At 34.3% G+C, this 72,089-nt stretch overlaps 2 protein-coding genes across 4 annotated transcripts; both read left to right on the forward strand.

Annotated features, from left to right (window-relative positions):
• The first annotated feature begins 24,762 nt into the window (after nucleotides 1–24,762).
• LOC147400412 (S-adenosyl-L-methionine-dependent methyltransferases superfamily protein) lies at nucleotides 24,763–43,825 on the forward strand. Of its 2 annotated transcripts, none has more exons than XM_086446093.1 (8): nucleotides 24,763–25,046; nucleotides 41,426–41,539; nucleotides 41,652–41,720; nucleotides 41,858–41,877; nucleotides 41,962–42,014; nucleotides 42,159–42,189; nucleotides 42,279–42,360; nucleotides 43,238–43,825. In XM_086446093.1, the coding sequence occupies exons 1-8, from the start codon at nucleotides 24,863–24,865 to the stop codon at nucleotides 43,444–43,446; spliced, it is 762 nt and encodes a 253-aa protein (XP_086302219.1). In that variant the 5' UTR covers nucleotides 24,763–24,862; the 3' UTR covers nucleotides 43,447–43,825. The 2 variants fall into 2 exon arrangements, with proteins under 2 accessions (XP_086302219.1, XP_086302220.1); XM_086446094.1 differs by lacking the exon at nucleotides 24,763–25,046 and adding an exon at nucleotides 25,169–26,498.
• A 10,742-nt stretch (nucleotides 43,826–54,567) lies between these two features.
• GLDH (L-galactono-1,4-lactone dehydrogenase) lies at nucleotides 54,568–66,925 on the forward strand. 2 transcript variants are annotated; one of them, XR_015179327.1, is made up of 6 exons: nucleotides 54,568–55,278; nucleotides 57,224–57,474; nucleotides 58,121–58,306; nucleotides 58,796–59,216; nucleotides 60,363–60,472; nucleotides 60,925–61,064. XR_015179327.1 is itself a non-coding variant. In XM_086446095.1 (6 exons), the coding sequence occupies exons 1-6, from the start codon at nucleotides 54,598–54,600 to the stop codon at nucleotides 61,081–61,083; spliced, it is 1,839 nt and encodes a 612-aa protein (XP_086302221.1). In that variant the 5' UTR covers nucleotides 54,569–54,597; the 3' UTR covers nucleotides 61,084–66,925. The 2 variants fall into 2 exon arrangements, 1 of the variants encoding a protein (XP_086302221.1); XM_086446095.1 differs by having other exon boundaries at nucleotides 54,569–55,278; nucleotides 60,332–60,472; nucleotides 60,925–66,925.
• Nucleotides 66,926–72,089: the final 5,164 nt, after the last annotated feature.

Raw genomic sequence — 72,089 nt, forward strand, 5'->3', positions numbered from 1 at the left:
GAATCTCCAGCTCCCGTCCTTCTTCTCGATCTTGTGCCTCCAAGAAAAATTCAAAATTTTCGTCTCGAATCAGGCTTAATTGTTCCTATTTATAGGTATGGAGTCATTAGGGTTTAAAAGTCCCAAAATCTGTCTCTAATTCGGCTCAAAAAATTAACGTGTAATGCTGGAAACGTAAGTAGGCCATGGCCTCAAATCATGTCATGCCGCGGCATGTATTTTCATATTTCTGTTATCCAATTCTTGAATTCTCGCCGCGGCCTCGTTTTCTATCAAGCTACGGCTTGAAGACTTTTTAACTTGTATGCTTAGCTTCCTTCTTTTGAGAGTGAACCAATTTGAAGTCAGAATTTTTCCTAAATGTTTGGCAAATATCTCAATGTTCCATATTGTTCCTAAACTGTAAAATAAGTATAAAAATCAAATAAAAACATATAATCAGATAAAAAGTATAAAACAAACTAAACTTAAATAAAAACAACTAAAAGACTCTAAGATTAACAAAATATTATAGTTAAAAGTGGTTAATTCACAAGTATAAAACCTACTCATCATCACCTTATTCTTATATCTATACCAACTAAAGTTGTGATTTTCCTATCTAGTTCAATCCCCAAGGTAACAAGGACTAGAATGTCATTAGCCTTACCATTTTCAAATGGAGGATCTTTTCAAACCTAATTTAGGGTTCTTGTTACCTATTTCTTTTGAGTGCTTTTACCTTCGTTAGTTACTTCATCCACCAGTTGTGGTTGCTCTTGTCTTTTCTTCGTTCTTCTTTCCAACCTTGTTAGTGATTGTTCTAACATAGGTGTATTTTCATTTCTCTTTTTTTTTTTTTTTCTGTGCGACCGACTTCACCACTGGAGCTTTGGTCGATGCTTTTCTTTTTCTTCCTCTTTTCATATCTTCCTCCAATGCAATACCTTTTTGTTTTCTAATATTTGCTGCTTCTTTAGCAATATTTATCAACCTCTCATTAATTGGATCAATATAGATAGTGTTCTTTCTTGGGTTTCTAGCCACTTCCACATCAAAACCTCTTCCTTGCACATTTTTCAATGAAGAATGTTTCCCATCCTCTACCCAATCTAACCATGTAGAATGGCTTGGTTTTGCATTTTTGTACTTGAAATTCCTCTTTGTTTCTCTCAGATCTATTGATAGTTGTGTGAATGTTGGGGATATTGGTTTCACATGATCTTTGAAATAATGTTGGTAGTCTACTGTGGTTATGCCATGTCTATCGTTGGTTGTTATTGTCCGACTTTTACTTAGCAAGATTGTAAAGAAATATTGCATCACAACTTCAACTGATTCATATCTGTTGACAGTTGTGTGAATGTTGGGCATCTTGGTTTTACATGTTCTTTGAAATAATGTTGGTAGTTTGTTGTGGTTGTGCCCTCTTTACCGTTGGTTGCTACTATCTAACTTTTACTCAACAAGATTGTAAAAAATATTGCATTGTAGCTTCTACTGATTCATATTTTCATGGTAGCATTATATCGATACATCTTGATCATATCCAAACTGCTTTGGAACTCTACCCAGGTTATAAGCCACTAATGGGGTTGTGGCATTTAACCTCTTCTTTTGGACCACCAACAGATATGATGGCATCCCGATTAGAAAACCCGGTGTTGTTGTTCTATAATTATATAACCAAGCCCTTTCTTCTTGGGAGCGAGTGACTCGAATCTTAGATATACCCACAGTTGTGGCACCCAAAATGATCCACGCATATTGTTCATGCTTGCATTCACTTTTTCTCCCTCCACTCTGCTGGCATCTCGGGCCATTATGTCATAATGAGAGTTATCCAAGCCTTGGTAGAGTTGTGCTACAAGCAAACTAGTTAAACATACATATTTTTTAGCTAACACACTCGCAACAACATTAAAGATGGTTGTATTGATACACTTATACGGACTACTGGTGCAACAAAAATAGAAAAATAGTATACGGGGAATGATACAAAATGTGTTTATTCATAATAATAGCCTTTTATTTCTCTCATCAGTGTCTTAAGAATAGTATGCTGTGATCGAATTTTGTGTTCCCAGCCAATCTTCTCATACCATTCATGTGCAATAGCTTCCCCAGCTCAACATCGTCAAGCTTGCCTTTGGGCATATATGTTACATCTCTCCCCACTACACACACATGATCATTTTGTCCTTGTGTTTGAGTTGACATGTCGTTGATGTGGTCTTCATATATCTTCCAATACAAAGCAATCTGACGACCAACACGGTCTCGAGATTGAAAAAATATGGAACTAACATGATCTTGATGATTACTTGATCTTTAGTGATCAACGCCCTGTTTAGGGCATGGCAGAGACCTCCAAACCGACCAATTCCATCTCATACCCTTTTTTGTCTCTCAATTGTTTATCCGTAAAGTACTTTAGAGACACCTTCAGACTTTTCACCTCCAACTATTTCTAACCCATTTTTTGCAACTTTGAAGAAGTTCAGCTTGAATTCAAGAAGAATTCTAGCAATGGAGCAATCCAAACTGAATCTCTCCAAGTGGACCTTGTTAAGCTTTGATTCCACCTTAGTACTTGAAAGTTGAGGGAACTGGAATAGTTGTTGGAATGAACTTACGATATTTGGTATCTTAACACATAAGAGGTCTCCCGCATCCCTCGGGTCATCATGAAAGCCAATCGGGACCTTCATGTTTTCTGGGAATGCGTGGCCGAACCAGGAGAACTTCTTTATGATCCTTTTGAGTTCAAACTTTTCACTAGATGTGGGGGTTCAAAGTTGGAAGTTGATACTCTGTCAAGCCCATACATTTCTTCATTGTCATACAAGCCATTGTCAATCAAGGTCAGCAGATCCCACCATGCCATTCAGAGGTCTTCGTGTGTTGAGAATTGAAAAGATGGCATCTGAATCACGTATTCAAGGAATGGGAGGATGATTTCCAAAGAAGAGAAACTCTGCACAAGCACATAAACTTATTAAAAGATCGCGACATAACCATAATGCAAAGTATTGGACTCAAAAGCACAAACTTCTTACTTAAGTGGGCACCAAAGCTAGAGGTAGCTCTTGTGTAGAAATTGTACTTAGCCCGATAGTTGGCACCAAAGCAAACAACTCCTCCATTTGATACATTAGAATATCTTGGGTCCTTAATGTTATTAATGATTGCTGAAAGAGAAATGATGGTGAGATATTATTGTTTAGTAGTAAAGGGTAAAAAGTTTGTGTGAGAAACCACTTGTAGTCAACATTAATATGAGAGTAGTTTCAACCACGGTAAGTTTCCAATTAGTAGACATCTTTGGTTGTTGTAGTTCTTATTTAGCTTTATTGACGATGGTCTCTTCTGTTTCACCTGCTGATTGGGACATCTTTGTTACCTCAATCAACAAGGTTATCTCGTTAGAAGTCTCAATTACCATGAACAGAACAATGTTAGAATAGTTTGGTACTTCACATATTGGTAGACAAATGAGCTAAAAATGAATTATTCTTACCAGGCTCTAATTTTTCTATTGACTCTTCTGCATTTTCGGATGAGGTGATTAGGATTCCCTTATCCCGATACTCTTCCCTTTCGTGGTCAGAAATCTCTAGGAACTTGAGCTCTTTATCACCCATTTGAACATTTTTTTTCTTTGTTACGAGAAAACACCTTGGTCTTGTAGAGAATCCTGCAAAAAATGAGTGTTAGATAATGCATTAGAATAGGAAACTGCATATTGATAAATTCCTACCCTTATTCACGAATCCTGACTAGAATTGCTTCTTGAGTTTGGACGTTGACAACATCATCATCCACGATGTATATTTTTTCATCCTCTAGCCTTTGGATTCTCTCTTCTTCGGTGTCTGAGAATTTCACCTCAAATGATCGGCCATCTACGATAATAATAACAAAATGCTTAGTGATAGAAATTTGAGAAAACCAAAAATGAGGGCCAAGTCTAGCTTACTTACCACTTACTTTCATTGTGACTATGGGTGTTTTCCTCATTTCCTCAGCCCTTTTCCCATCTCCATCCTCTCTTGTTGCATAAAAAAAATGCTCATTATCATGCATTCTTGTATTCGTTCTTATATATATATATATATGGATCTGTGTACACATATACCTACAGTGTGTTTCGTCCTATCTGGGCCAAAAGTTTCAGATAGAGCTGATTTTTGGTGAGGATGATTTCTATGACGAGGAGATCATCCTCACTAAAAATCAGCTAATTGTAAAACTCCTAATCCCATATTTATGAGTTGAAGAATCATGGACCGTCCATTTTTTATAAACCACTTTTGACGAGGTTAAAAGTTTCAGATTGAGCTGATTTTTGGCAAAGATGATCTCCTCATCATAGAGATCATCCTTACCAAAAATCAGTTCAATCCGAAACTTTTAGCCCACATAGGACAAAACACGTTGTAGATATATGTGTATACGGATCTTGACCCTATATATATTATGCATTTTAATAAATTCTTACCCTCTATTTCTCTTTCTTCCTTTTATCTATCTTTTTTTTGTTTTCTTCTCTGTATTTTTTTTTCTTCGCTCTTTTTTCCATCTTCTTCCTCACTTTTATTTTCCCCTTTATTATTGTTACTTGCTTCTTCTGTAGTTTGTTTCGGTTTTTTCTCATTATTATTTTTTGTCTAATGACCTCTCTTCTGGGGACTGTCAGATTCCTCCAAGAATTCATTAGATAACTTATCCTTTCTAGAAGAATTGGAACTTTTGCTTGCTTAATCATTCTTTGCTTGAGATTTTGGGAAAGCTTCTTCTACTTCTACTGCCTCTGTCCCATTCATCTCAAGCTCTTCTGCTTCCTATACCTCTGCAAGCAGTAACAACATGGTTACTTTTCTTTAGTTAACAAAATAAGAATTGCAAAATTATTATTTCGTTGACTGTGTAATATCAATAACCTTCTATTTATGCCAACTTACTCTTCTTTAAAGGTTCCTGATATTACAACTTACGTGTGAGTGCTCGGGTGTTTTGCTTTTAACCCTTAATTTGTTCGTTCAATCATTTTCCAAATTTCACCCAGTGCCCATAGTATTGAAACAATAGTAGAGTTCCTATTAAGCCTTCTTTCCCATCTTAGTTACATAGAAACATTGCACTTTACATTCCCACATTTATTGGTTTTTCCTAAATCCCAAATTGATGGCATGTCTAAGATAATCTATTGTGTAGTAGCTATCGAGACATTGATTTTCCATTTTGGTTCACTCTTCCCTTTTTCTAACCACCTAGAGTCTAGGATGTTCTATCTAGTGTGGTTTTTGAGTGACACAAGTTTAAAACATCATTAGCCAAACCCATTTGGTTTTTCTTTCTTAATTCTCTTAACCTACTTTAGGACCTTTGTTACTCTATTCTTTTACTTTTATTTAATTTTCTTTTTTACCTTCATTTATAGATTCATCCCTGAGCTATTATCTTCTTGATGTCCCTTCACTTTTCTTCCCTCTCTTCTTCCTCGGCTCCTTGGCAATAATTGCTCTGGCCTTTCTTTTTTGGCCATTTTCTTGGCTCTTCTCTTTTCTCACATCAACCTCTTCATCTTTAGACTATATTATAGTTAGTCTTTCACTCTTCTTCTTCTTCTCATTTTTTGTTGTTTTTCTTTTTGCTCTTTCTTCATCTACCTCGAAGTTAATTTCCTCAATATCTTCGAGCTTTTTGAAGATCTTGGTCTCTTATGATTTTCCATACTCTCACATTACATCCTTAGTCTATCATCCTTTTTGAGGTCAAAAATCTTCTCTCTCTGACCCATATTGTATCATTCGAAATGTTCTGCGCACAAAAATAGTCTCTTGATATCCTTTTCATGTTTTCTCGGGACATCGAAAAACATCGAGTCTTCATGTGGTGTTGGAAATATTGTATGTATTCTAATGTTTTTAAATCGACCCTCAAGTCTGTTACAACTTTCCCGTTCTCTACTTCTGAGCAATAAAAGTATCGTTTCTTCAGATACTTGGTCATCAACCCCTCCTTTTAAAATGCATACAAGGTATCTTGGTCATATCCGAGTTGTAAAACTACTCAATGCGGATTGTAGACCACATGCACCACTTAGTCATTCATTCTTGCTTGTTCACCATCAGGGGGTAGATGGGCATCCCGATCAGATATCTCAAGATCACCATTCTATTTATATAAAGCCAAGCCATCCTTATCCCATTCAGTTTCTCTCGAGCCTTAAAAAGTTGTTATGATCTATACTCATTCCAAACATATGGCCTTCAAGTCAAATTCCTTGCCCCCATTGATCTGTTCCAAATAATGCAGCATGTTTTTTCTTCATCGATTTCTCATCCCCATAACAACATGTCCGATATATGGTTGACGGGACCACACCGTCCATGAGTTTTGTAGCCAACTTCTAGAACCTCGGATAGACCCATAATTACAACACCTAAAAGGTCCTATACATGTACTTTGTTTTTTTGGGGCACTGGCTCTCCTATTGACCTAGGTGGTCATATCTTCATGGAAATCGTAAAGTACCCAGTACAGTTGAGCCACCATCAAATTTTCCAAGCAGATGTCTTTCTCGGCCAAGATGCAAGTCGCAACATTGAGTACTATATTGTTGATGCACCGAACCAGGGTACATGGTGCCACATATACGCTCAGAAAGTAGACCAAGAAGGCAAACAGGTTCTATAATGAAGAAAAAGAGTAAACAATTAAAGTTGAGAGGTCCTAAAACTAACTACCCATGGGTTGACTTCCAAGCAGTGCTAAATTTAACGTCTTCAGCCAAAAAATTACTAGATTTGGCTTAGCAAGATAAACATGTTCTTTGATGAGAATTTCTTAATCTTTTGGAGGAGTATACTCGAGAAAAGGTTTCAGTTGTTGACCATTTATTTGAGAAGTTGATTTGTCCTTTGGATTAAGGACTTTGATAGCACCATGATGATGAATTGTTTGAATGATAAATGATTTAGTCCAACGAGACTTAAGCTTCCCAGGGAAAATATGAAGATGATTTTTAAAAAAAATACTTTCTGGCCTGGGTGGAATTCCTTCACGAGAATGTGTTTATCATGTAAAAACTAGTTACGATCCTTGTACATTTTGTACAATAATAGGCATCATTCTTAAGTTTTTTCAACTCATCAAGTTGTAACTTACATTTCTTACTAGCTTTATCTACATAAAATTAAAGTATTTAATCGCCCAATATGCTCGATGCTCAAATTCAACAATGAGATGACAGGCCTTTCCAAATACCAAATGGTAAGGTGACATGCATATTAGGGTTTTGAAAGCAGTTCGATAAGCCCATGGTGAATCATTTATACACAAAGACTAATCTTTTTGTGATAGATTGACTATCTTTCTAGAATGATTTTTATTTATCTGTTTGAGATTTCAACTTGACCATTGGTTTGTGGATGATACGGAGTGGCTACCTTATGTGAGATGAAGTATTTCTTCATTAAGGCATCAAAAACCCTATTACAACAATATGACCCTCCCTCGCTAATAATGGCATGTGATGTGCCAAATCTCAAAAAAAATTTCATTCTTAATGATAAGGTATCATAGAGCCGTATGATTTATATAGACCACAACTTTAAATCCTATGTGATAAGAATGGAATTTATCCATAGCATAAACTATTGCTAGTATTTCCTTCTCCGTTGTGGAGTAGTTAAACTGAACATTATTGAGAGTCATACTGGCATATTAGATGACATAAGGACGTTTATTGACTTGTTGCTCTAAAACAACATCGATTGCATAATCGGAGGTGTCACACATCACCTCAAATGGGACATTTCAATCCAGAAGTTGAATGATAAGAGCCAAAGTCAACTCGGTCTTCAATTTATTGAACACAGAGATACAAGAGAGGGTAAAGTCTAAAGGTGCATATTTTGCTATTGTGGGACATTCCACCTTTACTTTGTCCACCTAAATACCTTTCTCAAATGTTATGTATCCTAGTACTATCATAGATGTTGCATTTTCCCAATTATGAACCAAAATTTTCCATTTGCACTGTATTAAAACCAATGATAGATGATGTAAGAATTCATCAAAACTAAACCCGAAGACTTGGAAATTATCTATGAATACCTCCAAAAATCTCTCAACCAGATTTGAGAAGATACTCAACATGTATTGCTGGAAGGTAATAGGGGTATTGCATAACTCTAAAGACACACGACGATAGGCAAAAGTTCTGAAGGGACATGTAAAAGTTTTTTCTCCTAGTCCTCAAAAGCAATAGAAACTTGGTTATATCTTGAATTACTTTCTAAGAAATGGTAGTATATATGACCAACTTGATGCTCTAACATCTAATCAATAAAGGGCAGTGGAAAATGATCCTTTTAGATCATGGAATTGAGTTTTATATAGTCTATACACACTCTCCATACTGTTTGGACTTGAGTGAGAATTAACTCATTGTCTTAGTTTACTACCACAGTGATACCAGACTTCTTAGGAATTACTTGAACAAGAATCATCCAATGACTATCAAAGATGGAGTATATAATATCAGTATCTAAAAATTTCATAACTTCAATCTTATTAACCGACTCATAACATTCTAAGTTATGGACAAAATGGACCAAATATCTCTCTAAAAGGATCAGACTAACCTAAATCTTGACATGCATGACTAACTAGTACATTAATCATGTTTACTTCCTCCACATCATCCATATCGATATCTTGAAAACTATTATGGATGACGTTCACTTTGACTTTCATATCCCTGAAAGTTAACGTCATAACTCCATTCCTACGTCGGATAACTGCACCTGAAGTTGCTAAGAAAGGACACCCTAAGATGATAGGTATGTGGTTATTGGGGTTGATGATTGACTCTTGATATAAGACTACAAAGTCTACATCAAAGTAAAAAATCATTAACTTTCACTATGACATCTTCAACAAGTCCCTTGAAAATATTGACTAGCCTATCTACGAGACTTAATGTAATGTATGTGGTTTTCAATAACCCCAAACTTAGTTGTTTGTACACAAAGTAGGCTAAGAGATTTACATTCCCTTCTAAGTCTAGAAGACATTTCTCAACTACTGAATCACCAATATGAATTGAAATCGTTAGACATCTAGGATCTTTGAATTTAGGAACTATGGTTTCTTGGATAAAGGACGAAGCTTGGGCTACCATGACGACTTCCTCAAGAAAAAGGATTTTCCTCTTCACAATGGTTAAATCCTTAAAGAGTTTGGTATAAGAAGGTATCTGTTTGATAACGTCGAGGAATGGGATGTTGATGTGGACATTCTAAAAAACTTTCAAAATATCCTTGAATTGCTTACTCTTCCTATTGTCTTTTAAACGTTGAGGAAACAATGGTTGTAAAATTTATAGAATGATGGGAAAAATTTGTGGCTCTTTATCTTTTTCTTGAGGAAGTTCTAATTTTTCTTCTTTTTCAACCTTTTTTGTAGGACTTCTGGGATTTCATCAATAGGTTGGACCTTGTTGTCCACCTTTTTTTCTCAACCTTAAGGTAGGAACAACTTGAATTAAGTCTTGTGAGAGTCTAGAATGACTATCTATCTCTTATTGCCCCTTCGATCCATTTGGAACCATGGGCTAACCTCAAAGGTTCGAAATTGTCTGAGTCGGGAATTTACCCTTCTCTCACCCTCCAAGGGAAAAAGTTAATTGCCCCATTTGAATTTCCATCTTTGTTATGGCTTGAATAATGACCTGATTGATTTGAGTTTGGGCTCGATTAGTTTGTTGTTAGTGTTGGATGAGTTGTTGTTGCTTTATTACCTCAATCAGTATAGACTCTAAAGATGAAGATGTTTGTTGTGGAGTAGGAGTTGTGTAACTTTCATCGGGTCTGAGACCAAAGCTCTACACTCAATAGGCTAATGTGGTTGTTGAGATGGGTATGAATTTTGGGAAACCAAGGCTTGATTCAGTTGATAAGCATTTTGCCTTGCAAAATTCTTAAAATTTTGAGGATCACTCTGTTGAATAGGTTCATTTTGACGATAATAAAAATTGGAATGATACCTATTATCAAGATGGTATGTCTAGCTAAAGGAATTAAGCTTGGGTTTCTTATATGTGTTATCTGAATTGATCGCATTGGCATGCCCAGCCTTGATCATAGGCAAGCTTCTACAATGTTCAACCAAATCTTGGCTCACTCAGTACTTGTGAAATTGGATAAGATTTTTGGTGAGGGGTATTTGCTAAAATGATAAACACATCAATATTTTTACTCAAGTTGTTCACCCTACTCACCAGACTAGTCATAACATTATTGAGATCAGGGTCTGCCTTTATCTCATGTATGTCTAACTTCTTAACTAACTCTTTTTTCTTGAACTCTCTACTTCTAGTGCTCAAATTCTAACTATTCTCTACTAAGTCAACAAAAAAATTGGAAGCTTGGTTTTGCGTTTGATTCATAAATTTACCCTTATGCATGGACTCAACTAGGGTGTGCTAACTCGTGGTTAATCCTCTATAGAAACTTTGAAGTAATCATGCCTTATTAATGCCATGATGTGGGCAATTGCCTAGAAAATCATTTAATCTCTCCCAAGTTTGGGAGAATTCTTCATCAAGGCATCCTCAAATGTTTCTAATGGCATCCTTTATTCTCTCTGTTTTGGCAATTGGGTAAAATTTGCAATGAATTTCTTAAAAACAACATCCCAAGTGGTGATGGAATAGGTTCTAGGGAGTTCAACCACGTAGCGGCGTAATATTCAAAAGAAATAGGAAACCATTTTAACTTGACACTCTTCTTATTTAAATTTTGGTTTCTAAAGGTTTGACAAATTATTAGAAACTGATTAAGGTGAATGTAAGGTCGTCCATACTCGAAACTGTGAAAATTTGGCAACATATTATGTGATGACCAAGTCTAGTCATCGTGTGTCTCGAGAAAATTCTTGTAAAGACATGGAGGTCAAAGAATTTAAAATATTAAGTAATATATTTAAATGATCATAAGAATTACCAACAGTTAGTCGATAGAGTACCTTCGAAAGATTAACAAAAAAATTAAGATGAGTGGAAATACATCATAAGGACAAGTGGTGTAAAAAGTGAGAATTTTGGAAAATGGACCAAGTTATTGGAAATATCTCAAAAAATCATTCAACATAGACTATTCGCACATCAAAATCAGATGAGAAACGATTCCGATAAAGGGTCTGGCCTCATTTCAACCCCATGCCACATGGCATGATGATCCCATGCATGATTAATTCTAGTTAATCAACCATGGTTATATCCAAACTCAACTCTATTTAAAGAACCCTCAAGAGACATTTTGCTCTCTTCCTAAAAGTCTATCAAACTTTACTCTTCAAACTCCTATGTAAAGTTGGAACACATGAGCATAAGAAGTTGATCTTTGAAGAAGTTCAACAACCTCGAAAGGAATTGGAGGACGGAAAACAAGCCGGCGCAAGGTAGAATTCAAAATCCCACTTGGTATTGAATTTGGAAAATAATGATGGTTGTGGCTAATTTGATGGTATATATATGGTATGAACTATTTTGTTAAAAATTTGTGAGCATGATCATGTTTAAATGATTCCTTCAAATGCATACATGTGATTTTTTATATATGTCAAGGTGGTACACACCTCATCAATGGTGAGAACCAATGGGAACACCAAGCATCACAAATAGTACAATATGTGTTGTCTGTGACACTATGGTGGAAAGCTCGGTGGCATCGTGACCCACCATAGGTGTATTCTATGGTGCCACTGCAAAAATACCCCTTCTAACACTGTAGGTGCCATTAGTAGAAAAAAGGGACATTTTTTCGTATGAGTCCCGAATACTCTAAAATGATTTAAAATATCTTTTAAACATAGTGTTAAACCAAAATAAGATTTATAATAATGTTTTGTGATTTTTAATTAGTATCTCCAATTTACGTTAAACATGAATTGTCAATACATACCAAATTTATGAAAGAATATTTGTATGTTTTCAAGTTGTTGTGTTTATACTTGTTTTGTGAGAATTGTTCTCCTTAAATTAAAGCTATTGGTTTATTTTTATGCTTATGTTGAGCAAGTAACGAATTTGAGATCGAGTTGAATTGTTATTTTACATTTGGGGCAAGAATTACCCCGTTGCTTTACTGTTGGGTCAGGGAGTACCCATGTTTTACTTTTCTATTGGGTGGAGGAAACCTATGTTTTAATTTTCTATTGGGTTGAGGAGAATCCAGTGTGTATTTATTTTTGGATCGAGAGGAAACCGATGTTGTGTTGTGAAAGAGTGTGGGAAATGGATGTCTGAAGTTTTTATAAGTGTTAGGTTGGGTGAACTCGGGATATTTATATAGGTCGGGTCTGAGAGAACACAAATTTATAAATATGCACTTATAAAATCTAAGTTTGAAGGTTCCATTCTATGTAAGTATGTGAAAAGAAATTCCAGAGGAGTAAGATGGATGTGATCATTCCAATGTGTGGATATGGATGTGATCGTTCCAGTAAAATACAGATTGGTGGGTGACCATCTGAGGGAAGGTGGAAGACCTATTGACTAAATGTATACTTGGACATAATCGTTACAAGAAAAGTGAAAAGCTACGCAAACGTGCCTACGCTAGTAGATCTAGTGGACATGATTGTTCCTCGAGTAAAATGGAGGGTGTGATCGACCCTAGTATCCAACGTGATCGTTCCAAGAAGTGGTGGGTGACTACTCCAATTTTGAGATATTGGACGTGATTGTTCTAAAGTGAGTTGGGCGTGATCGTCCCAAGAGTAAGGTTTTAGGTGCGCTCTAGGATGTAATCCACGTACATGATTGTGTTACCTTTTAATTTTTTATTTGGATATGATTGAATAAAGATTCTATAAAACAAAGGAAGTTATTTTATTTAGATATTATAATGTAAAGGGGTTGTATCATTGTAGAACATAATGGGGTTCACATGCTTAGCTTGATAGGCAAGACAAAAACGATTGTTCCATGATCGTGGGAAGTTTATAATAGTCGACTGATTGACCTCCATGAAGATGGGTCCTCATGATCGTGGGACATCCTGATCAATGGCCAACTTGAGTTGGAGAAATGAGTTTCTATACAAAGCGGTCAAGTCCATCGTAAAATCAGCTAATAATGTAGCAATCCCTTATCAACAAACTTGGGATCCTCGACTGAGGCATAATTCAGTCATGAAACTCATAGCTCTTATATGAAATACCATCATGTTTGCAATAGTTATTTTTCTTCAGGTGTTGTTTACTTGAGTTTATATTGTATTGCTTAAGAATTTTTACAACCATAAATAGTTATCTCTTGACTAAGTACAATCACACTCCATTTTATTGTTTAACTACACTAAATTGTGATGATGTTTCCTTAATTACATACAAATCTATATTGATATCAAGTCCGTATGATATAATTTTAGCATGCTTAACCGTTCATCCCACAATCATTATTGTGCCCCTTCTTTATTGGGTAACATATTTGTTACTAACCCATTCTACACCTTAGTTGCAGGATTCGAAGGGCATGTCTAGGAGAGTTTTGTGGTTATCATAATGAATAACATTAAAATGTTTGATGGAAGAATAGTCGATGTATTCGGGTGATTGATGAGACTGAGGGTTTGAGTTGGCAATATTAGTAATCATGATGGAGAAGCTTCAGAAAGTTGATGGTGTAAGTCCTGATATTCCCTTCAAGAAGTTTGTAACATTTAGTTAAATACTTCTAGCTACTGAAATGTCTATATGTATTTTCCCATTTTGAAGATAAATAAAATAATTGTGATTAGTTTCAAAATTTTCTTGTAGCCACTTTGGATTACAATTTTAACATAGATCATACTTGACTTATTGAAGTTTGAAGAATCAGTGGGTCATGTGCCGTTTCTGACGTAACCTTGTTAAAGATTTTACATTTCAGGTCATGTCCCTGAAGGGAGCGTGACATGTTTATGGTTGCCGCTCTAATGTAAAATTGATCAACATTATTCTAAGATAGAACAATCCATGTAGGTGGGGGTAGTAGAAGTAGGAGCGAAAAACTCGTTTAACATTCTTTCATATAATCACCTATGATATTTGTTGATGATGATGATGGATTTCTATGAATTCTACTCATCATAAGTCCAATCGTGAGATTAAGAGATTTTACTTCTATCCTACGTGATTACCAAACATACATGCACACACAATCGAAGAATCAACAAAAAAAAGAATAGACTGAACCTAAGGGGTGTCTCACTCTAGACAATTCCTAACAGATTATAAGCAACGCAATGAGCTTTCCAACCCAGTTCTATGAAATCAAAACTGGTCAGTTAGATCCCCATATAAAAGGTGGCTCACAATGCGTAGGAAGAGGCACTTTTAAATCACTTTTTTTGTCTAAAATAAACATAGTCTATCCCCAATAGAGTAGGACCGTCCTTAGACCGCGATGATGATCAATAAACGCAATTGGTGCAACTCGAAGTAGACTTCTCCTATTGAGCTTGTGGGCCTAAAGTTCGAGTCTAGTTAATTTTAATCAATTTGATTGGCCAATTAGTGATTCAAATGTTTTCTAAGGGAAATGAATTGATAATGACCTGCAATCTTTATCTTGTTGGTGTCATCCCTTAGTAGGGGTACTTTAAATCGCACTCGATCCGTGGGGTGCCCAGATCCACTTTTGATTTTTGAGGTTTGGGAATCGCCACCTAGTTATTACGGTCTAGGAATCAAACATTGATCCTACAAAGATAAAAAGAACTAATCTACGAATAGAAAAACTATGGTCCGGGAATCACATTACGAGGTTGAAAGGTGTTAGGCACCAACCCCGCCCGACAAACGCCGGTCTCTATTATTCCCTAAAGAAGATTAAATTGCTAAAAGACCTAAAACAAATAAATAAAATAATAAAAATAAATAAAAAGGTTTACCTTGATGATTGCAACAATGGTTTCCTCAGAATTGGCGGAGAGCTTCCTTACTTCGTTTCCGTCACTGGATCCGCTTCTGTTCTTCTAAGATAAAGTATCTTCGTCCTAGATCTGAGTGTTTTTTTATTTTTTTTAGTGGATTTTTTGGTATTTCAAAAGGGTTTCTAGGTGTTTTTTGAGCAAAAGTTGGGGTTTGGGTGTTAGGTAAGGAGTTAGGGCTTCAAAATTAGGGTTTGGGGAAGGCTAGGAAGACTTTTTGACCTACTTTTCCTATGATTTATTTTTTCCTACGAAAATAGGTTGTAGAGACCCTTATTTATAGATTTTTTTAAGTACTTTTTAAATAGAGTTAGTGTTTGATAAGAATTACATTAGATAGTTTTAGAGTTTAATTAGAATTCTATTAGATAGTTTTACATTTTAATTAGAATTCTTCTAGATAGTTTTAGAGTTTAATTAGAATTCTTCTTTTAGATAGTTTTAAAGTTTAATTATAATTCTTTTACATAGTTTTAAAGTTTAATTAGAATTACATTAGACATTTTTAGAGTTTAATTAGAATTCTATTAGGATTTTGACTTTGGTCTTATTAAATTAATTAGGGTTTTGACTTAAGTCTCAATTAATTGATTAGAATTTAGGGTTTTGACTTAAGTCTTACTTAATTGACTAGATTTTGGGATTTTGACTTAAGTCTTACTTGATTGACTTGACTTTAGGATTTTGACTTAAGTCTTACTTGATTGACTTAAATTTAGGTTAGGATTTTAATTAGGATTTTACTTTACATTAATTAATGTTTTAATTATTAATTTCAGAATTTTTAATTATTAAAATTGTAGAATAATCCTTTTGCCCTCGGAGATGACTTTTTGCGTTTTAAGTCGTTTTTCAATGTTTTAGGATATTTTTGGAATCAGTTTTTCGTAAGGAATTCAATGGGAATATTGGTTTGTGTCATTTATGAAATTTTTTTGTGCAAAATGATCGTGAACTTTATGAGGGGTATTTTCATAATTTTGTCAAATTTGGTGAAAATTTGTAAAATGATTTATTTGATTTCAATTTGTTTGTTTTATGTGTTCGAAAGGGTTTACCTAAGCATAAGGGGGGCTCTAGGGATGTTTTGAGATAGGAGTATTTTGGTAATTTGGTCATTTTTTAGTGATTTTTATCGTAAAGCTTCTTTTTGTCTGAAAAATGATGATTTTTATGTTTTTGAGGTTATATTTTCCTGGCGTAGCGTGGTTTCTACAGTTTTGTTAGTTTGAGATACCTCATCCGAATTTCTGAAATATATCTAGTAATAAAAGATAGCATTGAAATAATCATCCATCATTGGGAACCGTTGCAATCAGGTTGACTAGTTAATTAATCAGGCAAATTCAAAAAAGGGTGTCTACAAATGCCCATCTTTGGCAGAGGGTTGAAGCAAACTAGATAGCAAATTTATTTTAGTATATAATGCGATATCTGAATGCCAAAGCTAGTGATAGTTCATTTTGCAACCTGATTTAGCAATTCGTCTGGACGTTCGGATCCTTGAGGGCAAAACTCTTCCCGAACTAAAAGTTGTCAGGTCATCGAGCGCGAGCTTTCACTGACAGCGTCAAATCCTTGAATTTTTAGAAAATTCTCCTTGACTAACAAAACACATGTGCAAGTACGTGCACTTAAAATCTAAGATAAATTTCAAAGAGTTTAAGTGAGAACTGAGTAGAATCTAGGCATAATTTGAGCATAAACTGGGCATAAACTGGGCGTAAATTGAGCATAAACTGAGCATAATTCTGAGAAAACCCTCGGCGGCATCTGAGCATAATTCTGAGAAAACCCTCGGCGGCATCTGAGCATAATTCTGAAAAAACCCTCGGCTGTATCTGAGCATAATTCCGAGAAAATCCTCGACAACATATGAGCATAATTCCGAGAAACCCTCGGCGGTATCTGAGCATAATTTCGAGAAAACCCTTGGCGGCATTTAAACATAATTCCAAGAAAATCCTCGGTGGCATCTATGCATAATTCTGAAAAAACCCTCGGCGGCATCTGATCATAATTCCAAGAAACCCTCGACGGTATCTGAGCATAATTCCGAGAAACCCTCGGTGGCATCTGAGCATAATTTCGAGAAAATCATCAGTGGTATCTGAGCATAATTTGGAGAAAACCCTCAGCTGCATTTGAGCATAATTCTGAGAAATCCTCGGTAGTATCTGAGGATAATTCTGAGAAAACCCTCGGTGGTATCTGAGCATAATTCCGAGAAAATCCTCAACAGCATCTGAGCATAATTTCGAGAAACCCTCGGCGGTATCTGAGCATAATTTCGAGAAAACCCTCGGTAGTATCTAAGCATAATTCTGAGAAAATCTTCAACAGCATCTGAGCATAATTCTGATAAACCCTCGGCGGTATCTGAGCATAATTCCAAGAAAACCTTTGGCGGCATCTGAGCATAATTCTGAGAAAATCCTCAGCAGTATCTGAGCATAATTCTGAGAAAACCCTCGGCTTCATCTAAGCATAATTTCGAGAAAATCCTCGGCGACATCTGGCTGAATAAAACTAGGAAAGAAGGAATGAATCTGTGAAAAAATGATTGACAATGAATCTGGAAAAGAGTGATTGAATCTGGGAATGAATATCTCCGGGAAAGAATGATTGAAAATGAATCTGGAAAAGAATGATTGAATCTGGGAATGAATAGATATGAGAAAGAATGTTTGAAAATGAATCTGAAAAAGAATAATTGAATCTGGGAGTGAATAGATCTGGGAAAGGATGATTGAATCTAAGAAAGAAAGAATGTCCTATCTCTTATTTTAAGTGAAAAGGTAATGAGTTAATCTCTAGGCACAACCAAATGTGAGATAAGAAACGCTTCTATTTAAACCTTAAGATTTTTCAAAATTTTATGAATTTTAATTTCTTTTGAACCTCAAGGGTTTTCAAAAAAAATTACTATCAAAAGGGTAACCTTAAATTTGAAGTTCTCATTATTCTTGAGGATTGACATCGATCAAGTTTGAGAACAAAATGCGCCTAATTTGACATGAAACATTGTATTGAACACATCTCGTAAAAAAAAGCCCCTAGTATAAGGGGAAAACTACATATCAAAGAAGAAAGAAAGTGCCCCTTGTATGAAGGTTTGAAATATTGGATTACCACAAGCGCAATAAAGATTTAACTTTTAATTTCAATTTTTTATATTGAAGATTTTAAGTAGGCTCAAGAAAGCAAAATATTTCCTTCTGAGACTCATCATGGAATTCACCCTTCGCCCCCTTTGATTCACTTGGGGAAGCAAAAAAAATTCAGATCAATCGTACATAAGATACTTATGGTTTCTGAGTCTTTGTCTGATTTAAGCTAAATGTTGAACTTGATTATTCGGACTTCTGATGTTTCGGCTCGAACCTCCTTAGATTTTCTTCTGTTTTTCTTTGTTACTCTAACTTTTGCCTATATAGCCTTTTCAGATTTTCGATCTAGCGAGCTTACAATTTTTTTCTCTTTTCTTTGCTCTGATTTTTATCAAGGTCGTCCTTTCAAATTTTCAACCTTACGAGGTTGCCCTAATTTTTGCCTAAGTTGTCCTTTTGGACTTTCATCCTAGTAGGTTTCATTTTTCTTTTTCTTCCATTTTGAACTTTTGGAGTTACTGTTTGATCATGCTTTACTATCTTCCTTAACTTTTTCGCACAATACTTAGGAGGACTTTTATGGGTAGGCTTAGGACTGGGCATAAAAAGAAAGGAATTTTGAAGCTCAAAAATCCAAATGCCCCTTGTATGGCATTTTCTTTTAAATTGTTTTCTTTTTCCTTAAATTTTTTTTTCATTTTGGATGATATTTCTGTTTCTTTTGATTTTTTTCTTTTTAGATTTTTTCTTTGTCGGGGAATCTATTTTTTTTATTTTGATGTGGTCGGGCCTGAAGTAACTTCTCAGGTTACCCACGTACCCTAGAATTTTGAGATCAGACCAAAAAGTAGTTCGAATTTTTTCCTCCCCTAAGTTAGGTAATCAAGCTGAGAAAAAAAAATGCTTGTTTTTTTTTTTTGGAAAAAGGCTGCAAAGGGCTAAGAAAGGAGATGTTGAATTGGGTAGCAAGAAAAATTGATTCGGCCAAAGATGGCCTCCTTAAATATAGTACCGCTTGATCTGGTCAAGGTCGGTTGACTCTGGTAGTTTAATCCTATCATGATCTTGAAGTATGAATCTTTTCAATTGGGTTTAAACTTCCTCATATGGTCGATGAGGGGTGCTTATTTTGTTAAAAAAACAATTTTAAATTTTCATGTACATAAAAAATCAGTGAGTCAACTCAATGCCAATTTTATTAAAAAAAGTGATTTTGGAATTCCTATGCACATACAAATCAGTGAATTGACCCACGTGGCAAGTGAATAAAAAAAAAAAAACCGATTTTAAACCTCCTATAAGCACAAAATTTAGTGAGTTGACTCACACCACTGTTAAAAAAATCAATTTTGAATTCCTATGTGCACAAAAACAGTGAGTCGACTCACACGCATATATAAAATCAATTTTAAATCCCTATGTGCACAAAAACAGTGAGTCGACTCACGTGCATATATAAAATCAATTTTAAATCCCTATGTGCACAAAACAGTGAGTCGACTCACGTGCATATATAAAAAATCAATTTTAAGCTTCTAATGCGCACAAATCCGTGAGTTGGTTCACGCAAATGATCAAATTAACACTCATGAAGAAAGTCCACACATGGAATAATGATCGAAGGAGAATAAGAAAAGAAAGAAAAAATAAATAAATCAAACAAACGATTAAATACGCTTACCACGTGCAAGAATCTAGTTACTCGGAATCCCTTCAGAATTATCTGATTGCTCGCTGCCAAAGTATATGAGAAAGACGAGATTGCATGAGGGAGATGATGGCAGCATGGCTGCTGAGTCGTTAACACTATAGAGACGAAGAAGAAGATGCTCAGAGAGATGTGGATTTGGCGATTATGAAGGTGGGGTTGCTGTTAGCGTTGTGCTGCTCCATTTTTGACAATGAAAGAAAGGCTGAGAAAGTCAGTGGCATGGCTGATGAGGCTGCTGATGGAGGCTATGTTGCAGGGATAGGGAACGATGATTGGGGCTGATTTTGGACTGACTCGGGGCTGCCAATGGAGGCTACTTGAGGTGTCAAAGATAGCAAGGAGAGGGGCGGTTGGACTGTTTTAATGGCGAGAATGGGACTGCGTTGCAGAGATTGGAGAGATGGAAAAGATTATTGGGGCGTTAATGGAAAAGAGGGGGAGGTGTAGCAAAGGCTGTATGAATGTGGCTGGGGCGTTGGTACAGCAAGGGCGTTGGAGAGGGCTGTAATGGTGAGGGATAGGAGAGCAGAGAGAAGACCAGGGCGTAGGCGATGGGCCGTGTAGAACTTGATAACGAAAAGGGCACGGCAATGGTGGCAGTAATCCAAAAGTCTGTTATCGTTTTTTCCTGTTCTTCTCCTTCTTCTTCTTATCTCTTCCTTTTTGTAGAGTACTGTCCAAGATGAAAGAGGGGAGGTGGATACGTGAGAGAGGGTTAGGAAGAAGAGGGGCTGAAATCGAGAGAGTGCTCCAAAGGCTTGAGAATGAACCGAATCGAAAGAGAGAGAGCCGACAGAGAGAGAATCGAAAGAGAAGATCACCCCCACTCCAAGAAGAAGGAGACGTCCTCTTTATAAAAAAAAACTTTCTAATTAATTTTTCTTTCTAATTCTTTTATTCCTCTTTCTTTTTTCTGTTTACGTCCTTTCCTTTTGGAGAATGGTGGTGGGGTGATCCCCCGCTACTCGTAGCACGATGGTAGTTGAGTTACGATTAGTCGATTTAATTTTCATTTTATCGATTGGTTAAAATTTTTTATTTTGAGATTTTCTTTGGTTGATTACTTTTTTAATTTCAAGTTTTATTAGTTGATTAGTTGAAAATTTTATTTTGGTTGTTCGATTTTCATTTGAAGATTTCTTAATTTAATCGATTGCATTTTGATTTTATCGGTTGTTTGATTTTAATTTTAAACTTTTAATTTTAATTGTTACTTGATTTTAATTTAAATTTTTTTATTGTTTAACTTTTAATTTGAGTTTTATTTTAGTTTAGTTGTTTGAATTTTTTAATTTGAGTTTTATTTTTGGTTTTAATTGTTTGGATTGTTTAATTTTTTAGTTTTAATTGTTTAAATTGTTTAATTTTTAGTTTAAATTGTTTGATTTTTTAATTTTAATTTTATTTGAATTGTTTGATTTTTTAATTTGAATTTTATTATTATTGGATTTTTAATTAGATTTGATTTTGTTACATTATCCTAACGGTCGAGGTCTTTAAGTTGAGTTTGGAGGTCGAGGGGCATTTCGGTCATTATTATGATTTTTCCTCAATTTCTCTGTTTTCGTCGATTTGGATCCCGTTAGACTCGAAATCATGTTCTGAGTGCAGTGGAGGTATTTTCGAAGTCTTTCGGAGGTCCAAAATTTATGAGGGGTATTTTCGTCATTTTGTCGATTTTTACGAATTTTTACGAGTTCTGGCATGAGGTTTCTTTTAGTCCCAACGTTATTATTTCTATGTTTCAAAGTCGTATTTTCCTAGCTTGGCGAGGTCTCTAGGTTATCAAACTGTGTGGCGAGCCTAAGCGTGTATGCTTGCTAAATTGGGTGTGACGTATGGCGATCATAAGCGTACGTAGATTTCTATGTCGAGTCACAACGAGTAGGGAAGATGAAAAGAGTGGAAACGAAGGGAATCAGGGATAGTACTCACAAGCCTTCGAGTTCTTTACGATCATCATTAGGAATTCACGGTAACCGGGTGACGGATCGCCAAGTCAGGCGGATGCAAAAATGGGGTGTCTACAATGTGGTGTTTGCAAAACAGGGTGGGGTGTGGCCAGGGCCTTTTCCAAATAAATGGGCCCATGAGCCTGATCATATCATTATAACATATAGATATCATATTAATCAAAGAATACAAACCATCATATTGAAATCAATGCAACCACATTAAAATATACACACGTAGAGATCATGGCATAGTAGATGCGTGATCAATTAATTAGAATAGCATGAAAATAATATCAATCATTGATCAGACATTTAGATAGGCACAAAATTTTTTCTTATGGTCCAATTGGGGATCACTTTGGGTGACTCAAAATAATTTGAGCTTTTAATGAATATTGAATTGAGGATATAATGATAATCGTTGAGACAAGGGGTGATGATTTTTCCTTTTTTTTTTAAAAATTTAAAGAAAAACTGAATTCAGTTTTAAAATTGTTTCCTTTTTTTTTTAGAGAAAAATCGAATATTGTTTAAAATAAAAAATTTTGAAACAAAGAAATTTTTTTTTACACGTTTTTTTTTATATTTTTAAAAATGTTTTTTTTAAACGTTTTTTTTTACAATAAAATTTTTTTTTTTTTTTAAAAAAATTTTTTTAACTTTTTTTTTTTTTCAAATGTTTTTTTTTTTAACTTTTTTCTTTTAAACTTTAAAAAAAAAAAAAAAAAACGTTGTTTTTTTTTAAAAACATTTTTTTAAATGTTTTTATTTTTTATTTTTTTATTTTTTTAAGAGTAGGCTGGAAGATTTAACTTTGAAAACCAAGAATGAGTTATTAAAATTAGGATTCCTTCACTTAAAGGTGTGAATCCCTACTACTCAATATTTAAGTAAAACGTAAATCATCTTGAGTCTTATCTAAGTATGGCCTATCTAGATTAAGCATAAAGAGGTAAGGTATTCAACTAAGGGTTTGATCCATAAGAGTTGGATAAACCACGAAGATAATCCATTAAACAATAAGCATTAAAACAAGATGAAAGCAATTAAAAAGCATAAATGAACTTACCTTAGGCTTCTCCACTTGGCCAATGGAGGGGGAACTTAGCCTATGGTTATCGCAAGATAAGTAGAAAGAGTAAAATAGAAATTTTTTTTTTCATTAATGGATCAATAATTGCACACTCTTTCTTTCACTCACAATTTCAGAGAATTACAAAAATAAGCCTAAACTTAATTGGGGAAGAAGACCTAAAAACTAAAATGGGAGAAGGGTTAAAAGAGAGAGAAATTCCAATAGACAACTCTTGATTTCTGGAAAGAGCTGTACGTGTGATCATCAACAATCAAGTTGCCTTTAGGTATGGAGCATGGCTATGTAAATTCACTCTGATTGATCACCCTTTTACTGTGGTGTAATTGGGGTGATGGAAATGCGTACTTTTTTGTCCATGACTCTATTATACATTCTTGATTGCTTTGGTGTGCTTGAATTGCTTCACTTTTTTCATGTTTGATATGAAACCTACACAATCAACCACACGATTATCAAAATTTTCAGTTTATTCAATTATTCATGCAACTATGTCTAATTAATATGATAAAACATGTGGAGTGCTGATATGAGATATAACCATGATTATTTGCTAATTAAGGTATACCTAGGGTCTAGAATGTGATAAGTGCTTGAGAAATGTGTATTAAAATTATGATTTTATGACACTGAACATTTTCCTAATGTCACAAGGTTTCTAAAGTTATTGAAATGTGTAGCGATCCTATGCTTATGTAACTTTTACATTGCATGTTTTGAAGAAAGAAGGAAACAAAACGAAGATAACTCAAAGAATTTAGATGAAGATTGAGAGGGAACTGGAATAGTTGAGGAAAAACAAGAGAGACCTTACTCAAATTTTCGACCTCTCTAACTACTTTCCTTACTCATCATTAGGAGTTCACAACAACCTGGGAGACGAATTGTCAGGTTAGGTGGATGTAAAATAGGGTGTCTACAACAATGAACAATTGACTTGAAGTCTCAACTATGCAAAATCTCACGAGATAACCAAGATATCTTGACTGAGAGATTTTGAAAATCTCGGCCAAATCTTAGACGTGATAAGCACATGTGTATTGAAAAACACAAAAACTTTGAAACAATTATATCTAGCCCCTAAATTTTGGGTAAATATTAGAGATACCCTTGTGTTCTGAATCTGAAACTAATGCCATGCCTACCTTGACTTTAGTCTAATGAAGAAGACCAAAATGCTATGTCTACAACAACCCCACATACTTGATTTTTCATTCCAAACCAGCCAAATTCAAGCTTTTCAACCTAACCTGAAATAGTAAATTAATACATTCAACCTTATCTTCAGTCTAATGACTTCTACTTTCCTTTAACCCGAAAATCCTAGGTTTTTCTACTCAAAGTTCCATCATTTAATATTTCTTTAAAAATCCTAGGTTTGAATGTTAAAGACCTGAAGTAGATAGAATCTTTAAGTAAGGTTTACAATTTTTTATTCAAAGAGATTGAAGATGAGTGATATGGGAAGAGAAATCTAAGGGTTTTTAGTTTTAAAGATGAATAACTTGTCCTTAATTGAGATGACTCGTCTGAGAAAACTCAGTCTTGTTCATGAGGGAGATAAGTCGAAATAACAAGATTTGAAACCATGATCTTAGCCATGTATCAAACGTCCTTTGATTAGGTTTTGAAAAAAGAACAAAAGGAGAACTACTATTGGCACCCCAACTTTTAATTATTACACATTCAACTTATTAAATAATTTGTCACACCCTAATTAAAGATTAAAACACACCATTCAACCGTTTCAAAAGTTTGGCTCAACATTACAAAGTATTATAACACAATTAAAAGAAAAGATAATTTATATTCACACCCCCCAACTTTTACTTATTCTGAATTATTTATTAATTATTTAATATTAATTGAGGTGTAATAAGTAAAATTTGGAGCGGCAATAGTAGCCATTACAAATATAAATGATAAATAATAAATAATAAAGAAGAGAGAGAAAGGGGGAGAGGCAGTAAAAGTGTACAAGAAGCGAAGTAGCAGTAGCGAGAAGAGAGGGTGCACGGAAAGAAAGGATGTACAGGGACGTGTCGAGCTGCAACACCTACAACTACGGTGACGCACTGTACTGGGACGCTCGCTACGGCCAAGAAGCAGGACCTTTCGATTGGTATCAGCGTTACTCCGCTCTTCGTCCCTTCGTTCGCAAATATGTCCCTTTATCCTCTCGCATCCTCATGGTTGGCTGTGGCAATGCTGGTAAAGTTCCATTTATTTCTTTCTCTTTTTGTCTAATTAATTGTTTGGATTTTCTAACAAATTTTAGGTGTTTTTCTTTTTATTTTCTTCTGGATCGAATTTTGTAATTCCTCAAGAAGCCTAATGTTAATGAATCTATGGTTAATAGTTTGAATGTTGAATCAACAACCGTAGCCTAGCTATGGTTTATGGAGCTGAATTTTTGGCAGTGAAGTATCGATCATTTTAATAAATTGAGGATAGTAGATATGTGAATGTTTAGATGGATGTGTGGAAAGATAAAATTAGAAACAAATGCATTTGGAAAAATATAGGAGTAACTCCGATAGACAATAAATTAAGAGAAAGTCAGTTGAGATGGTTTGGGCATGTTCAATGGAGGTTTAGAAGAAGTTTTTTTTATTATTATGAGAAAGACCCAATTCTTTTATCAAAGTTTTGTGGTTAGGGTTTTGATTGTTGAGCCCTAACATTTAGTTATCCTATGCTTGACGAAGGCAACACTTTTTATGTTAGTACTTTCTTTGCTCGGATTGTATTTGTGTCTAATGTTGCTCCACTGTTGGTGGATTATCATATCCAAACTAGGGTAGTGTTTTGTATTAGGATCACTTTCACATGACACATGTGCCATAGGTTATTACTATGTGCTATATGTTTCCAAGTGCAAATGTATTTGTTTGGCCAAGTGTTTGGTCTAGTGTGTACCAAGACGGGTTGATCACTATCGTGGGCAATGTGTTTTGTCAATTGGCGAATACCAGTTCAATTTGTGGAGAGGTATTTATTTGTGATTATTGAGTTTAAGTGTTTGCATTGAGATGAATTGGCCCATATCTTTTTAGGGGGATTATAAAATCATACAATAGTCGAAGCTTATGTGACTACAAGATTATGGGGGGTGAAAAGCAGTTACAGATAAGGTTGTTTAGGGATGTTATAGGTTTAGTCACATATTTCCTAGATGGTACTTTGTAATTAGTTTGTCTTCTATATAAAAGGACTTTAGGTCTCTTTGTAATACATCCAATTTAGTATAAGACAAGGAATAAAGAGGCATTTAGAAGGATAGATAGGAAAAAAGTGGAATTTTTAGAAGAAATTACATGTGATTGAATAATAATGGAGTAGAGCAAGAGAACTAATTTAATTTGAAGGTGAAGTTCCAAAGAATTGTCAATCTTAAAGAGCTTATTTGGATGCAGAAGTCAAGGGTGAGTTGTACTTCAAGTAATGAGCATTCATAGAAGAGCCTATCATACGTCTAGACTTTTCATAGTGTGGGTAATGCTTTGGAAGGTGGTGATGTGCTAAGTAGGGTGTGGTGGAACTCTATGAAGATATTTCATAGACCCTTCAATTCGTATCAACATTACTCTGCTCTTCTTCCCTTAATTCGCAAATGCATCCCTTTCTCCTCTTGCCTCCTCATGTTTGGTTGTGGCAATGCTGGTAAATTCCATTCATCTTTCTGCCTCCATTTCTAGGTTCTTTCTTTTTGTCTTGGTTAATTGCATGGAATTTCCAACAAATTTTAGGGTTTTTTTTTTTTCTCTTATGGATCAAATACAGTTCCGTCTTAAACATTTTTCTCTTGATTGAATTTTTTAATTCCTCCCAGTCAAATGTTTATGAATATTCAGTAAATAGTTTGAATGTTCAATCAACAACAGCAATGTAGCTATGGTTTATGGAGCTGAGTGTTGGGCAGTGAAGTAACAATCATTTTAATAAATTGAGGATAGTAGAGATATGAATATTGAGATGGATGAGTGGAAAGATAAAATTAGAGGAGCTCCAATAGACGATAAACTAAGAGAAAGTTGGTTGAGGTGGTTTGGGCATGTTTAATGTAGGTCGGTTACAACTTGAGTTAGAAAAAGTATTCAAGTTGAAAGTCTTACGAAGAGTGAGAGAAAGACCCAAAAGTGCATGGATAATTTTTTTTTTTTTTTTTGAGTAGAGAGAAGAAGTTGGGAGAGAAAGAGAGAGGATCAAACTACTTGTTTCTCCTCCTCTATATCTTTTATATTACATTAAAAAGATGAAATGACCATAATGCTCTTATACATAATGATACCTAAATACTCTGAACACTTCCCCTTAAGTTGGAGAATAAACATCAAATAATTCTAGCTTGGAACAAATAAAATTAACATGAGTACGACTAAGAACTTTTGTAAACATGTTTGCCAATTGGTCTTCTGACTTCACATATGGAGTTGATATATCACCACTCAAAACGTTATCTCTCACAAAATGACGATCTATTTCTATATGTTTTGTCCTCATGAAACACAGGGTTAGAAGCAATATGAACTACAGCTTGATTGTCACAATAAAGTTTCGTGGGAAGATTCACATTGAATTCCAACTTACAAAGAAGTTGTCTCAGCTACACCAATTTACATATTGTTAGAGCCATTGCTCTATATTCAACTTTTGCACTAGGCCTTGCCACTATATTTTGTGTTTTGCTCTTCCAAGAAACAAGATTCCTACTAAGAAATGTACAGTAACTAGAAGTTGATCTCCTATCAGACAGTGGGCCTGCCCAATCAGCATCAGTATAGCCTTCCAAATTCAAATGCCCATTAGACTTGTACAACAGTCCACAACCTGGTGCTCTTTTTAAATACCTTAAAATATGAACAATATCTTCCTAGTGTCAAACACGAGGTGCATCTATAAACTGACTGATCACACTTACTACAAATGATATGTCTGGATCTGGATGAGTCATAGTTAAATAGTTCAACAACATACCCGCCAACCTCGTATATCTTCCTAGATCATCAAATAATTCTCGTTGGTCTAGGGAAAGCAAAGTACCTAACCAAAGGGGGGAAATAAACTTTGATTAATAGCACTCTTGCAAGCATCCCCAATTACTTTCTTACGCTTTTCTCTCTGCCACAGAGTGTGGAAATTCAGATGGATAAGATATGTAGGGATTTATTCTGGCATGACAAGGTCAACCACAGAAAGTACCATATGGTTCGATGGAAGAATATCTGCTTACCAAAACAAAGATGTGGTTTGGGCATTAGAGATTTTGGTTCTATGAATTCGGCTTTGTTGGCAAAATGGTTTTCGAGGTTCGGGGTAGAGGAGGGGAGTTTATAGAAGGATTTGGTGATCTACAAATACGGAATGAAGTAGTATGGTTGGGAAAGTAGGGAGGGTAGAGGGGCTTTAGGTTGCGGGGTGTGGAAGGGTATCATAGGAGAGTCCTGACATTACTTAAGAGAGTTAAATTCAAAGTGGAGAGGGGCAACATAATTCCCTTTTGGGAAGACTTGTAATATGGGGAGACTTCTTTGAAGGAACAATTTCCGGATCTTTACGCTATTTCTACCAAAAAGGGTAGTGGGGGATAGCATGTCAAGGTTTTGGGACTTTGTTTTTAGATGAAACTTTAATGATTAGGAGCTCATTAGTTTGGGAAGACTTTTAGGAATTGTTTGAGACTACTATCATACTCAAAGACATAGATGATGTGATGCATTGGGATGGTACGAGAGATGGGGTTTATTCGGTGAGATCTATGTTTGCAGCGGAATGTCCCTCTCCCAACTTCACCTTAGTAGTAGCTTATGTGTGGGGTGTAAAAGTTCCCTCTAAGGTTTCGATTTTTGTGTGGCAAGCATCGTTTGAAAGAGTCGCCACATTAGATCAGTTAATAAAGAGAGGTTTTTATACTCCGAATAGTTGCTTGCTATGCCTAAAGAAGGGGGAGACGGCAAATCATTTGCTTATTCACTGTGCTCTTGCTCACGAGGTTTGGGCTCATTTCTAGGCCTCTTCGGTTTGAAGGGTTGTTTTTCGAGGTCGATTAAGGAGCTTTTTGAGACTTGGGGAGCATGAGGTAACTCTTTCAAAGGCTCGAAATGGATCCTTTGGAGCCTCACCCCATTCGCCATTTGTTGGGGTATTTGGAATGAGAGAAATATACGCATTTTTTAGGGGAAAGAGCTAATGATTTATAACCTATTGTTGTCCATTTTTGGTTTTTGTTCTTTTGGGTTAAATTGTTTAGAGTCTTTAAAGGAATCTTCTTTGAGGACTTTGTTGCTAGGTTGGATATGGTTTGTAATTTAGAAGATACCTAATTGACCATCGCCTCTGCTTGATAAGTTTGTATTTCGGGGCCATCTTGTCCCGTTCCTAATAAAATTTGAACTTATCAAATAAAAAGTTTTGTATTAGAATCCATCGAAGTATCAATTGGTTTTGAACCCAACACACCAGTCTCATTAAGTAAATCCAAAACATATTTGTGTTGAGAAAAGCTAATACCATGGCTTGATCTAGAAACCTCAATACCTAAGAGATATCGTAGTTTTCCTAGATCTTAATATGAAATTGTTGCTGCAAAAACTTCTTCAGCTCAACAATACCACAAGAATCACTTCATGTTCCTACAATATCATCAAAATAGACGACTAGAATGATAATTCCTGCTGAGGAGGTACTAACAAAAACTGAATGATTTGAGTGATACTATGTCAATCCAAACGATATCACAACATCGTTGAGCCTCCCAAACCATGCCTTGGGAGATTGTTTCAACTCATAAATTTTTTTCTTCAACTTGCAAACCATACTAGATGACTTCTCCAAGCAACAAACCCAGGATTGCACCATATAAACTTCTTGTAATGGACCATGCAAGAAAGCATGAAAGGATTTTTCACATCTAACTAAGATAATGGCTATTGAAAATGAGCTGCTAAAGCAATGATAACATGAACAGATGTGATATTTGCAACAGGTGAGAAGCTTTCAGAATAATCCAGCCCATATGTTTGTCTGTATCCTATAGCTTCAAGATGAGCTTCCAACCTACCTATTGATCCATCCGGCAAATACTTTACTACATACACCCAACGACAGCCAGTTGCACATTTTCCCAAGGGAAGATGAACTAATTCCCATGTACCATTAGTATGAAGAGCATTCATTTATAATATCATAGCTTGTTTCCAACCAAACTGAGAAAGAGCCTCCTGAACTTTGTTAGGAATAGACATGGAAGACAGAGAAAAAGCAGAGGTACAAAAAGAAGGCGAAAGATGATGAAGAGTGATGTAGGACATCTACAATTTTAGTTAGGGAGTCTTAAGTAAATTCCTAATTCTAGTAGAATTTATTTCTATTTGCTAGTTTTAGTTGGATTTCTATTTTCTAATTCTAGTAGAAAGTTACTATTTTATATAGTTTCTAATTATTTTTCAAGTTTCTAATTTTGTTTAAATTGGTTTTTATTCTTTAGGTCGTAATTAGAAGTACTTAGAGGTGTCTAAATTGAATTATAATAAGTTTAGAAAGTTGTTATTATGTTATAGATAGGTTAGGAAAGTTACTTTTTAGTATTTTAAAAGGTTTCGAAGTTGTTATAATGAAGTTATCTATGTAAGGAGTTTCAAAAACAAAATTAAATGAATTCAAACATATCATACAAATTCTCTTTTATCTCTAGTTACTGTCTAGTTCTTTACTTTATCTTCTTCAAGCTATTGCTTGTTTATCAATTGAATCTATTGATTCAAATTGATTTTACATGTTCTATTGAACGCAATCTCTTAATTCCTTTCAAATCTATTGATTCATATGCTTCTGCTCCGTCAAGTGATATCAGGGCCTCGTTTATGAGTCTACTACCTTCAACATGATTGAGGAACACCAATCCCGTGTAACCAATGATCAATTAGATTAAAGGTTCAAGGAATTCAAAGATGATAAGGTTGAGATCGGCATCTTTAAGGCTTATGAGGAAGAAGAAGGTGAACATCTAAATTGTATTATTCGCAACTTATAGTCGGTACAATATGTTGATCATTCAACTCGACAGTCTTTTTTGAACTACATGCAAGGTGCAAGGTTAGTTGTGCCAATTGATTATAGATAGTGGAAGTTCGGAAAATATAATTTCAAGCTACATGATCGATGCACTCAAGCTACCCACTACGCAACACCCTAAGCCTTATTCTGGAGATTGGGTTAACGCTGAATGTAAGAAAAGTGTGACCAGTCAATGCTCCCTTTCTTTTAGCATTGGGCAATAATGATGAGGTTATTTGTGACATCATCCCAATTAGAGCATGCCACATCCTCTTGGAAAAGCCTTGGCTTTACAATACTGATGTCACAAATAGAGATAAAGCTAACACCTATTCTTTTATGCATAATGTGTCAAAGTGATTCTACACCCTTATGACAAGCCTAAGGCTGCCCAACCAGTCAAGGTGACGAGAACATGCTTTATTTCTACCAAGATCAATGAGGACTTAAAGGAAACAAGCCAAGTATTCGCGGTAGAAGTACAACCTTCCAACCAGGACCTACTGAAGTTCCTCATCAAGTACAATCACTCTTTGAAGAATTTTTATATGTTCTTATTTCGGACTTGTTGGATTCTTTGCCTCCCATAAGGAATATACAACACCACATCGATTTGGTACCCAGTGCAACTCTCAAATATGCCCCATTATAAGATGAGTCCGAAAGACCATGACATAGTGAAAGAACAAGTGAAAAAGAACATTGAAGCTTTTACTAACAAGTAAAAAGCTGATGTCGATAAGTATAGAAGATTCAAAAGGTATGAAAAAGGAGATTTGGTCATCTCGGTAAAGATAATTTTTCCGTCGGAATTTATAGCAAGACCAAGTTGAAGAAAATTAAACCCCTTCGTATCTTGAAGAAGATAAACGATAATGCTTATGTGATGGATTTGCCAAATGATATGCTATGGTCAATTATATTTTCTATACTAAGTTTGAAGAATGGATATCACTAAAAGTAGATTAGAGCAAGAGATTGTGGAAAACAAAAACAAAAAAAAGGCCGTCAAGAACAACTCGAAGACGAGTTTTTTTTTTTTTTTTTTCAAAAAAAGGGGGTCAAATGTAAGACATCTACCTGATTAGGACATCTGCAATTTTAGTTAGAGAGTCTTAAGTAATTTCCTAATTCTAATAGAATTTATTTCTATTTTCTAATCTAGTAGGAAGTTTCTATTTTATTTAGTTTCTAATTAGTTTTCATGTTTCTAATTTTGTTGAAATTCGTTTTTATTCTTCAATTAGTAATTAGAAGTGTCCAAATTGAGTTATAATAGGTTTAGAAAGTTATTATTATGTTATAGATAGGTTAGAAAAGTTACTTTTTAGTAATTGAGAAGGTTTCTTAGTTGTTATAATGAAGTTATCCATATCAGAAGCTTTAAAAACGAAATTCAATGAATTCAAACATATCTATACAATTCTCTTGTATCTTTAGGTACTTTTTAGTTCTTTACTTTATCTTCTTCAAGCTATTGCTTGTTTATCAATTGATGCAAATTAATTTTGTATGCTCTAGTGAACGCAATTTCTTAATTCCTTTTGAATCTATTGATCTTTTGTGTGTATCCTTTAGCAACAAGACGAGCTCTCAACCTAACTATCAATCCATCCGGCAAATACTTTACTACATACACCCAACAACAACCAATTGCACATTTTCCCAAAGGAAGAGGAACTAATTCCCATGTACCATTAGTGTGAAGAGTGTTAATTTATAATATCGTAGTTTGTTTCCAACCAAACTGAGAAAGAGCCCCTTGAAGATTGTTAGGAATATACACGGAAAATAGAGACAAAGCAAAGTACAAAATGAAGACGATGAAGAGATACAGAACTAGAAATAAGATGTTGGGTGCAAGTTTGAGTACTTTTTCTTTCGGCAATAGGAAGATCAAGAGGTGAAGGACTTGGATCTGCAGATAGCAAAGTCGATGGAGGAGGCTCTGATACCAAGGTATGGTGGGCATCTAATGTTGACTGCACTTTCCTACGAGCATATGTTTTAACCTCAAGCACCATAGGAACTTGATCAATACCAATAGGGATGGGAATAGTTGAAGGAATATCCTTTGACCTTTCCTCTGAGGAAATACCCTTGAAGTAAGGCAATGTTTCGAAAAATGTGACATCCGCACTAACAAATTTATTATTATAAAGGGTATCATACCACTGATAACCTTTTTGAGTGCCGAGAGTAGCCCAAAAAGAGGCACTTGATAGCATGTGAGTCCAATTGATCAAAATCAGATTGCAATCATTGAACAAAACACACAACCAAAAATACATGGAAGTAGTGTTGTTTGCTCTTCGGGGGGATGATTTGATTTCTCTTTGATTTATGGGCATTTCGAGGCAACAATCAATTTTTCGGGAAAATTCGGGATGATGGAGGGAGATAATTAGCTTGAGCTCATCCTACGCTCCCATCATGGAGAGGATTTGCAATTCAATTCATCCATAATGAGTTGATTCGTGTGTTCGTTCTTGATCCAAATTTTTATCCTTTACAGTTAAAAAACAAGAAGACAATTGCAGGAAATTAGAAATTTTGTTAAGAAATTAAAAAAGAAAGAGAATTTTTACAGGTTTGATGTTTCATCAATCAAAGTTCTTTTGGTAAGAGTGAACTCCTCTTTCTTGTTTATTTTCTCCATTTTCAAGCTTTCCTTTCTTTTCTATTTCTAGAAATAGAAATCTCTAGCAACTAAAGTTCTACCACTTTTCTAAAACTCTCTCCTCTATTTAAAGAGTTAGAGAATTTTTAAATTGCAATTAACTCTTCTAATTCCTCATTTACATAACTTTTCCCTTACAAGATTTTTACAAAATACCCCTTGACTCTCAAAACTTACAATTATCTCCAACAAATATATTAAAAAAATTACAAATCAACCCCAAAAACATACACAATATGACAAGACCATTTTTACCCTGTAACATAATTCAAAAAGCAATAGAATCATCTTCGATGCATAAATCAAAGCTTCCCCGGACTGGATCAACCTTCTATGTGTCTTCTCAGATAGACTGACAAGTTCTAGTGAGCCAGTTTTCACCTATAACATAGGTAAACAATGAAGAATCTAGAAAAAGAATAAAATGAGGAAAACGACCATCAAGGACTGACATAAAGCATTCGATTAATAAGATGACAAGCGGTAAGAACATCACTCCAATATGTTTTAGGAACATTTATTTGAAATAAAAGGTAGCAAGCAACTTCCAATAAATGTTGATTCTTGACAACCCCATTCTGTTGAGGGGTATGGGAACAAGATGTCTGATGAATAATTCCTTGGGATGCATAAAAAGAAGATAACTCTTTATCATATTCTTTAGCATTATCAGAACGAGATATTTTACAAATACACCAAATTGATTTCTAGTTTCAGCATAAGAACAAATGAAATATGAAAAACAATTCAGAACGATTCTTCATTAAATAGAGCCATGCTATTCTTGAAAAGTCGTTTACAAAGATAACAAAATAACGAAACCCATTCAAGATGTGATTCTAATAGGACCCCAAACATTAGAATGTACTAAATTAAAAGGACCAGATACACAAGGAATTATTCTAAACGGATGAGAGACACGATGATGTTTAGTTAATTCACAAGACGCACAATCTAAACTAGAAACATGACTCAAATTAGGAACCATCTTCTTCATTGATCGCAGACAAGGATGACCAAGTCTGTAGTGCCTCTGATTTGGTGTAAGAGATGCTAGAAAAGTAGTTGAACTTCCTTCACCATCTAGATAATAATGACCACAAGATTCATGCCCACTACCAATCGTTTCTTCGTCTTTAGATCCTAAAAAACACAGGAAGAGAGATAAAATGTATTTAAGCAATTCAGGGCTTTAATTAACTTACAGTCATCAGACTAAGAGGAAATTTTGGGATATATAAAACAGATGACAATGGTTAACGAGTAGGAAGTGTTGTCCTTAGACCAGACACTTTAGAAGTGCCATCAACAAGCATAACAAATTGAGTAGATGAAGGACACTTAAAGGAGGAAAATATATCTGAGAAACTTGTCATATGATCTGAAGCACCAAAGTCAATGATCCAGGGAGAAGAAACATGTAATTGAGAGGCAAGACATGCTATACCTGAGTGTGCCAAAGTGGCAGTGTTGGAGGAAGATGCAACAAAACTATGTAGCTAATCAATTTGGCATACTCTTCACGGGAAATAGTTATTGTCTCAGATATGGGAGTTGGTGCAATTGGTAGAGATTGAGTAATAGTAGTGTCTTCATAAGATGCTCGGTGGGCTTACCATAGATCCCAACAAAAGTCAACTGTATAACCATCCAAACCGCAATTAATACACTTACGTGGCCCCCCATGTCCACGACCTCCCCCTGAATCACATCCTCCACAGCCTCCACCATGAACCTTATGACCCCCACGTCCACGCCCTAAACCTCCAACAACAACTAAAGCGTCTGTATATGCAGATACATTAAACAAAATCACTTACTACAGTCCTCTATAACCTAGCAAACACTTCAATCATGGATGGAAGCTCTAGTATTTCTAAAATTTTGGATTTCATCGGTTTAAATTATGGTTTAAGTCCATAAAGAAAATAAATTACATCAAATCTTCTCTTTGTTTGCATTGTATCTCTAAATCAGTTTTGAGACGCTGATAAATATTAAGTTCATTTCGAACATTTTGGAGAGTCAAAAAGTAATCAATTAGACTCGTATCACCTTGTTGCAAAGTAAAATACTCCTGTGCTAACTGATAAATCTGTGAAATATTATTCTCTCCAGATTATATCTTGGATACTTGAGTCCAAATCTCCTTGGCCATGTTTAAGAGCTTGAAATTAACACTTATTTTAGGCTCCATACTGTTCCATAACCAAGTCATATTTTGAGCATTCTCCTGAACCCACTTTGAATACTTCAATTTCCCTTTGATCGTGAGGAAAACTTCAACAGATTTAGACCAAGGAATATAGTTATTACCATCCAACTTGATAGATGTCATCTGAAAACTAAAGAAATCAAATATCATCATATTAGGCTTATTCTCAATACTTCACCCGCACATCAACTAATTGCTATTCTAGATATGAGAAAGAACACCTCACGTTCACCAGACGACACATAAACACCTTATGCATTCACAAACATACTTCAAACCATCACCGAGGGCTAGCAATAACTCCCACATCCACAGAACAACACCAAAGGATCATTTTGGAGTACCCGAGAACCAATTTTTTTCGATAGTAGCTTGAACTACACCAAACAACACCTACAACCCTTGAGATTCTTTGAAAAATTAACCTTTACTCCATAGAGAGGATGCTTTAAATGCTAATATTAGGTGGTGCGACACCTCTTTGAACCAAGTCCTAGGGTTGAAACCCTTATCTAGGGTGTTCGGTCTCGTCTAGGGTACGAAATTGGAGATAAAAGAATGAAAAAACTGAAGAGAGGGAAGAAGATTGAGGAGAAGAGGAAGAAACTAAAGAAAAATAAAACAAATGGGCTCTGATACCATGTTGAGTAGAGAGAAAAGAAATTGGGAAAGAGAGAAAGAGATAGGGTCGAACTACTTGTTTCTCCTCTTCTATATCTTTTATATTGCATTAAAAAGATGAAATGACCATAATGCCCTTATACATAATAATACCTAAGTACTCTTAACAATTTCAACTTTTTTTGTCGTACTATGCTTACACCATTATTATGAGTCGATTCTCCTATTGAAGTTTGTGGTTAGGGTTTTGCTTGTCAAATCCTAATATTTGGTTATCCTATGGTTGATGAAGGCAACACTTAAATGTTTATACACTCTTTGTTGGGATTGTGTTTGTACCTAATGTTGTGCCATTGTTGGTGAATTACCTTAGCCAACTAGGGGAGTGTCTCGTATTAGGATCACTTTCATGTGATGCATGTGCCGTGGGTTATTACCATGTGCAATATGTTTCCAAGTGCTATGTATTTTTTCGGCCAAGATGTTTGGTCTAGTATGTACCAAGATTAGTTGATCACTACTATGACCAATGTGTTGTGTTAGTTGGCGCATACCAGTCCAATTTATGGAAAGGTATTTATTTCTCATCATTGAGTTTAAGTATTTGCATTCAGATGAAGTGGTCCACACCTATTTTAGGGGTATCATTAAAGCATACAATAGTTGAAGCTTACATGACTACAAGATTATGGGGGTGAAAAGTGGTTACAGGCAGCTATGGTTACTTAAAGAATCATCATCGTCCTTTCTGCTTAACGTGAAAGAGGGAGGGGGGGGGGGGGGGGGAGGGTGAAGATAATTTTTAGAATCTTATTTACTAATGAGTTTATGTTAAGTAGGATAGTTTTTGATATTTTACAAGTTTAGCACTTATTGCGTACATGGTTACTTTCCAAGTAGTTTGTCTTTTGTATAAAAGGACTTCAGGTCTCTTTGTAATGCATACAATTCAATAGAATTATTTTTGCTAATATTCTAATAATTTGACGTAGCGGAAGCGTGTGAACCAATAGATTCAATTGATAAACAAGTGATAGCTTGGAAGAAAATAAAATAAAGAGCTAGAAAGTAACTAAGAGAGAAAAAGGAATTGAATTGGTATGTTTGAATTGATTGAATTTCATTTTTGAAGCTTCTATATAGATAACTCCATCATAACAACTTAGAAACCTTCTAAAATACTAAAAAGTAACTTTCCTAATCTATCTATAACTTAATATTAACTTTCTAAACCTATTATAACTCAATTTGAACACCTCTAATTATAGCCTAAAGAATAAAAACGAATTTAGACAAAAATAGAAACTTGAAAATAAATTAGAAACTAATAAGGAATAGTACTCATAAAGTAATTCTGAAATAGAAATCCTACTAGAACTAGAAAATAGAAACAAATCCTAGTAGAATTAGGAAACTACTTGAGACACTAGAATTGTAGATGTCCTACATCATAGTCTTAGCCGCCCTTTCGATGTGGAAATCTATGGTTGTAACACCCAAAATTCTAAGAATAAGTTGGCTAATTGTAGGATTTGCTAACCTTTGAAGCAAGAGTATGGTATCGTTTAAGATGTTAGATTAAAGTTCTCAATTCTGAAGGATAAGCTTAAGTCATGGGATAAAAAGGCATTTAGGATGATAAATAGGAAAAAGGTAGAGTTTTTGGAAGAAATTACCCGATTGGACATGAAGGAAGTAGTAGTGGAAAAATCAAGATAACTAATTTGAAGGTGGAGTTCTAGAGGATCATCAATCTCTAGGAGATTATTGGAGGTAGAAGTCAAGGGTGACATGTACTCTAAATAGCAAGAGTTCACAAAAGAGCCAATCATATATCAAGACTTTTCATAGTAGGTAATGCTTTGGAAGGTGATGATGTATCATGTAGGGTGTAATGGAACTCTATGACAATATGTACTCTAATCAATGTTAGACGCCTTATGAATAGCCTTCCTTTTGATGGTATTAGTTCCAAGTTGGGTGTTTGCTTCAAGAGATTGCTTGAAAAGAGATCTTGAAGTTGAGGTTGATTTCCTAGTTTGTGTTCAACATACAAAATCATTGCTGGAAAGTTAGTTTGGACAACTAAAGTTGTCATTCCTCTGTTACTGCCCCTGAGCATGGAGTTTTTTTTGGAGGAAGGAAATAATGGACGAGGTTTGGATGCTAAGGATTGTACAAATGCTAAAATTTAGTTGGGAAACTTGGTCATTTATGCAAAATTGATTTGGAGAAAGCCTATGAAGATGGTCATTCTGGTTTTTTTTGGATTACATGAAGGGATAATTGGCTTTGGATGGATGTCGAGAAGGTGGATTGCAAAATGTGCATCCTTATCCTCTTCTTCCATTTTGGTAAATAAATCTCCTCTTCTCCTATTTCCCTTTTCATTTTTTTTGCTAGATATCCCCTTTCCCCGTATTCATTTTATATTGTTCTAGAGTCTTTAAGACTTATATTGAGAGTTTTCGAGAGTGAAGACCTTGAAGGCTTTGTTGTAAAGGAAGATGGTTGTATGATCTCCCATCTTTAGTTTGAAGATGATTCTATTGGTTTGTCAATGCCTCTCAATCCCAACTTTGATTTCTAATAGATTTTTTTTTGTGATCTTTCGAGGTTGTCTCAATTATTGTTATCAATTTCTCGAAAAGCATGGTGTTTTGGGTTGGAACAATTCCTAAAATTGACTCCTTAGTGAGAGACTTGGGATAACAGGTTGACCGTTTTCCATACTGTAATCTTGGCCTTCCTCTCCAACTCTCTCTCTCTCTCTCTCTCTCTCTCTCTCTCTCTCTCTCTCTCTCTCTCTCTCTCTCTCTCTCTCTTTCTTCATATATATATGGATCAGGATCCGTGTACACACATATCTATTCATATATCTACAACGTGTTTTGTCTTATGTGGGCTAAAAGTTTTGGATTGAGCTGATTTTTGGTGAGGATGATCTCTATGACGAGGAGATCATCCCCACCAAAAATCAGCAATTTCTAAAACTTCTAACCCCATATTTATGAGTTGAAGAATCGTGGACCATCCATTTTTTGTAAATCACTTTTGACGAGGTTAAATTTTTTGGATTGAGCTGATTTTTGGTGAGGATGATCTCTAACTTTTAGCCACATAGGACAAACACGTTGTAGATATATGAGTAGATATATGTGTACATGGAACCCAACCTTATATATATATGTATATTGGGTCGGGTTCCATAGACAACATTCTAGACAATGTGCTCTCGGAATGGGCTGATTTTTTGTGAGGATGATCTCTATGGTGAGGGGATCATCCTCCCAAAAAATCATCTCATTCTGAAATTGATGGCCCCATTTTACAAGTTGAAGAATCGTGGACCGTTCATTTTTACCGTTAGTTTGTAACCACTTTTCATAGGATTAGAAGTTTTAGAATCAGCTAGTTTTTTGAGAGGATGATCTCCTCACCATAGAGATCATCCTCACAAAAAATCAGCCCATTCCAAAACCTTTTTGGCATATAGGACAAAACTTTGTCTAGAATGTTGTCTACGGAACGCCACCCACATATATATATATTTGGAGAGATTTAATTCATATTTCTTTTCCAAATTTATGAATTTTATCTATTATAATTTTTTCGATTTTTGGGATTTTGGTTTATTGTATGGATTTCATGTTTTGTTGCTTGAATATTGAATGTTGGATTAAATTTCAGGTGATTCATAGAGATATCTAGGCAAGTTAATCAAAATTTCATTCTCTCATGAAATTTGAGAAGAATTGTTTTAGCTTTGATGCAACTTCTGTATAAATGAAAGATCAAATTTTGTGATTTTCATTTGTTTATGGTCACTATTTTGATCATAATATTGGGAATTCTTAATTCCATGTTGAATTGTAGGTTGGATCAATTGTGAATATTTTTTTATCTAATGATTTTCTGGCTATTTTGGCTCAGACTTTGTTGTTGTTTATGGTTGATGGTTGGTTGATTTCTCTTCTTATCATTTTCAGCAATGATTTTGTTGATATTTCATCCGAGTTGGCAGTTCAGGTTTGTAAGATAGTAGAAGCTAGTGATTTTATTGCCTTCTTTTAATTGGTTTTGTCAATATCTTTGTATGTAGATTTTGCTCATAGTATCTTACTGGAGCTCAGTTTAATCCTTTAAAAAAATAAAAAATAGATTGTCTTATATTGAGAGATGGCCTTGTTTTACTCTTACTTGCATTGGTGGGACCCATGTTTAGTGTAGCTTTATTTTTTGTATAAAAAATAAATGAAAAAATATTTATGAAATTTTGCATTTTCTTTCAACCAAGTACCTGCAAAATTTTATGGAGTTTTTTTGGAGTTGCTAATAAGAAATTGCAAAGCAAAACACTGCAAAACATCGTAATTGTAAAATTTTACATTTTACAACATACCAAGCAAGGCGATAAAGAAAGTTTGTCTTAATAGATTTTGCTCCCTATGGAACTTGGCGGTCAAAATGTGAACCACCTTCTTCTATCTTGCGAGATGGCCTCTGTATCCACTAGACTTTTCCCCAAGCAATTCTCTCTTTTCCAGAGTTGGCATTCCCCTAGTCTTTTGCACTAGAAGGAGTATTCTATGAAGAATGATACTGTTTGCTTTATGTTGGGGCTCTATGGAAAGAAAGAAACATAAGGAGGGAAAAGCACAATTCATGATGTCATTCTTAAAAGTTAAGTCTCCTATTTCCTTTTAATCCAAACTCCATGTAGAGACTTTCAAAGGGTTTTGTTTTTAGGTGAATGCATCATGCTTGAAGGTAATTGAACCTATGTTTATTATTTGCTCTGGTCTTCTATGTTGGCCTTTGTTCTTTCTGTTAAGGCTGGACTCCTCAACCTCCTTACATTTGTATTGTTTTCTCTTTCAGTAAAATCTTTTGCACCTCTTGAAAGTTTTTTTTATTCCAAAGCATCTCAGTAAATCATGATTTGGTCGCGCTAGATAGTTACTGTGTTCACCTACTACTTTCATGTATTGTGGTAATTGAAAATTTCTAGTTTTGTAGTTATGTCAGAGGACATGGTGAAGGATGGGTATGAAGACATCATGAACATTGATATTTCAGCAGTGGCCATTGATATGATGAGAAAGAAGCACGAGCACATCCCACAATTGAAATGTATCCTTTTCCAAACAACTTCATTAGTTTTAAATTATATAAAAAAAGGTTTTTATTTTTATTTGAATTGAAATATTCCTTCTGCCTTAGTTTCCCTTATGTATCACAATAGACATGCAAATGGATGTTAGAGATATGAGCTTCTTCCCCGATGAATCATTTGACAGTATCATTGATAAAGGTACTAGCTGTGACCTCTCACTCTGCATGCTTTGCCAAGATTTGTGAAATTGCGCACTAAATTAATAATTAACTGACGCTTTGTTGTTTGTGCCATCATCAAATATGTGTGTGTGGCCTTGTTGATCATCCTTCTAGGCACTCTTGATTCTTTGATGGTAAGGGTCATTCTTCAAATGTGTTTTTGCTCCTATTTGTTGTCGGACATGTTCTAACACTTGAGTTTTGCTTTTGAATTTTAGTGCGGTACCAATGCTCAACTTAGTGCCACTCAAATGCTAGGGGAAGTGAGCAGGTTTAGGCTTCATCACCTCAGGAGCTTAATTGTAAATACTGCTGTATTAAAGGATTTAAATGGCCTATTTTCTCTTAGATCTTTTTTTCCCTCGCTTTTGCAATATTTTTTTATTTACTAATCAATACTCTTGCTTGCTTGTAGGCTTCTTAAATCTAGAGGCACCTATATCTTGGTATACATTGAAGTTTTATTCCTTGTCTTTTTTAATTCTTTGTATGATGGTCTGCAAGCTCAGTATGGTTGAGTTCTTTCTTTTTACAGATAACATATGGTGACCCGACTGTAAGGATCCCTCACTTGAACCGAGCAGTATATAGTTGGAAAATTATATTGTACATTATACGTAAGTTCTCTTCTTCAACAGATCATCTGTCTCTCTCTCTCTCACACACACACACATATTCATTTAATCTGTTTTAGTGGCAGTTGATGCTTCAAATAAATTTATTTTGTTTCATTTGATGTTTCGGCACAATTATGCTACTGCTGCCTTTCTGTCTTTTTTTTTTCTTTTTTCGATAAGTGCCTTTCTTGTTTTTGCTCATCATGTTTTTGTTGTTCCTTAACTTTTGATGCATTTGGCTTCACAATATGGGTCTTGAATTGAGGTTTATCGATTACTATTTGCCTATTTTGTTTATTTAGTATTCTAATGGTCAGTTCATCTCATAAATGTTCTTTGTTCATGATCAATATCCCTTTGGCAATCATCTTATATGCGCCTATGTTAAATGCTAGATCGAGGTAATTAGGCAGAGAAGTTGATATTTGTTCCTCATTGGTTTATGTATCTGATTCAGTTAAGTTTCTTAAGTTATAATCCAGAATGTATTTTAAGGATTTGTTGACTAATAACTCAAAACAAATAAGATACGTTCAAACTATTTATACTATGAAAATCAATTTCCCCACTAGTCTTTGGTACCACTTCAATATCTTTCAAGGCTTGTCGATTCTCAGAATGATTGATGATCCTGCATCATTGGGGACCCTGATGGCTTAGATCCTTACTTTCCAGTTTGTTGCAGTCAATCTAGAACATATGACCTTTGGGAGATGACAATAATACCCTTTTTGGAAGGATTTAATCTAATTAAACCAAAATGATTGCCGCTGAATCCAAATTTGGTTACTATGAATTGGAGCTGTTGATTTCATTGCAGATTGATTTTTCATGATGTATGCCATTGTGAATTTTCTTCTTCTTTTTGTCTTTGCAGCCAGACCAGGATTCCAAGGATCAGCTGGTAGTAGTAGTAGTAGTTCATCATTTATGGAACCTGTACCTATCACAGAGAAGGGGCATCTTCCTGCGGATTTTGTTCTTGAAGATCCAGATTCTCACTTTATTTATGTGTGTGAAAAGGTTGATGAAATAGTTGAACTAGAAAGCACAAACACTCTGACAACAACAAATGTTGTACAATGATAAAGGAAGAATAAGGGACGTTGAATCCTTCGATTGCTGTTTGTACACAAAGTTGTTTTTAAGGCATCCCTTGAGTTTGTTTCGGGCGTAGTAAACAGTTCTGGTTTTTATTCACAAAAAACTATTGTCTTTGGCTTGTTGGGTTAAATGTTTCAATGTGTGGGTGACGAGTGAAATGGCTTACATCTCCAAAATGCTGGCTGAATTTATTGTCTGTGTATGCTTCTGTTTGAACTATTGTTGATAGCTCTTTTATACTTGTATAATCAGTTATTATTACATCAACAAAACTCACTGAAACTGCTACCTTTGTATGCCGTTGTCCTGTGCTCTGCTGGAGTCCATGGACCAATGTTTTAAAATTGGGAAATTTACTTAATAGATCATTTGGTAGGGATGTGTTTCTAAATGCACCCTGAGTCTTTCGGGTGGTATCTTGACAACCCAATTAGTAAAAATCTTTCTATTTTTAGACCCCCTCACTAATGATTAAATGGTAAACTCAAATCGTCAAGATTGAGATTCAAATTGTCGATCCCGACAATTGATGTCCAAACATTGAGATTGATGATTTATAACCGTTGCTCTTGACAGTTGTAGGTTGATCTTTATGATTGGTGTAAAGGTTGGTCTCAATGATTAAATAACAGGACTATCCAGATTCTGCTGAAAAATTAGGAGTACATAGAAATGGCTCAGTCAACTCAACTCGATCATTTTTTGACAGTCCCAAATTCTAAAACTTGTTTTTGCCAATTTGTGAGGCAAGATGGAAATGCACCATAGTCAATTTGAAAATCGACCAGTTATCATATTTAATATATTTTTTAATGGAAAAAAACTAAATACAATGCTCAATTTGAAAAAAAAAAATACGAGTAATGGGTAGTGGTCAGGGCCTCCCTCCAAAAACAGGAGAGACCACTCTCAGGGATTTATCCTCTTAGGGGGACTGAATGTGCCCTGAGGATTAGTTGACTACTTGGATTTCCAAAAGCAAAAACGTTTGTGTTATGTCCTTTCTCACTTTATCCTTCTCGAAAGTTGTAAAATTTTTCTAATCAATCTCTTTGGCATTCGATCATGCTTTTGGATGCAACATGAAAATGCAACCAGAAAACTTCCCTTTTATACCATGTAAATCAGCTTGATTCATTAATCAATGGAGAAAAACAAAGTCGAGGAGGCATGGAAGACATGTGGGTGTGTCTAAATCACCAAAAAAGAAAGGTGACTTAGTCGAACGAAGATTTGTTGTTGCGAAATTTCTATGTTAAGTTGATGAATCAATGCAATGACACCACATGTATGGAAAAAACAAGAGTAATTAGTTAGTGGTGAGATAAATTAAGGGAGAGTTTTTTTTTTAAGCAGTTAAGTGCTTGGATTATACATGTTTTGGTTATGGTACTATTTTTTCACATTCGATTGGAGAATCAAAACCCATGGGTACTCGTGTTTTTTGACGTTTCCAATTCTGAGTCCATTAATTTTGGAATTGGACTTGGAACCGACAAGAACCATAACCAACCCATTAGGGCTGCAACTCGGGCGGGTTGGGGAGCAACCCGGGCCCAACCAGAACTTGACAAATGTCAACTTACACCCATGCCCAACCCAACCCAACCTCGGGCTTAAAATGCTCAACCCAAACCCAACCCAAGTTGAGTTAATTTATTTCCCATTAACATTAGATAATTTATCAATGATAAGAGCTTATGTAAACATAAGTGATATCTAAAACACCTTAAAATTTACAATTATTTATCCTACAATTGTATTCCAAAATTTACATATATAAAATTATAATCAAATTTAAAAAAGACGAAAAAAATTATGATTCACTAAAGTTACCATCTTAATTCATTTATTGGTTGTAATTTTCAACAAAACAAACATTTACATTGTGTATCAAATATGTGGGTAAAAAATTGTAGAAGACGCGTGGTGTAAATAAGGTGAATATTGATGATTGATCACATAATAAATTTAACTCGTATCTCGAGGCATCAACTGATATATTTTGAATTAGATTTTATTTAATTAGAAAGTAATCATATCTAGAAATAGAAAGTCTCTTAATTGACTAAAGAGTATCTATTTCTAGATAAGGATAAATTTAATAGAGAATCTTGAATTGTTTGTCTTTCTTTTTAAGGTTTGACTTTTGTATCTATATATATAATGAGAGCTACATGATAAAAGGCAAGGGGAGGAAAAGGGAAGAGGAGGCTAGGTTTTGCAGATCGTGTAATGACTTTAAGAATGGTGGAATGGCTCTTCAGAGCCCAAGGATATAGTTCGGATTCAGGACAAACCCTGTGAACAAATCTTATGTTTTGTTTTATCTTTTTTTTTTTTTTTAATTTTTTTTCTCTGTGTGTGTTTTTTATCATTCGTGTGCATCAACATTGATAAAGATTGATCATTAGGGGTAAATCTTGAGGAATCGATGACATCCAAGATTTTACCTCTACAAATTAGTGTCATCAGTGGGAACAAAAAGAAAATCACAAGAAACCACATGGAACTATGGGGACTTAATAAGGATTTGAGGTCTGCCCCAGATCAACCCTTAGTAGGATCAGTATTTCTGATCTAATTTGAGGGACAAATTACGATTTATTTATTTATTATTATTATTATTATTATTATTATTATTATTATTATTTGATCGCATAATAAATATGGGTTGCGGAACCACTTACATTGCATAGATGATTTTGGGCTACGATGTAATAAAAAAATGGTGGAGATATCTTATTTTTATTAACACAAATATGTAGATTTAATGGCGTGCAATTCATCAATAATAGGGGATTTAATGGTGGTGAGGTAATATTTGTTAGAAAAATATAGAAATTGAAAATAAAGAAGAAAATTGCTCCGAGGCACGTAGTAATCTACATTGTCTTATAAACAACAGATGCCCCCACTTTGATTGAACACAAAGATGCATATGGGTTGCTGGCGAACTTGTCTTAAGGATACAATATAGATCCCTGTTTTATCATAACTGTATATTTTCTCAAAATTTGTCACACAAAATCTCTGATACACGAATGCCTTTTTTGTAGAAAGTTAGAATAATTTTTTTAACAGAATTGATCTCTATAACTAAAGAACAATTTCAAAAGTCATATGCATTCATAAATGGATTAAGAAACTCAATAGGTATGAACCCATTAGAAGCACTAAGCACCTATTCAGATCAAAGAGTTCGTTAGGCACCCTGTGGGCCCCTTCGACACCTTTTGGGTCGATTTTGGAGCCTATCCAAATTTGGACGGCCCTCCTTTATTTTTAATTTCTCTTATATATATATATATATATATATATATATATATATAATAAAAAGAATTAAAATTTTCATATAGCTAAAAGCCATTAGGAGCTCTCAAGGAGAGAGTATTTGGAATGAAGAAAAAGTTGAGAATAGGTTTTTATTTATAGGTTTAAAAGTCCCTCCAAAAAATTTAGAAAGTAATGTGGGATTTACAAATTATTTGGAAAAAAATGTCAAAAAATACTTTTACAATCTTCAATCCATGTGAAAAAAATATCAACTAATAGAAATGTTCTAAATAAAAAATACTTACTTTTACTTTAACAAAAAAGTATACCAATCATAAAGTAACTTTCAAATATCATTTTAAAACAAACTAAATTATTTTTATTTTAATCAATTCTAAATATATATTAACCAACATTTATTTTAATAATCCCCCACTTGATTAAAAAAATAATTAATTAAATAGAGGCCAACATGATGTGTATCAGAATGATCATAATAAGTATAACCATAAATACCTAACGGTTTGAACCTTTTACCTCTATATATAATTCAAAGTTTATAAGATATTTAAGTAGCTTATAATTTTGAATTTAAATTCTATGTAATAAATCGGAATTATATATATACTTATTATTATAATCTAACTCATTAGTGACAAAGGCTAGCACTTTGCAGTCATACACTTAAATCCTGATTTTCATGAGTATTTCAAATAAATGACCGATTCTCTATTTAAAACAGTTAAACTTTTATACTCATATAGGTGAATTTGTCTACGTGCTCTTGTAACTTCTTTAACACCCAAGCTTAAGATAGCCTATAAATTCATTAAGAATTTTAACTCTTCCTTTTCATATTACAAGATATGTGTACTAAATAACATAATGATAGCCAATATATAAATATTGTGTACATTTACAAAGACAGTAAAGTAGCTTTTTATCTCTTGAACTCAAAAAATCGGATCTCCAAATCTACTAAGTTGAGGTTATACTACTTTATCTTCATGGATATCGGTCTTAGGCCAATCCCCCTCGATGCTCTCAAAACTACCTCTCTACGCAGTACTTTTGTTAACTGATATGCTAGTATTTCTGAAATTGGTACGTACTCAAGCACAATCACCCCATCTATCAACATCTATCAAACAATATTATATCTAAGGCTTATATGCCTTGATTTACTCTTATATTTTCTACATAATCATGGATAAGAGCCAATGGAATAAATCTAATAATACTTCGAAGCATTCTGCTTCTTTTATCGTAGTCGATAATACTATGTATTCTGATTTCATACTTGATGTAGAAATGCAAATATGTTTCTTTGACTCCCATGATATCACTCATCTTGCTAAAGTATAAATCCAATCACTTGTAGACTTTAAATCATGAATATCAGAGTTCCATATAACATCTAAAAATCCTTCTACTAATTCAGGTTTACCACTATATTGTAAACAATAATTCTCAATACCTTTAAATATTTCAGAACCCTTCTAATAGCTTCCCTTTAGGTCCTGGATTACTTGTAAATCAACTCAATACCCCTACTATAAAAGTTATACCGAGTCTTGTATATTGTATTAAATAAATAAGACTACCAACTATTTTAAAGTATTCTAATTGAGATTTCACTCTACCAGTATTCTTAAATAATTTCTTACTTGGATCACAAGGAGTAGGAGAAAGTAAACAGTCAAACATATTATATATTTTCAATATTTTTTCAACATAATATGATTGAGATAAATTAATGGTTTTATCTTCTTTTATGATTTTTATTCAAGAATAAAGTCTGCCTCTCCAATGTCTTTCATATCAAAAGATGATTTAAGAAAGTTTTAATTTCTATAATTATATCAATATCTATACAAAAAATTAACATATCATTTACCTACAATGAGACAATCACATAACTTTGATTTATTACCTTACTATAAATACATATCTTATATTCACTTGATTTAAAATCAAATTATTTTATTTTCTTATCAAATTTATCATGCCACTATTTTGGTGATTGTTTAAGACCATATAAAGATTTATTCAATTTACAAACCAAATTACTTTTACTGGATTCTATATAATCTTCTGGTTGTTCTAAGTAAATTTCTTCGTTTAAATCACTATTTAGAAATATAATTTTTACATTCATTTAATGTATGTAATTATGAATAGATGTTAATGCTAAAAGAACTCTAATAGAGGTTAATCAAACAACGAGAAAAAATGTATCAAAATAATTTCTTCCTTTTTTTTTTGCCTAAACCCTTTGGCTACTAATCTTGCTTTAAATTTTTTTAAACTACCATATAATTTTAGTTCTTTTTTGAAAATCCACTTATGTCCTATAGTCTTACAATTTGGAGGTAAAGATACTAAATATCAAGTTCTATTACATTTAATAGATTCTATTTCATCATCCATAACTTCTTTTTAAAACATACTATCAAAGATGTTATAGCTTTTTTATAAGTCTTAGGATTTGCTTCTAAAATATAGGTATAAAAATCTAGACCTAAGAATCAAACCTAAAGTCAATTAGGAGACTAAAGTAAAACTATGGTCAAAAGTCAAACTCTATGGCAATTTGATAAGACCTTGGTCAAGGTCAAAGCTAAAAGTCAAACAATAAGGGTGATGCAATCCTAAATCAATTATTATTCAAAAATAGGTTGAGTCAATTTGAAATTATTAACAGATAAAATAAAGAATGAAAAGGAAAAATATGAAAGAATAAAATAAAAAAAATTTGTTTTTGTTTGTTGTGGTCAGACGTATTGTTAGGTTGCTTACGTACTCCAAAAACTTTGGGATCAAACCAAACGTAGTTCTTAAAAACATGTATGAAATTTCCAAAAATTTATCGAAATCAACGAGTTGACTCGATGATTTTTAAAATCTGATGAAAACGAGTTATTTCATAAAGATATATTATTTAAAAACTTTGAAACATGGATTTTTGAAATAAGAGTTTGGCTCATTAAAAAAATTTTGTGTGTCGAATTGATTTGATGAAAACTAGGATAAAAATTTGACTAACCTTAAAAAAGATGATCTGATTGTCGGGGTTACTTCAGAAAAAGTCGAGCTTGGATGCGATGACTTGGGCATGAGAACCGATGGGCAAAAGAAAAATTAGATTTGGAACTACCAAACTGCAAGCAAAAGTGAGGTTCGATAATCTGAAATTCCAATTATTCTCATTATCACATGTGAAAACGAGAAGAAGTAAAATTGATGATGATCCGAGAGCGAAGAGATTAAGCCACGAGTGCTATTGGGAGATAAAGGAAGTGAAGAGATGGGAAGAAACTTAGTGAGGATAGTCCTTTTGTTTTTATTTTTTTATTTTTTTTCTTTTGTTGTTGTTCTCGTTAAAGAGTGGTTGTACAAAATAGAGAATGGAAGAGAGGTGGAGACGGTGTGATTGTGAGGAAGAATGGTAAACGTGCAAGGCTGAAAAACTTGGGAGTTGCAAAATGTAGGTGCCAAAGAGAGAGATAGGTGATTCGGTTGAGTCAAATGGAGATTTGGTTGAGGTTTATGGTTGTAAAATGAAGAAGATGGACGAATTTTGGTGTGTGTTTGGAAAGCAAAAATCGAGAGGTTCTGGGCGTGTTTGGTTGTGAAAAGAAGAGGAATAGAGGATGACTACTAATAGAGGTTTAGTTTTGAGGAAGATTTTGATAAAGTGAAGGTTAGTTTGATTTTAATGGCTGCTATGGAGATGAAGGTATGGGGGCTCAATTTTAATGGCTTTTATGGAGATGAAGAAGAAGAGGTCAGTTGTGGGAAGTGAGCTCGGTAGAGAGGATGGCTGTGCAATGGATCTTTTTACTACAGTTTTTGTCTATTGACTTTGAAAATTGGTCCATCCTTAGGATTCTGAACTTCTATTGCACCATGTTGGTGCACAAAATGGACTATGTATGGGCCTGACCATCTAGTTTTCAATTTTTCAAAAAAAAGATATAATCTGGTGTCGCAGAGCAAAACTTTTTACCTTAGTTGAAATTCTTTTCTCAAGATAAGCTTATTATGCACCATTTTTGTTTTGTCCTTGTATTTCCTTGCACAATCGTAGGCATCATTCCTAATTCATAAGTTGGAGTTTCCTATTCTCTCCTACCTTGTCGAGGTTAAAGTCTAGGCGTTTAATAGGCCAATATACTTGATGTTCTAACTCGACTGACAAATGACAAGTTTTCCCGAAAATGAGCCTGTAGGGAGACATTCTTATGTGTGTCTTATAAGCTATGCGATATGCCCATATGGCATCTGTGAGTTGCAAGGACCAATCTTTACGAGTGGTGTTGATAGTTTTCTTTAAAATTATCTTTATCTCTCGATTAAAGATTTCTACTTATCCAGTTGTTTGAGGGTGATATGGGGCAACAACTTTATGAGTTATCCCATACTTTTGCAATATAGATTCAAAATCATAATTGCAAAATGTTTTCTCCATTACTAATGATAGTTCAAGGTGAATCGTAATGTGGGAATATGATTTTTTTGAAGAACATGACTTCCATCTTTTGGTCACTTCAACTCATTTGGAAACATAATCAACTGTGACGAGGATATAAAAATATTTGTATGACATAAAGAAAATGAGAGGGTGCATGGTGGTTTGAGGGCTTTGGTTTTGGGTTAAAATCTTGAGTGGTTATTTCTTATATTGTTCTCTTTTGATTTCTTAGTGAAAAAGATTGGATCTGTTAATGAACATAGGCATCATTATTGAACCACATAAATCTTGGTATTCTTGAGTTTGTTTATGAATTTTCTTTGTTATTTTCTTCGTAATTATATTGAATAGAAATCTCCAAATTCACAACAATAGGTATCAGAGCAATTAGTTTCATATGGAGATAACGATAATATATTTTGAAGATTATTTTTTCTTTTAATTTTTTTGTGTGTGGAGGAATGTGCCACAAAATTAGGGTTTAATACGATGGTAATGAAGAGTTCAAATATGAAGTTTGAGGTTGAAAGATTCGATGGAAGTGGTGGTTTCAATTTGTTGCAAAGAATGGTGAAGGATGTCTTGGTTTAACAAGGCCTAGCTAGGGTGTTGAAAATAAAGTCTAGTAAACCAAATAAGGTCACAGATGCATATTGGGAAGACATGAAGGCAAACATGGTTAGTATGATTCAACTTTGTTTTGCAGATAACGTTTTATTTAACGTTATGGAGGAAGAATCCACACTGAAAATTTGAGATAAGTTGGAAAACCTTTACATGGGTAAGAGCTTGACCAACAAGTTATTGCTGAAAAAGGCAATTATATGCCTTGAAGATGGTAGAGGGAGCGAATTTCCAGGAGTACATGAATGTGTTCAATTAGATCTTGGATTAATTACACAAAATTGATGTTAAATTGGATAAAGAAGACAAGGTTCTTGTGCTTCTTAACAAAGATTTTGTATGAAAAAGATATGGTGAAGTTGGAAGAGGTCAAAGGAGGACTCCTATCTAATGATATTAGAAGGAGGCCCAATCTTGAAGGTACTGGTCAATAATGGATTATTTGTGGAGGGAATCAACGATGAAGGATTTGGGATAAGAGATTTGAAGATAGTAGGAGTAGATCCAAATTGAACGGAAATGGTAACATACAGTGTTACTATTGTAAGGAATATGGTCACATCAAGAAGGACTGTCCAACTTGTGCGAAAAAGAAACAAAAAAAAATATGAATAGTTCTAGTTGTGCGATATTGCAATGGAAAGTAAAGATGGACAAGAAGATTATTGCGGAGATGTTCTAGCAATCTTAAAAGAAAAACACACTTTCTCTGATGATGAATGGATAATAGATTCAGGTTGTTCTGTTCACTTATCCTCTAGAAAAGAATTTTTGATATGTTCCAAGAAAAAAAGACAGGTGTGATTTTCTTGGGTGATGGATCAATTTGTGATGTCATGAGAGTTGGTACGGTAAAAATTAAAATGTTTGATGGAGTTATACATACTTTGTGAGGTGTGGTTTTTGTCCCAAAGATGTGAAAGAATCTAATATCACTTGGTAGGTTGGACTCCATGGGTTGTAGGTATTTAAGTGGAGGTGGAGTTATGATAATTACACGTGATTGTATGGTCCTAATACGGGGAGAAAAATGGGGAGAATTGTATCATCTGGTGGGAAATACATTGAAGAAGATTGGATCTATTCGTGGACGCAAGCTTCATTGCCAAACCACGTAAATCTTGGTATTTTTGGTTTGCTTCTTAATTTTCTTTATTATTTTCTTCGTGATCGTATTGAATAGGAATCTCCAAATTCACAATAATCAGGAGGCTAAGTTTTGTAGATCTTATAATGACGTCAAGAATAGTGGAATGACTCTTTGGAGTCTGGGGACATAGTCCATATTTGGGACAAATCCCGTGAACAAATCTTGTGTTTTTTCTTATCTTTTTAGCTTTGATTATTTTTTTGTGTTTTTTTTTATATATCATTTTTATACATTAACAATAATAAAGATTGATCATGAGGGGTAAATCTCAAGGAATCGGCGACATCCGAGTTTTACCTTTACCTCAAATGTAGAATGATAGAAACAAAAGCATATATAACAAAACAATTGTTTATTTTATGGAAATAATCCACATTAGTTTTATCGAGAAACAAAAATATACATAGAAAATGAATACGAAAGAGACTAAGATTTAAGAAATATTTTTAAATTATACTCACATTAATTTTAGAATCGTCCAAATCAAGCTACCCAATGCCTATGCTTGAACCCAACCCAATTTGAGTCTAGAATTTTGTTGTTGTTCAAACTTGAGACTGAAGCCAATGTAATTATGCCTACACTTGACCTAAGATCAGGTTCAACCCATCAGGTTCGAGTTTGGCCCACCTAAGTTGCAGCTCTACGACTTATTGACACTCCTAATAATGAGAAAAGGTAGAGTAGAAGTAGTTTGACAACAAAATCTAGATCTCACATATGTTTTGACCTTTATAGTTATATTTAATATAATGAGAGTCATTTTGGTCAAAAACCAAGAAAATTACAACTGCATGACCCCAGAATCTTGTCTACTGGTTTTCAGAATTACAAAAATATTATTTTTCACTATATAATCTTCAAAAAAATCCCCTTTAATTAATATTTTAAATTACCAATAAAGCCTTTTGATACACCTGCCACCTCTAGTTTTGTAATAATGACAAATATAAAATAACTTAAATGTCCTTATCTTTCATCTCCAAAAAAGAAAAAACCCTTTGATTTTTTCCCCAACATGTTTAATGTTAGGTAAAAAGTTTTTAACCCTCATCTTCAACTATTTAAGATTCTATTTTATTGAACTTTCAAACCTTAATAACAAGTTAGGATTTTAGAGAAGTACAAACATATCTTTTTAGGTAAAAAATAAATGATTTCTATAAGACATTGAAGACAAGATTGAATAAATTAAAAATTATTTACTTGCAAGGATAACGATTTAAAGATAAAAGATTTTTAAGATCATCTTCAACCTTCAAATCTTCAAAATACTATACAAGTTCTGAAAAAAGAGAATGATGCATTTTTTGTTGTTGTTGAGAAAATTAAAGATTTTCTATTACACATTAAAGACGATGGATTGAAGACGAGACTGAAGATGGTACCAATAATTTAACCTTCACATTAAAAACTTGAAGACAAGAACATTTAACTCATTCACATTCGTCCATATGATTCTATTACAAACCCTAGACAAGGGGACATGTCATCAGTTTGACAACACAAGGAGTATTTTAATATTAATAAAAACATAAAGGGGCATATAAATCTCCAATAGAGTTTAAATATAGAACAAGTCCAACCAAAGCAAACCAACCAAACCAAAATGCTTCGAGCACTCACTCTACGGCGAACTGCAAGAACAGTACTTCAACGCCCAATCAATCCCACCACGTCACTCCCTCCATCTCTCCCACCCCCCAAAACCCTAATCTCCACTCGCCAAAATCCTAACCCTAACTCTAATTTTCTCCGATACTTCTCTTCTTCTCCATCACCAACTTCTTCAACATCAGATGCAGAAATTCGCAAATACTTAGGTTATTTTGCTCTTCTTCTTGCCTCTGGCATCGCTACTTACTACTCTTTCCCCTTCTCTGAAGATGCCAAGCACAAGAAAGCTCAGATCTTCAGATACGCTCCATTACCCGAAGATCTCCATACTGTGTCCAATTGGAGTGGCACACATGAGGTTCAAACTAGGGTTTTTCTACAACCAGAGAATTTGGAGGAATTGGAGAAGATTGTGAAGGAAGCGAATAAGAAAGGGCAGAAGATTCGACCGGTCGGCTCGGGATTGTCACCGAACGGGATTGGGTTGATGAGAGCTGGGATGGTGAATTTGGCTTTGATGGATGAGATTCTTGAGGTGGATAAGGAGAAAAAGACGGTTAGGGTTCAAGCTGGGATTAGGGTTCAGCAACTTGTTGATGGGATTAAGGAGTATGGGCTTACATTGCAGAATTTCGCTTCAATTAGGGAACAACAAATTGGTGGGATTGTTCAGGTTAGTTTTTCGCTATTTGATTGATAAGAATTAGTGGGTGTTTTTCAATGGCAATGAGTTTGATAGATGATTGGATTGGTGATTCTTAATGCTTGGATTCGATTTTTACTAGAATGTGTTTTTTATGTCTGTAATTGCTCCATTTCATGTGAAAAGCATAGGACTTCGAAATGTAGTCAGTTACACACATGGTTTTAAATCTTGTCCCATACCGAGATGACTCATTCAGCAATGAAACAGATTTACATGGCATCTTAGACTTCACATCATCTTGCGAGATAAACGAGATGACTTGGATGATATTTTGAAAATCTTATCCCAGTCAATAAAACTCAGTTTAGTCAACCGGAATTTTGTTTATTTTGTTAAAACAATTGAATTTAAATATTCAAAATTTTATTTTATTTTATGGGTAAGCTGGACTTGAACCCACGACCTCAAAGTTTTTTTGCAATGTGTCAAATCATTTATATATAAATAAAACATGAATCTTATGAATTAAATTTTCTAATCTACCTTATTTTATTAAAAAAATTATAATTATATTCTAAACTGAGTTAAATGGTTTGTCTTGTCTGAGACAACTCGGTCTCGACCATGGTCGAGTCAAGATGTCAAACCGAGTTTTAAACCGTGGTTACACACTCCTTTATGGAACTTTTACATATGATCAATGTTGCTTATTGAACGCACATTGTTGGGTGGCAGTTCATCCAAGAAATTTTGTTGTTTGTTGAGGAAGCCATCAATGCTGTCCAATGCGGCCACATATCATTTGATGGTTTTTCTTAATCATCATCATCGTCGTTGTCTCCACCTTATCAATTACTAGGGTAAGGGTTGGCAACATGAATGTTGTTAAGCTATTATGAACCATACATTTAGTCAAGGCATGTTCCTTCAATCTAAGTGGATATTTAGTGAAGAGAAGAATTCATCAATAATGTACTATTTGAGCTGGACAACACCGGCTTTGGTGTCTATCCTTAAAGGGAGAGGGTAGTATTTTTCGTAGGAGTTGAAAATAAGTAAGTTCAGTGATGGTGCAAATGATTCCTTTGTTTAATTTCAATTGACGATTCTGTGCTAAAAAGTTCATAGGATTACATCCATCTTTTGACATTTTGTTTTTCATAAAGATTGCTTTTTTAAATAAATATTGATAGTATTTTGTGGAATTATGATTGAATTACTAGGGTTTCTAGCAGGAGTATGAGATTTGATACTTTGGAATTCATATTTGATAAGCTTTGTGAAACACAAACTATAAATAGAAATATTGTTCATTAGCAAATAAGACATAGTTCTTACAGTCTTGCATTTAGCATACAAGGATGAGCATAGATGAAAATACCAGTTAGATAACGACAACATTGTTGAAGGACCTTGTTGAAAGTTGAAACCACCACTTAATTAATATCCTATGCCCTTTCTATCATACAATTTGGATACTGTTATACGTACACCCATTATTTGACTACTTGAATTTGCATGTGCCTTCGACACGAACATCCTCTTTGGGGTTAAGGGTTAAAAGAGGAAAGGGAATTAAGTTAGAGGAGTATTATTAAAAAATGGGGAGAAGATGAAAGACAATGAAGTTGGAGGGGTACCCTTGGAAAGGGAGGGTAGAGGAGAAAATGAAATAGAGATGGATGGGTATTCTTGGAAAGGAGGAGAAGAGAAAATGAAATAAAGTGGAGGGTTGTATTCAGGATTCGTGGGGAAATCAAATCCTAACCCCCACTCATACAGGGGATAGACATTGGGAAGTGAACTGTTGTGTTTTATTATATAGAATGTTTATGTCTTCATAATCCCCCCCCATTTATTCACTGGACCCAACTTTGTTTCACTTGATTTGGTCAATTCTCTTGGGTAGTAAAGGCGAGTCTATATTTTTTCTGATCTGAATCTTAGTGTTATTTTATTCATGTTTCTTTAGGTAGGTGCTCATGGCACTGGTGCAAGCTTGCCTCCAATCGATGAACAAGTCATCAGCATGAAACTAGTTACCCCTGCCAAGGGAACAATAGAGGTTTCCAAAGAGAAAGATCCTGAACTATTTTATCTAGCTCGCTGTGGTCTTGGGGGCCTTGGAGTGGTTGCTGAGGTCACCATACAATGTGTTGATAGGCATGAACTTGTAGAGCACACATTTGTTTCCAACGTCAAAGAGATCAAGAAAAATCACAAGTAAATGTATTTCTTAACTCTTATTCTTTATCAAAGCATGGTTTCTGGGACATCATATTACAAGCTTTTTAAAGGGTTTTCTGAATGGTATTTATTGAAAGGGACCAACTAGTTGCACATCACCAATCGATGGTTGCGCACCAACCTTATTTTTTTTATAACCACTTTTTTAACCTAATGATTGCAATTTAATACCTAACCTTCTAACCTTTTGGGGTTTAAAGCTTATTTTATTCATCTTCTTGCAGCTTTGTATTATCTGCTCATGCTTTACTTTGCTCGTAGTCTTTACTCGTGCTTGATTTTTCTCGTGATTGAGTTGCTCGTGTTCTCTTTGGAGCCAAAGTATTTCTTGCAAAATGATATCGAAATGTGCAACTTTGTAAACATTGTTTATAAAAATTACTGGACCAACAATAATTTCTATGGGCATGGTTGAGGAAGAAGAAAAATATTGAATAAAAAAGAAGAGTGCAACATTTTTTAGTTATTTTTGGAGTGTAATCATCCAAATGGAGTGCAAATGGGAATTTTTAAGTGATGGAGTGCAAGTGCAACTAATCGGTCCCTTGTTGAAATCAAGTGTCAGAGAGTTGAAGATTCTTTTATTTTTCCAGAGTCTTCATAGTCCTGCTTTCATGTTTAGGAAATGGCTTGCTGACAATAAGCATGTGAAATACTTGTGGATTCCATATACGGACACAATTGTAGTTGTGACATGCAATCCTGTTTCAAAGTGGAGAGGTCCCCCAAAGTTCAAACCCAAATATGGGGAGGATGAGGCACTACAACATGTTCGTGACCTATATCTGGAGTTATTCAGGAAGTACAGGTAAAGCTGTTGTCTTTTATAATTCTGACTGCAAGTGATGCTTCAAATCTTTTTCCCTATGCCATAAAAAAAGATGAAATTTTCAGAATTGAGTTGGCGCAGAGATCGGAGTTGTAGAAGATCAAAATTGTTCTATTTCCAAAATTTGAAGTAACCTACACAAGCTTTGCTTTATTTATTTATTTCTGTTCTTTTCTTTTCTTTTTATTTTTTTATTATTTTATTTTTACTTCTCTTCCCTTTCATGGTTTCTTTCCTTTTCCTCCTTGAAAGCACCTCCCTTTGGTGTTTAAGGCTGAGTGATGTATGGTTCAAAGAAGTTTCTTGATAATTGTTTTTTTTTTGTTTGTTTTTGCTTTTGGTCCCCTTGTTTACCCTTTGGAGAAATTACTACTCCCTTTTCTTTTCATCCATTGATATATATATATATATATATATATATATATATATATATATTGAGTTGATTACTTCTAGTTTAGTTGTTTGCAGGACTGAAGAAACTTCAACTAAATCTCCAGAAAGCACTGAGCCAGATGTAAATGAGCTCTCATTTACAGAGCTGAGAGATAAACTTCTTGCACTTGATCCTCTGAACAAAGACCTTGTTATAAAAGTGAATCAAGCAGAGGCCGAATTCTGGAGGAAGTCAGAGGGATACAGAGTGGGTTGGAGTGATGAAATTTTGGGCTTTGATTGTGGTGGTCAGCAGTGGGTCTCAGAGACTTGTTTTCCTGCTGGAACTTTAGCAAAACCAAGCATGAAAGACCTAGAGTTCCTAGAAGAGTTGAAGCAGCTTATACAAAGCGTAGGGATACCAGCACCTGCTCCTATAGAGCAGCGATGGACTACTCGCAGCCGGAGCCCCATGAGTCCGGCTTCAAGCTCAGTAGAAGATGATATATTCTCATGGGTAACCTCTCATCTCTACTGTCTCTTCATTCTTGACTGATTTTGTCATATCTGGGTGTTCTGCTTTGACACACTGACACTACTCATTGAGCTGCTTAAGCAATGAATTTTGCGTCTCTTTATTATTGAACTAGAAGGTACATGTATTTGAAGGGCTTATTTGTAATTTAAAATATTAATTAAAGGGTGTTTTTGAAGATTACATGGTAAAAAAAGGATATTTTTGTAATTTTGAAAACTAATCATTGTGAATTTATGAACATGGGATTGCAATTTTCTCGGTTTTTGACCAAAATGACCCTGATTGTATTAAATTTAAATCTAAAAGTGGGGGCATTTATGGTAACTCAAATTTTGGTGTCGAACTACTTCTACTCTGCCTTCTCTCATTGTAATAGTAAAGATTTAAGTACAAACTTATGTATGAAACTTTCATCATTTTATTAAATTTAGTGGTTCTAAATACTATCCTTAATAAAATTGATGAGGAGTGCATCTTGCAAATGATATCTGCAATTCGAATTACTTTTGAATAATTTGTTTCTATGACAACATACTGTGCATCTTACATAGGTGCTAATCATTATGGAAGCTTCCTTCATCTCGTCCAATAAAATAAGAGCTGCTATTGGCACCCCAACTTTTGCTTCCTTTATCTAGAAGCTTCTTTTAGAGTGCTTCTATTACCACACCAACTTTTACTAACAGCACCCCAAGATGCGTCTATATTTTTTGGTGTTTTACATATGAATTGGGGTGCTGTTAGCAGAAGTTGGTGTGACAATATAATTTCTCTTCTTTTAACATGAGAGAAATTTTGCTCTCGCTATTTCTCTCTCTCTTTGTTAGAGAGAAACCGCGACGACAACATCAAACTCCGAGTAGATCGTGACTAGTGTGAACAAAATCCTGGTGTGAAACTATTAATTTTCAGTTTAATTGGTGTGTTATATTCGTAATTTGGAGTGATAAATTATTTCATTAATTGGGGTGTAATAAGCAAAAGTTGGGGTGCCAATTGCAACTTTCTAAAATATGTACATAGTTCAGAAACAACTACTATGTTGAACTATTTTGGTTAAGGTAACTTGAACTGCTTATTTCTCTATTTATCAGGTAGGTATAATCATGTATCTTCCTACAACAGATGCACGCCAGAGAAAGGAGATTACAGAAGAGTTCTTCAGCTACAGGTGTTTGACACAAACACGTTTATGGGATGACTATTCTGCTTATGAACACTGGGCTAAGATTGAGGTATGAATAGAGATTAATTATGCTTCTCAGGAATCCATACATCAAATTTTAAAGAGTAAAACCATATCAGTGTCTAGAATGTATCATCTATTATCCCACATTGTTTATAAATATTTTTTTGGGTCCAGGTTTAACATTCCTGAAAAGTTGTTTTGTCCCTTTATGTACTTCTCCAATTGTGGTTGGCGATTTTGCAGAATTTCTAAATCTTCTCTGTTTTTCTGGAAACTGAACCGCGTTGCTTGACCGTGGAAAGATAATCAGAACAATTGTTAGCCCGACCAATTAAATTATTATTCCCTAAAATTATCATTGCCCTAGCTATCTTTTTTGTTTATTATTTTATGATTTGTTCGGTCAACACCAATTTTTTCTTTATAAGCTTTGTAATTTGTGTGTTATTTTATCGTAAGAGATTTCTTTCTTTCTTTCTTTCTTTCTTTACTATATAGGTCCCAAAGGACAAGCAAGAGCTTGCGGCACTCCAAGCAAGATTGAGGAAGCGTTTTCCTGTCGATGAATACAACAGAGCTCGCAAGGAATTGGATCCCGACAGAATCCTTTCTAATGGCAAGCTGGAAAAGCTTTTTCCGTTATCAGAAGCCCATTGAGTGGTACCCCCTCCCGCCTCCTAAAGTGGCAAGTATAAAACAGTTTTTTCACTATTTTTTTGGGTGATTAATAATGATCCTGTTTCATACTTTGTTCTGGTCAATCTATCTCCATGTGTTGTTAAAATTGCTTTAAATTTATTTTACCTTTGTTTTTTTTGTGGAAAATATTTATTGATAGGAAAAAAAGAACCATAATAACAGGTTCCAAAAACAAATATGACACTAAAAGAGTGACCAGGAAATGGAAAAGCAAGTCTCCAACTAAATAACTCCATCGAAAAATGAAATCCTCAAAGTGATCACCCCTACACTCTTGGATGGACCAAAGACAAGAAAAAAAATAAGGATGCTTCAATTTTTGTGTAGTTCCATCGAACTCTTTAAGCCCTACACGTTGAAACTTTTCTTGTCCACTTTCTTAATGGACTAACAGATGCTAGAAGGAAGCATCGTTCAAAGGAATATCACCCTAAGAACAGATCCCTTACCAACTGGAGTTTTATTCCACCTAATTCCAAATGCCAGAAAAATTCCCTCCCATATAACCCAGGGACATGGGCAATGAAGGAGAAGTTGGTCCATTGATTTGGCTGTACATTTGCACTTGATGTGAATTTTCTGTTTGGTAATCAGTAATAGAAAGAAACCAACAAAATTCATCGGGGGACTGTGGCCCCGACCCAATTTTCCCCATATTGATGATGAATTTATTATCAAAAAGAAAATGCCATGATGATTTGCCGGGGGGGGGGGGGGGGAGGATTCATTTAGATAAGCTCAAATCTTATTTACGGCTTTCAATGATGTTGATCATGAACAAAAAAAGAAAACCATCTTGAGGGCATTTCTCTGGGGTTAAGATTGCATCGGATGCAGATTGAAGGAAATTTTGTGAATTTGGGATTCAAATGTGTATTTTAATGCCCTGTGTAAGTGTGTGAGGGAACAAAGCCCAGTTCTTTTGGATTGTGCAGTGAAACAGGGTCATAGAGGCAGATACATGTCACTGTACTGATGATACCTTTTTAATGACCACATGCATCTATTTGAGAGCAATTGAATCTTCACTCATATGCCGTTCGTTTGTTTGATACACTACCAGCTGGGTCCCATCAAACCAATGATCTCAACCAAAGTAGTTTGGTCCTGCATTTATTCTTAGCAGATGAGTTATAGAATGCTTTAGAAAATGAGTCTATTAAATTATTTGATCATTGTCAAGTCTCAAGAAATTTGTTAGCAACATAGTATTAAATTTGACTTATTTTTATGAAATGTATTGAAATATTTTCATTTTCAAAACGTTTGACTGAGAAGGAAGAAAGAAGAGACTTTGGTGTGGTGCCTATCAAAGATTCTCTGAAGATTTAGTTGGTAAAGTGGAGAGGATTAATCAGAAAAGAGAAATTTAGATCGAAGAGAAGATGAATAGTGAAAGTTGCAGAGAGAATTTCTTAAGATTTTCTTGGAGTAGAAAATTTTTCAACCCTTAGTCTTTGAGTGAGTTTTATAACTTCAATTTTAGGATATGTGTCAATACATAATTGATCCATGAGTAATGCCACTTAAGGTATGAATTGGATGAGGAATGATGATTTAGTTCTTGGGTTCTGTGCCTTTCATTCATTAATGCTGATATTCGAGTTTGATTTGCATTGTCTCACATCAATTAATGTTGAGTTGGTATGATTCACTGTTTTGGGGTGGGTGACTTAAAGAATGTTACAGTCACCTGAAATTTGATAAGTACTTTAAGATATTGCATTAAATGAGGAGATTTGGCGCATGGGAGGGTTTATATCATATTTAATTATTTGTCTTACTTAAATATACATATTAAATTTATTGTTTTACTAACCTGATAGACTATTTAGGTTATATGTCCGCCAATCAGAAATCTAACACTCACTTTTGTTTCAATCAGTTCAATTGTTAACTTTGGTAATTTCTTGGTTATGTTACCTTTAGATACTATTGAGCTAATTTGTTAAAGGTAATATCATTGTATTTGGTGTTTCCTACTCGGTTCAAGATGTTGAGTCGCACTTTGCTGAATGCCCCTTTCGATAAGTGTTGATTTCGTGTCCCCATTAGTTCTAGATCGGTATTCTGATTGATGTTGATTCTTTAAGACTAGATCGGTATTTGAACTTAAGACCCAGTTGACACTTAAGGACAAGTGTCATTATCTTAATAATGTGATAAAAATAGTCTCCACATCCAACATTTCAAAAAAGATGATAATGATCATAACCTTAATAATACCAATGGTGATGATGATGGGGACATTGAATTCATTTTATGAAGGTGACGGTGATGATGATGATGAGGACGACGATGTGGGTATTGTGGTCATTTTTTAATGGTGATTAGAATGATCATGATCATGGTAGGTATTGTTTTCATTTTTCAATGGTGGTGATTATGACTATGATCATGATCGTGATGAAAAAGAAAATGCTTATGATGGTATTTTGATCACTTTTCATTGGTTTATGAGAAGAACGAGGTCAAGTGGATCATGTTAAGAATTTTAAAACGTGATGAGGTATATCAAATATTTACAAAAGTTGGAGGTTCATGCCATTAAGGTGAAAATAAAAGAGGGACACATGTTAGGAGGTGGGAAGTAAGGGCCACGCTTAAGGAGGGTGGTGCTAGCAATGCTCTTTAGATTATAATGAGAGAAATGGCTCTACACCAAAATTTGAATGGCCCTTAAATACTCCCACTTCTACATCAGACACCTTACACCAAGCATTCAGCTAATAATGGGTCATTTACTCTTCTAATAATTGTCAAAATTTTCATTATCACTTCTCCTTCCATTTCCAAATCTTTTTCAATATCTTGAATTTAGTGAAAAACAAAAAGTACGATGATATTAACTTTATCCAAGGGGAATACAATTAAAGAAATTACTAAGACTAAAAATTGAGGGGATTGGAACAAAAGTGCTAGTTAGATTTTGGATCTATGCATGTATAGCATAAAATAGTCTATCAAATTGGTCAATAAAAGATTGGGTTTAATATGCATATTTGAATAAGATAAATAATTAAATGTGATTTGAATCTTCCCATGCGTCAAATCTCCTAATTTAATGCAATATCTGATAGTACTTATCAAATGTGAGAGGGTGACATTCTTTGACTCACCCACCTCGAAATAGTGGATTATACCAACTCAACATTAATTACTCTGAGACAATGTTAATTAAACTCGAGTATTAGCATTAATGAAAGATGAACACAAACCCAAATGTTAAATCAGCAGTCCTCATCCAGCTCATACTTCAGGTGGTAGTACTAATGGACCGATTATGTGGTGATACCTGTCCCAGAATTGATGCTATAAAACCCTCACTCAAAGATTAAGAAAGGGTTGAAAAATTTTCTACTCTAAAAAATTCTTTCTTCAATTTTTACTATTCATCTTCTTCTCTATCTAAATTTATCTTTTCTGATAAATTCTCTCCAGTTTATTAATTAAATTTTCGAAGAATCTTTGACATGCACCACATCGGGGTCTCTTCTTTCTCTCCTTCAACTGTTTTGAGCCATTAGAGCACTTGACAAAAGAGTTATAGAATGCTTTAGAAAAGGAGCCTGTTAGATTATTTTAGCCATCCGATCGACTTCAAACAAATTAACACCAAAGGGTATTATCCATAATTATTCAGTTAGATATGTTGAAAACAATTCGAAGGAATGTGATTGATTGCATGGGCAAGGATCAATTTGCACCCCATGACACAAAACTCGATTCATAAAAAGATGGATGAAGTTAAAAAACATCGACACCATGATTGAGAATGATAATATTGACATATTTAATTATTTTGTATTATTATTATTATTTTTTAAATATTAGTGTTTCATTTTAACCCTACATTTCACATTGACAGTTGGATTTCTAAACAACATATGACAAAAATTCATTCTATTTAGCAATTGTTTTGTTCTGTGAGGGACCAAGAAAAGCTGTTAATTATTTATGGGAAATAAAGGTTCTCTCTTTTATCTTCTGAAAGGAGTAGAAAATAGGTGTGATTGTCTGAAATAATGGATCATCTACATCTTATGTAGATTGTTTGATTTGGAAAATTAAAACCTGGGGTTGTAATATTAGCTCTAAAGATTGAAAAAAAAAAGTTGGTGTTCTGATGAATAAGCCCTCCATAGGGTCTAACAATAGTCGAGGTACACATTGTATTAATCTCTGGCAGATTAGTATATATATATATATGGGAGCGGTTCAGAGGCCCTAATGTATGCCAATTCTAAGTTTTTAACACCGTTAGATATCGCAAGATCCAATGGTTGGGATTTTATTTTACAACTGTTATTAACTTTTTACCATATAACATTTTAAATTAAAAGTAGGTCTCAAATTTATTTACAACCCCTCTCTAAAGTTGACCCATTTCTCTCCCTCATTATTACTCTCTCACTCTCTCTCTCTTGCGCCCAAATTAGACTGTCTTCTCCATCTCTCCATAGGACTCTTTCGATCTCTCGTCTTCCTCTCACATAAAGATCCTTGCACAAAGTTGTTTTTTGCATCTCTCTCGAAACCCTCTCCATAGAATAATTTTATTGAAATGGAAGGTGTTGGTGGCATCATCGGATTCAATCTTGAATCCACTTCTCCAATACTGAGAATTGTTGTTGAATCTTCTTTGATGGACTGCTACAATGGGGGCAGCTACATGTCTTTCTGGAGTATATTCAAATAAAATAAAAAACCTTTCCCCCTTTCTCTTGTGCTCACACCCATGATCTAAGTTGTTGGATTTCTTAGAAAGAATTCAACCACTCAACTACTTGAGAAATAAGAAAATACCTCCTTAAGTAAAATCCTAAAAACAGTTCTAAAACTTTTACTAGTTGGGTTCTCAAAAACAATGGACCTCTTTCCTTTAATTAGAATGAGGAATTTTTTTTATTAAAGTTGCCCACCAAATCTTTAACCTGTGAAAGTAAAATCCTTGAATTGTTTTTTGTAGTTCTCTTGGAGTTACTTGAACTCCAACTGAAAGTTTTAAATTTTACAAACTAAATTTCTGAGTGTAGCAATCCTTTGAGTTTAAGCATTGTAGTTCATTAGCCCCATCAACCAGATTTTTGTGTAGTGATCCTAAGGTTGCAAGTTTAATCCCATCTTTCCCACCATACTAAAAAAGTAGAAAAAAGAAATTAGCATCAAATTGGGAAACAAATGAATTGTGGACCAAGTACAAGACCAAATCTTGGTTCATTTCTATGTTTATTTCAACATGAAAGTTTTATTTTTTTATTGCTAAGAAATGCAAAATTATACTCATGTTTAATAAGCAGTTGCTTTGTTTCATTATATGTGAGGCAATTTCATGGGGAGTTGCTTTCTTATTTGCCTCTGAAATTTTATTTGGTATTATAGAGAACATTATACTGTGAAACCACCATTCAGATGGGGTTGAAACTTGATTTGGACTTTGGAGTAGACTGTAATGGCATGGTTCGAGGATGTAACCATTATTAACACTGCAACAAAGCAATTTTAAAGTTCGATCGAGAGGGTTTCAAGAGAGATGGAGATAATAAATCTGTGCAAGGATCTTCGCGTGAGATAGAAGACGAGATCAAGAGATGGAATAGATGGGTCTATGCAGGCTCTTCACGTTAGATAGAAGACGAAAGAGTTCTACGAAGATGGCTTTTGTAGAGATGAAGAAGACGAGTATGGTTTTGGTTGTAAAAGAGAGTAATAATGAGAGAGAGAGAGGAATTAAAGTGAGATAGGGCGTGGTTATAAATTCAAAGGACCTATTTTTAATTCAAAACTTTTTAAGTCAAAAGTTGGTGTCAGCTGTAAAATGAAATTCCAACGGTTGGATCTCACGGTATCTAATGGTGTTAAAAACTTGGCTCGATCCTTGACAAACTTTAGGGCCTTTGAACCTCTCTCTCTCTCTCTCTCTCTCTCTCTCTCTATATATATATAATATATATATATATATAACATCGAGGTCTCTTCCTTCTCTCCTTCAATTGTTTTGAGTCATTAGAGCACTTGACAAAAGAGTTATAGAGTGCTTTAGAAAATGAGTCTATTAGATTATTTTAGCCATCCGATCGACTTCAAACAAATTAACACCAAAGGGTATTATCCATAATTATTCAATTAGATATGTTGAAAACAATTCGAAGGAATGTGATTGATTGCATGGGCAAGGATCAATTTGCACCCCATGACACAAAACTCGATTCTTAAAAAGATGGATGAAGTTAAAAAAACATCGACACCATGATTGAGGAGAAAGATCAAATTGACACATTTAATTATTTTGTAGTATATATATTTTTAATGCTAGTGCTTCATTTTAACACTACATTTCACATCGACAATCGGATTCCTAAACAACAGATGACAAAAATTCATTATATTTAGCAGTTGTTTTGTTCTGTGAGGGGGAAAAAAAAAACAGTTAAATTATTGATGGGAAGTAAAGGTTCTCTCTTTCATCTTCTGAAAGGAGTAGAAAAATAGGTGTGATTGTACGAAATAATGGACCTCTACATCTTAGGTAGATTATTTGATTTGGAAAATTAAAACTTGGGGTAGTAATATTAGCTCTCTAGAAGATTGAAAAAAAAAGTTGATGTCCTGATGAATAAGCCCTCCACAGGGTCCAACAATAGTCGAGATACACATTGTATTAATCTCTCTCTCTCTCTCTCTCTCTATATATATATATATATAATGCATACACATAGCATGTAATACTAATTACTACAAACACTTGATCACCCTGCAATCCAAAGTTACATCATCAATGTTCATCACGATCAGATTTGAAATGATCGGATAAAACTACTCAATTCAGTGCAACCATCAAGCATTAGCTAATAAGCTAAAATAACGCATAGAGACAAGAATAAATAAAAGCTGAGGTACCAAGACGACCCATGAATGAACAACTCAAAGACAGACAAAAAATCCCAAGAAACACAAGTTGACATGCACATCATCAATCCCAAAGACCACAGAAACCCTCTATATCTAAAACCAATCTTCAAAGAATTGTTTGTTGGGAATTTTGAAAGACCATACAGGATTTTGATTGTTAGATCTTTAACAATGAATGTTGATCCCTTATCAGTATGCCTACCTTCCCATGACCTTATAATGGATTCTAATGATTAGAAAGACATCACTAATAAGAGCGTTGTAATCAACGCCAACAGTGGGCACATTTCCACCTATGTTACCCTAAATTTCTTGTAGTTATTTCATCACATATAGGAAGAGCAAAATTTTATTCCAATCTATTGTAAAAGAACTTAGAGAAATTTCATCTTTGTAAATATTAACCAAATAGGAAATTGCTCTAATTAAAATGATAATTAGGTGAACACTGAAATCCATCTCATTTAACTAGTACAATTGATAAAAAACTTAGGAAAAACAGAACATCTCAAGCTCATACTTTCTACAACTTCAAATGTAATAGTTTAAGCAATGAACAAATGAGAAACACTCAATGTTTGATTTGGTTAAAAATTCTAAATCAACCAACAATTATGATCATTTTAGTACAATTTACTGTAAAATAAAAAAAGATAGATCCAAAATAAAAAAAAAAAAGGGAGAGATAAGGATAGAGAGTTGCTTACCTCATAAGAAAAGTGGATGAAAGAGTTTTGAACTTTCTTCTTCTACAAACTAAGTAGATCAAAGAGAAATCTTAGAATTTAAGAGAGAGAGAGAGATCTTACCAATTTGGGGACAATGGCGGAACTCTAATTCGAAGTTTTTTCTATCGAGCTTTTAATTGAGATGGTCGAGAGCTAAGGTGCTTGAGTTTTCAAATGATTTGCAACACTTTGTGGGCTGCAAACTATTTGCTGAAATTTGTGAAGGGGTTAATTCGTTCTTACAAATAATTTGCAGTGCAAATAATTTGTAGAATGTAACTAAGCATTAGTAAATTAGATTCCAACAAATCATTTGCATGGTACCAAGTAGGGTCTAAATTTAACCTACAATTTCTTTTTGTATGAATTTGAGCACACATGCAAAAAAAATAAAAAATCATTTTTAGATATAAAATGCTAGATGCTGGTGAAACGATCTTGAGTAGTTATAAAATGCTAGGTTTTTGTGAAAATATATCATTCAATAGTAAACTTCGAGGACGTTTAGCAAAAAAAATTCCATAGGTTTATGACAATGGCAAAAAAGGGCCACTTTTTTTTTTGTAATACTAAAAAACATTCCATTTGTTATGGTAACTCATGTTTTTGGATAAAAATGTCCTTCACTTCATCTTCTTTATTAAATCTTTTGTAAATTACAACTCCCTCCCTCCTAACCATTTTTAGATTTTACGAAGAAGAGAACTCTCCATTCTCACTTCAAAACCTACCAAATAACTATTGGAATCCGGCTATGAGGAACGATCAACATCTTATTGATCTTGGTGAATCTCGTGTTCCATCCATGATCTATTGGACATTTTCATCAAATGTTACCCTCCTCTCCTCTTTTTCTTTCATTTCTTTTAAAATTCTTTGTATAATCTTGTATAATTTTATCCTCGTAATTATATAAATGAAAAATGAAAAATGGTGCAAAAATCTGAATGATTTCGTGAATTTTTTATGGCATACATCATAAATTTTTTTGTAATGTTGAAGCTTGACATTGGAATATAACAGAGCTATTGTCGAACCCATACGATACAATTATAATCAAACCTCTAGTTAATGTACAATCATTGAGGTTCGATGATGCAAACAATTTTTATTTACAGAAGAAACGTTCTGTTAGTCATTTATCGATGTTCAATTATAGGTACTGTTGAACTTTGACAATAGTTCTGTTATATTCCAAAATTGAGTTTTGACACTACAAAATTTTTATGATCTATACCTTAAAAAAATTGCAAAATCATTTAGATTTTAGCTACCATTTTCCATTTATATAACTACGCAGATAAAATTATGCAAGATTATACAAATGATTTAAAAAGAAATGAAAGATTGAGAGGAGATAGGGATAACATTTGATGAAAATGTCCAATAAATCATGGATGAAACACAAGATTCACCAAGATCAACAAGGTGTTGGTCGTTTCTCATAGTCTGATCCTTTTTTATGATTCCAATAGTTATTTGGTGGGTTTTGGAATGGAATGGAGAGTTCTCTCCTAAGTAAAATCTTAAAATGATTAGGAGGGAGAAAATTATAATTTACAAAAGGTTTAATAAAGAAGATGAAGTGAAGGGCATTTTTGTCCAAAAACATAAATTACTGTAGCAAACGGAATGTTCATGAGTTTTTAAAAAAAGTGGCCCTTTTTTTTCTATTCTCACCTATGGAATTTATTTGCTAAATGTCCAAACTTCAATCTAAATATCCTTATTAATAAAATTATTCTAAAGGTATTGATATAATAATAGTAAGGGAAATTTAGCCAATAGATCCACAGGTTTGTCAACTTAAGAAAAACATGACTGTTTTCAACTTAATAAAACAATCCGCACCATTTACTAGTTTTGACAAAAATACCCCTGACTCACCTAGAACCACGATGATGTTTTTATTTATTTTTCCTTCTCTCTCTCTCTCTCTCTCTCTCCTGCATTCCTCTCTCACGTCTTTCTCGTCGAAGAAACAAGATTGAGGGATACAAAAGTTGGGGTTTTAGACTTTGGAAGGCTATAAGAAGTATAAACATCCAACCATTATTGAGGAAGCTATGCTCTCTATTAGAAGACTAAGAGATAAATCTGTCTCAATTATTTAGTTTAGTTCAAAACCAAACACACTCTCCACCTAATTGATTAATTTTTTTTTTTCCTGACTAACAATCAATTGCCCACCATTCCCATCCTTGACATAAAGGTTTCAAAGAAACAAACTGAATCGACTAACACTAATAAATTCATTTCCACCCGACTTGGTCAAAAGTAATTTATTCTAATTCACAAATTTAAATAATTGGAAGGATCATAGTTCAAAGAACACACTATATTATGGGGCTTATTGGGGGGAGGGGGCAAATGGAGAGAGAGGTGAAGGAGTGAGATAAATGGGAGATGTAATTAGCTGAAAATATAAGGTTGTTTCAAAGTTCTGTGGGGGCAACCGCCCCCACCAGCTCCTTACTAGCTCGGCCCCTGTGAGGGATCTCATTCAACAAACATTTCAAACTCAACATCGTCCATGGGTTATTTTTAAAGAACAAACATAATTATCATCATCATGTTGAACCCAAAACTATCCGTTTGGTTTGGTTCTCGGTTTGAAATGAACCAAATTGCACCCCTACGCGAAATACCAGGTTTGAAAATCATACTCATAGAGATATCTCCATATGTTTTCAAATCCCCTTGACCTCAGATAGTCTAAGAAATTGATGTAAAATGACATTAAATGCCCTAATCTTCAACCTCTTCAAACTTAAGATTCTATCTACTTCCACCTTCAAAACTCAAAGGCAAAATATGATTTTTGGGAGACTAGAAAATGCTGGAATTTTGGGTAGAAAAATTGAGGATTTCCTAGCTACAAATGATTAAAGTAAAATTAAAAATACTAACTTGAAGCTAAGGTTGAGTGGATTAAAACCGTTTTATCGTAGAGCTTGAAGAGCTGGAAGACAACAAAATTGTAGAAGAAAAATAAAAGGTTTTTCTACTCGAAGTTGAAGATGTGGTCATTTAGGTAATTTTTCATTAGTATATAAGAGAAAACTATAGTCAAAGATGCATCATCACTCGGAAATCAGTTCACCAAAACATGGGGCATATGTGTAAATCACCAATAATTTTAACCACAAGCCAGATGAAAATGAAATGGGGGATTATCTTAAAAGGGAAGACATCTTGAAACGGCCGGCTTACTTTAAAAAAAAAAAAAAAAAAAAACATGAATCAACTCCTTTTCCCTTCTAGTTGTGCTGGAGTGACCTCAAGATTGTACCTCATATCTCACTTTTCTACGTCACTTCAGTA

Source organism: Akebia trifoliata, chromosome 6 (assembly GCF_017979445.1).
Source record: "Akebia trifoliata isolate Shusen 1 chromosome 6, ASM1797944v1, whole genome shotgun sequence".
NCBI lineage: Eukaryota > Viridiplantae > Streptophyta > Magnoliopsida > Ranunculales > Lardizabalaceae > Akebia > Akebia trifoliata.

Bases quoted from the DNA above. Each gene is read 5' to 3' on its own strand.
- LOC147400412 (XM_086446093.1), top strand. From the start codon at position 24,863: ATGTACAGGGACGTGTCGAGCTGCAACACCTACAACTACGGTGACGCA. The intron at 41,540-41,651 runs GTATCCTTTTCC...GTATCACAATAG, and splicing joins GCACATCCCACAATTGAAAT to ACATGCAAATGGATGTTAGA. The intron at 42,190-42,278 runs GTATACATTGAA...TTCTTTTTACAG, and splicing joins CTAGAGGCACCTATATCTTG to ATAACATATGGTGACCCGAC.
- GLDH (XM_086446095.1), top strand. From the start codon at position 54,598: ATGCTTCGAGCACTCACTCTACGGCGAACTGCAAGAACAGTACTTCAA. The intron at 59,217-60,331 runs GTAACCTCTCAT...TCTATTTATCAG, and splicing joins AAGATGATATATTCTCATGG to GTAGGTATAATCATGTATCT. The intron at 60,473-60,924 runs GTATGAATAGAG...TTTACTATATAG, and splicing joins AACACTGGGCTAAGATTGAG to GTCCCAAAGGACAAGCAAGA.